The following is a 72,089-nucleotide window of genomic DNA, read 5'->3' as shown; positions in this document are numbered from 1 at the left end:
TCACCCGTGTTTTGTTTTAGGCTCTGACTTGACCCTTGGAACCAGATATTCTGTACAACACCTAAAGCAACTCACATAAGCTCTGAACATAGAAGAGAGGATGTGATTGAGAAACAAATTTTCTGCCTGAAGTAAGGAAAGGTGTAAAGGAGACCAGCATCTTCATATCTATGAAATGTTCCCCAAGTAAGGAATTTTACCTTTGAAATTTTAATATTTCAATTATTTAAAATAGCACCCTCAAAATCTGTTTTGTAAAGAATCACTAGATTTGGCAGAGTGAGGAAGTTGCCGCAACATATTTATGTCCTTGGCAATTAAATTCCACCCCTACAATGAAGGAATTTCTAAATTACATTCTAAGGGCTCACTGTCAATATCGACCTAATAGAATGTGTAATGTTCCTAGATTCCTTGTAATCAACAAATTTCAGTAATAATATACTACTTGTAACATGATGAAATGTCCCACCCAAGATACTTCCTAAGAAAAGTAAATGGAATTTGGCACCATGCCAGTATAAGGGAGACTAGGCAAGATGAGCAAAAAGGTGATTGCGTTTGTTTCAAATAAGATTACAATCTTTTAATCCTTAAATGAAGAACATAATATGATCACACATCAATGTGATGAATCATACAGAGGACCACAATCTCAGATCATCCTAGGGGACTGTTGAGCAGTTCAAATGGAGGAACTCCTTCGAAGGTCGTCTGAGGAATATTGATTAAATGAAATTTCTGCTTTGCTGTCTTGACAAGAAAAAGTTCATATCAGATAGAGTTTTGGTTACATATACCAGAGACTTTTCCTTTGTAACCTGGAGTTAAGGATTTTGCTATCATCAGTAGATATTGTAAGAAGTAGTGCTGACCTCTTAATTAATTTCTTAAATTGTGTAGTTAGAAATAGTTGAGTTCAACATTTTGGAGCTATTTGACCAAGCCTCCTGGGGTGTGAGGAGAGATGGTTACAAATGAGACAAAGGCTCACATTGCAGATTAAAAACTGGCTATGACCCTTCGCAGGGGTTAAGTGGTATGCCATTAACATATAGAATTGCAATTCTTTAGTATTAGGGGTTTCTTCGGAGACAATCTGTCTCTGTGGCAGTTTATACTGGTTAAGTCCTTCCAGCCCCATTGAAAGATACATGAGGTGTTGAAATAAAGCAAAGAATTATGGAAATCTGAAACAAAAACAGAAAGGCTAGAGAAACTCAGTAGGCTTGGCAGCATTCACAAAGATGGAAGAGTTAATGTTTTGAGATCAGTGAGTCTTTGTCAGAACCATATGATTTTAGGAAACTAAGGTGAGCCTGCATATTGGTGGTTCTACCAATGCACAGGGTTAGTGATCTGTTGTATACTATATAACGGCAACAGTACCACTGAACACAAATGTAACTAGACTAAAATATAAATACTGTGGTTACAAGAGCAGGTCAAAAGCCAGAAATCCTGCAGCAAGTAACTCACTTCCAGACTCACAAAACCAGTCCAAAAGACACATATCAGCAGTATGATGGAATTGTCTCAATACATGAAGCTCTAATAACACTCAAGAAGCTTGACACTATGCAGGACAAAGCATCCCACTTGATTGACACCACATTCACAAATATTCAGTCCTTCCACCACTGACACTTAGTAGCAAGCATATTGTATCTGCAAGATGCACAACAGCAATTCACCAAGGTTCCATAGATGCAATTTATCAAACCTGAAACCTCTACCACCTAGAAGGTTAAGTGCAGCCAACATATGGGAACACCATAGGGGGTGGCATGGTGGCTGAGTGGTTAGCACTGCTACCTCACAGTGCCAGGGATCCAGGTTCAATTCCACCCTCAGGCAACTACCTGTGTGGAGTTTGCATGTTCTCCCAGTGTCTGTGTGGGTTTCCTCTGGGTGGTCTGGTTTCCACAGTCAAAGATGTGCAAATTAAATGGATTGGCTGTGTTAGATTGCCCATAGCATCCAGGGATGTGTAGGGTAGGTGGATTAGCCACAGGAAATGCAAGGATAGGTTAGGGAGGTGGGTTTGAGTCAGATGCTCTTTGGAGGGGTGGTCTGAATGACCTGCTTCCATACTGTAGGATGCTATGATTTGTAAATTGCCCTCCAAACCATACATGGAATTATATCATTGTTCCTTTACTGGTTCTGGCTCAAATCCTGGAACTCCCCTTCAACAGCTTTTCACTAACACTTTATTTTAGGCAATTAAGGATGACATTAAATGCCAGCCTAGCCGACGATGCCCACATCGTGCTAGTGAATAAAAAACTGTGTCTAGATCCACCATGATTTTGTGTCTCATCTCAATCTTCTCTTTTCCAAGGAAAACAGTCCTGATCTCTCTAATCTTCCTTAACAATTTAATTTCCTCATCTCTGGGAACATTCTAATTAATTATGAAAGGAGCTATAGCCCCATCTATTGACAAATTATGTCATGGCATGTAGGTGAAGACAAAAAGCATTAGAGGAACACCTGCACTGAGCGCAGGGACTCTTTGGAACACTGGTAGTGCATCTACCTTTGGACTAGGAAGTCCAGGTTCACTTTTTTTCTATTAATTCCTGGGATGTGGGCATTGTTGGTGAGAACAGCATTTATTGCTCATCCCTAATTACCCAGAGGGCAGTTTAATATTAATTACGTTGCTGTGGGTCTGGAGTAACCCATCGGCCCAACCAGGTAAAGATGGCACTTTCTTTCCCTGAAGGACATTAGGGTTTTTCCAACAATTATTTCATGGTCATCATTAGAGTTTAACTCCAGATTTTTATCGGATTCAAGTTTCACCATCTGCAATAGCAGGGTTCAAACCCAGATACCCATAACATTCCCTGAGTCTCTGAATTAACATTCGAGTGATAATACCACTAGGCTATCACCTCCCCATGGATTCCAAGCCACCCTGGATGTGTGTCATAAGGTGCCTGAACAGGCTGATTAAAATAACACCACTCAAATCAATATCCAACAGCAGTCTGCCCTGCACAGACATGTAATAATTGGAATTGATCATCAGGAAGAAGAAATTATGATTATAATAAACAAAAGTGTGAATTGGAATACCAAAAATGTAGTGCTGTGCTTGCTTTTTCAGAACACATTTAGTTCACCTCAAGCATAGCAACAGTTCGAAGAGAAAATCTTACGGCATTTAGAGAAGACCCTTAAATGCAACTTGGCCTGTGTTGCCTTTATCAAGGGAACATATTAAAACTCTGTAAGTGCAGCTCAGGAATGTTAGGTTGTGTCCATGGGGAAAACAGAATCGAAGAATATAGTGTTGGGGTTAGGTGACAGAGTGACACTTAGTGATAGACTCTGGAATAAAACAATTGCCTAATCTCATATCTGTTTGTGGGATCTTGCTGTGCATATGTTGACTGCCACATTCTTTACTTTACAACAGTTGGCTACAAATACTGTAAAACAGTCTGGGATATCATAATTAATTTCAAACTCTCTTTTCTGCCTTATTTTCCTCAGTCCCTGTCCAGTAGTTCATCTTTCTTTCCTTGTTTCTGTCCTTGCCCCAGTTTCCACTTTCTTCATCCATTCCTTCCTTCTTTGTCCTATATTCAGTCTGTTTACCAATCGTGGGTCTGTCTCCCCTAAAGTTGAGAATCTAATTGTAAAAAAGATCGCAGTCCTTTTGAACTCTCTATTTAGTAATTTGATGTTGAATCCGTATTGAAAATAATTAAGACTTTTATTGAAACACAAGTGAAACTTCATATATTTACTCAGGCACCATTTTACAAAGTTCATTGAGAATTCCATTCCTTGTTATTGTCATTTGGATAGTCTGTCCCTCATTTTTGTACACATATTTGGATATGAACTTGCTTGGCGTTATTCCTAATCTTTCCATAGCAAGAATGACCCCAAACCTCATAGACATAAACCAAAAAAAACCATAGAAAAATCAATTCAATCATAGGCGCAGCAAGTTCTGTGTTCAAATATAAGCCTTGGATTTCCCTCTTTGGCTTTTCAGTCTCACTACAAGTTTCTTAGCTTGTTTTTTATTTTCACGGTTGGTGACCTAACCTAGGGCCTTGAAGATAGAGTCATCATTGAATCACTACAATGCAGATAGAGGCCATTTGGCCCTTTGGGTCCGCACTGATCCTCTGAAGAGCATCCCACCCAGACCTATCCCTGGACTGGATCCCTGTAACCTTTCATTTACCATGGCTAATCCACCTGGCTTGCACATCCCTTGATGCATAAATGCTTGATAACAAACATTTTAACTGCAGATAAAATCCAGATTTTAATATAGCAGTTCTAACCAATTTATTGCATCACTTCAAAGTACTTCATTAACTGTACAAGGCTTTGAGACCTCTGATGGTGAAACGTGCTGAATTGGTTGAGGATTATATAAAATGAAACATATGGACTGGCAAGCTTGATAGTATTCTGCCATCTAGCAAAATATAACGCTGAAGAATAGTGAAAGGATTTGATTATATTTTGATATTTGATTATATTTCAACAACTTATAAATGTTTGAACATTTCCACAGACATAGAAAGAGAGAAGAATTAAGGCTATATAAAGCTCAGTGTCTTACTCTGCTCTTTTTTCTCTAACAATAATAAAGCCACTTAAGATATTGCACCTCCTGGATGGCCAAAAGCCAATTTTGCAGAACCACGTGTTTAGAATTAAATTTATTTAATTTATTTTTAGTGTTGAAAGCATAAAATTGGGATCAGTTGTGCATTTAACAACCTCAGTTGTTCATTAATAGATAATTACTTAGTTACGTGTGTTGGGTGGATTGCCAATTTTGGCATCAAACCACCTTCTGTATCATGCAGGTGAACTCGGGGTTGATGGGAAGGTGGTGGGTTAGCCAACATCCTTATATTATATGCTCCCAAAAAACACACAACCTGACTTTTTAATTTCCTGAAATATCCCATTATTTGTGCCTGGATCCATTTTATTACATTAAAATGACACCAAATCCAAAGTACTGTTGTGACAACAGCTTTTGTTAGTAATTTTTTTGATACACAGCAATTAGCAAAATCCTTTTTACTTACTGCCACCAGTGTCTTAATGTCAAGTTTGTTGTTCCCTTATTTGTCAGGTCAACTGGCTTTCTCATATCTATACATTACATCACATTTCAAAAACAAGTCATACCCAATCTTGGTTGTTTACATAAGAGATAGAAATATTTGTAAAAGTTCAATGGGAACTTTCACATCTCCTCTTCTGGTTCACTATGTCTTGAATGTAAACTCTTTCATGCAGATTATCAGCAAGCTATTACAATTTGAAGCCTGCAGATATGGTTCGAAACTCTTAAAACTGGCAGATCCTTTTAGATACCATCAATATTCAAGCAGTCTGGGAATCATGTTCTGTTCCTTAAAAGTAAAACAAAGAAACCATTATGGCAATTGATAGAAGGACAAGGGGCAAATTTGTCAACTTGTAATTTTCTTTTTGCCAATTTAGATGATAAAATATAACAGGTGAAAGTGAGGACTACAGATACTGGAGATACTAGAGAGTGTGGTGCTGGAAAAGCACAGCTGGTCAGGCAGCATCCGAGGAGCAGGAGAATCGAGATTTTTGGCAAAAGCCCTTCATCAGGAATGAGGCTGTGAGCTGAGGGAGGGGTGGAGGGATAAATGTGAGGGGGGTGGGGTTGGGTGGAAGGTAGCTGAGAGTACGATAGGTAGATGAAGGTGGGGGTAATGGTGATAGGTCGGAGAGGAGGGTGGAGCGGATAAGTGGAAAGGAATTTGAACAGGTTGGACAGATCATGAGGGTGGTGCCAAGTTGGAAGATTGGAACTGGGATAAGGTAGGGGGAGGGGAAATTAGGAAACTGGTGAAATTCACATTGATGCTGTGTGGTTAGAGGGTCCCGAGGTGGAAGAACACTATTCCAACTAGCCACCACACACTGCAGCACAGACAAACTTCGGAAAACAGAAGAGAACCACCTATACAACGTATTCAAGAAGAACGGATACTCAAAACATATAGTGCGCAGATTCCTCAAGAACAAACCACGACAAGCAGACCAAACACAGCCAGAAACCCTAACCACCTTACCATACATCAAAGAAGTTTCAGAAATGACAGCCAGATTACTAAGACCCCTCAAAATCCTAGTAGCACACAAACCCACCAACACTCTCAAACAAAAACTAACAAACGTAAAAGACCCAGTACAATCCATGGACAAAACCAACGTCATCAACAAAATTCCATGCAAGGACTGCCACAAACACTACATAGGACTAACAGGATGAAAGTTAGCCACCAGGATACACGAACACCAGCTAGCCACAAAAATACATGACCCTCTCTCCCTCGTAGCCCTACACACGGATGAAAAAAAATCACCATTTCGACTGGGACAACACATCTATCCTGGGACAGGCTAAGCAAAGACATGCCAGAGAATTCCTAGAGGCCTGGCACTCCAACCACAACGCCATCAACAAACACATAGATCTCGATGCCATCTATCACCACAAACCCCAGGAACCCCATCCAGGAGAAAGATATAGGGGTGGCATGGTGGCACAGTGGCTAGCACTGCTGCCTCACAGCGCCAGAGACCTGGGTTCAATTCCCGCCTCAGGTGACTGACTGTGTGGAGTTTGCACATTCTCCCCGTGTCTGCGTGGGTTTCCTCCGGGTGCTCCGGTTTCCTCCCACAGTCCAAAGATGTGCAGGTCAGGTGAATTGGCCATGCTAAATTGCCCGTAGTGTTAGGTAAGGGGTAGATGTAGGGGTATGGGTGGGTTGCGCTTCGGCGGGGCGGTGTGGACTTGTTGGGCCGAAGGGCCTGTTTCCACACTGTAAGTAATCTAATCTAATCTAATCTAATCTAATATAGATAGAAAGCAGGAGACAACAGCTTCGCTTCACTTGGATGTCGCCACTGATGATGTTACCTAGCCAGGTAATGAAATGTCTGGATATCAAACCTTCAGCTCAGTGAGCAAACCTACACCCTAGAGGCGGTCTTCCTCCACACATCAGGTGGTTAGGGAGTGGTGATGGAGGAGGCCCAGGATCTGCATGTCCTTGGCGGAGTGGAAGGGGGAGTTGAAGTGTTTGACCATGGGGCGGTGGGATTGATTAGTGCAGGGGTCTCGGAAATGTTCTCTGAAGCACTCTGCAAGTAGGCATCATGTCTCCCCAATGCAAAGGAAACCGCTATAATTCTCATACTCATCAAATTAGACTGTGTAAATAGGCAGCACAGCTAAACAACTTACCAACATCATTATATCTTAGCCCACTTCCTTCCCCCCAAAATAAGAAGACTACGGATAAGAAATATATTTTGATTATAATGCTGATCAGCACTTTTTTCCAGCAGGGACTCCAGCCCCCCTTTGGGAAGAAACATCAGTTGGTAATGTATTATCAGACCTTTTAATCAGAACAGCAGAAATTCACAATTAAATGTTAAATCAATAGTAAATTGTGATGTTAAAGATTACATAATAATCAAAAGTACCCACTTTGATTAGCTACAGTCAACTAAACACAATTGCTGATATTTACTGCTCAAGGTTAACATCAATTTCAAGGAATGCAAATTTGTGTATTTAGATAATTATAGGTCAGTATTGATGGCAACTGGAGGAAAGATTTGTGATCTAGACAATCTTACCATCCCAGCAATAGAACTTAATATGTGAGACAGCAGCAGAAAGGAGGAGTTTTAGAAAGCTGTTCAGATTATAGAACAGCAGAAGTTTTATGAATATAAAAACAAGAAACAGGACTAGTTCATTCAGCCGTTGAGCTGGCTCTGCCATTCAATAAGATCATGGCTGATCTGACTGGAACGTCAAATCCATGTTCCTGCCTATCCCAGAAACTTTTCACCCACTTGTTTGAGAAGATTCTATGTCTCCCTTAAAAAAATTCAAGGGCTCTGCTTCCACAGAATATCGAAATATCATGATCCTCAGATAAATAATTTAATTTAATTTATGCTTTAAATGAGAGATCCCTGATTTTTACTCAGAGACACCTGGTTCTAGATCCTCTTCATGTCGACTTTGTCAAGACCCCTCAGGATCTTAAATGTTTCGCCAGTGGATTCATACCTAGCCTGTCCAATCCTTCTCTGAATCAATTCCAAAGTATTTATATCCTTACTTAAATGAGATGACCAGTATACTAGTTATGATCTCAGCAGCATATTGTACAATGGAAACATAATCTTTTGTATTCAATTCTCTTCACAATAAAATATAACATTCTGTTGACTTCCCTAATCACTTGCTGTACCTACATACTACCCTTTTGTGATTCAAGGACTCGGATCTCTCTGCATTTCAGAACTCTGAAGTGTCTCACCATTCTGAAATCAAGTCTTTGGAAAGGAAGTTCAATGCAGGACCTTTTGACTCAAAAATGAGAAACCTATCATCAAGCAACACCTAATAACTAAACGTTCTGCAGAACCAGCATTGAGCAAAAGTAATATCCAAATCAAACGATCTGACTTGGAAAGCTGATCTGGTTTCCACTGTTTTGTCTTTTGTCTTGTTTAGATGCTCCAAGCCACATAAAGGATTATCCTTTCTTTGAGAAACACGGCCAATTATGGCGGAGATGATTCAATGGACCGAATGGCATAATTCTGCTCTTATATGTTATGAACTTATCTGGTAAATGGATTGAAAACCATTTACTGAGAAGAATGGAGTTGTTCAAGAGTTTCAGTGTCCTCTGAATCGTATCGCAGCTAAACCCAGACAGCCATGAAAGGAATAAGGGACAAAAACTTTAGTAAAATATAAAACAATCAATCGCATGATTCAATAAATTGAGGTTTCTTTTTGGTTGCCCTCACTAATCAGTGAACCCAAAACTTCAGTTGCTTGAACAAGTATTAAAATTTTTGTCAGTAACTTAATAGAACATTACAGCGCAGTACAGACCCTTCGGCCCTCGATGTTGTGCCGCCCTGTCATACTAATCTGAAGCCCATCCCACCTACACTATTCCATGTACGTCCATTTGCCTGTCTAATGACGACTTAAATGCACTTAAACTTGGTGAATCTACTACCGATGCAGGCAAAGCATTCCATACCCTTACTACTCTCTGAGTAAAGAAACTACCTCTGACATCTGTCTTATAACTATCCCCTCTCACTTTAAAGTTGTGTCCCCTCGTTTTTGCTGTTCCCATACTTGGAAAAAGGCTCTCCCTGTCCACCCTATCTAACCCTCTGATTATCTTGTATGTCTCTATTAAGTCACCTCTCAACCTTCTTCTCTCCAACAAGAACAGCCTCAAGGCCCTCAGCCTTTCCTTGTAAGACAGTCCTTCCATACCAGGCAACATCCTAGTAAATCTCCTCTGCACCCTTTCCAAAGCTTCCACATCCTTCTTATAATGCGGTGACCAGAACTGTACACAATACTCCAAGTGTGGCCGTACCAGAGCTTTGTACAGCTGCAGCATAACCTCCTGGTTCCGGAACTCAATCCCTCTATTAATAAAGGCCAAAACACTGTATGCCTTCTTAACAAGCCTGTCAATCTGGGTGGCAACTTTCAGGGATCTGTGTACATGGACACCGAGATCTCTCTGCTCATCTGCACTCCCAAGAATCCTACCATTAGCCCAGTACTTTGCATTCCGATTACTCCGGTCAAAGTGTATTACCTCACACTTGTCCACATTAAAGGAGTCTTGTTGGAATTTTCAAAGCATATTGTACTGTTTAGAAAGTCTACACAAATACCTCTGGATCAGATGGAGCAGAAATAAGAATGTGTCACAATACCTTTGAATCCCCAAATAAGTAATTGCACTGTATCAGTCACAGTTCTGAGTTCAAGGGTGATTCAAAGGGAAGTTGAGAGACATTAGCTGTTCCATAAACAGGGCACAAATAAATTAACAGCTGTGTTTGTACTGAGGTCAGTTTCAGAACCATTACATTAATATGGGTGATGTGGAGGTGCCGGTGTTGGACTGGGGTGGACAAAATCAGAAGTCGCACGATACCAGGTTATAGTCCAACAGGTTTATTTGAAATCACAAGTTATGGAGTGCTGCTCCTTAGACAGTGGAATTAATTTGAGTAGCAAGCAATTTTAAAATTGGTAGTCCCACAAAAGACCACCAAACCTTTGACTAGAATTATTTGTAGTTTCTCATCAGCCCAAACTAATTTAATTGATTGTGATATTGTAATTGAAAATACAGAATATTTCCTGAGAGGATCAGGAATTTGTTAACAGTTGAATACAAGCTTCTAAATTCTAAACTTACAATTTTTATCATAGTCTGCTTTATTTAAAATCAGGAATGCTGCAATTACAGCTTTTTCTGCACAATTTGTTACATTTGTGAGTAGAATATGAAATGTGTAATGGCACAGCAGCCACAAAGCAACAGTACTCACAGCTGACAGGAAATGGCTGACACTCCCTTGTACATATGACACTATTCTCATCCTTGTCATTGTTTAACCGTAACACCACACAGTTCTGTAGCTATGTCTGATCTGAATGGCACCACCTCTCTGTCCCCAGTGCCCAATGCAGAACTGCACCTGATCATTATCAAGTAGTGGAACATAACAAAGGGGGAAATAATTGGATAACTCCAATTAAAATATGGGATTTTAAACACAATAAATTGCCACGTATGCACAGGAGATAATCCACTGTTGTATATCCTTACCTGATATTTTCTCAACACTTTTTGCTGTTGCACCTAATGGAAGTAAACATTAAATAAGTTACAAAGGAAAAGAAAAATCACTGTATTAATCACAGCAGTTTTAAACTAATTTAGATTCTGTAGTTCTCTGATGATGGGTAGAGAATCTGATTAGTGTAGTATTAAGTTAAGAACTAGGGAAACTCAAAGTGAGTGTTGAGTTGGCCAACTGCAACAGCAAATGCCAGAATTGACAATTAAGTGATGCGTTAGAGTCCATAGTCTGTACAGTATCAGTGCTTTTAAGGGAAGATGAGAGAAAATTGAAAACAAATTGTACTAAGGCATCTGCAATTTCACACTGTCTGATGTTATACTTCAGCTTGCATCATGTAGAAACAGCTCATTCAGCAGGTTCTGTCAATATATTTTCTATTATACATTTCAAAGTCAGTAAATGACTCACCATTACCTCTGTGTTTATTCAGTAGGACGACAAAAAGAATGACAGCATCAAGAAGTTTCATGGACAAATAGAGGACCATGACTAAGAAAACAGTGTTCCATTTCATTGAAAGATGCAAATTAAAAAAATTCATGTTTTCTTCATGGAAGGTCTTACCAAGGTACAGTACACAAACATGGCACAAACATACTTTGCTAACATTAAAATTGAAATTGCACAACAACAGCAAGCAAGGCTAAATAAACTGAGTGAAGATTGCACTTTTATAAAGTCATAGTGTCATACGGCAGACTGAAGGCCCTTCCACCCATCAAGTCTACAAATTGTTGCAAGCACAATACCTTCTTTGAAGGAACACTGTGTAGAATTTAGTTGAATTACTTCCAGTATTCAGACGCTCATGAAATTTACTGGAATATGAAAAGATGTAGGAGTAAAATTCAGCCTATTGACTCTGTTCTGCCGTTTGATCATGGCTAATGTGTGTCTCAACCCATTCTCCTGCTTTCTTCCCATAATCCTTGATCCCCTTACTAAATAAGAACCTATCCTTCTGTCTTAAATCCTTCCTTAGGTGCCCAAAACTGCTCCAAATGATAGATAAATTGATCTGATTCATCCCATTCCCAGAACAACTCTCCACTCATCAGATATCCCCATAGACCAACATCCTTTCTGCCTGTGCAGCTTTGAAAAGCTAATGTGCAACCTGACAAGTGTTGGTATTCCCTGGTTGTCCCTCACCAGTAGTGTAATGACACAGCAGCCACAAAGCAACACTGCTCACAGCACATTGCCAATGGAAGCTGACAGGAAATGGCTGACACTCCATATGACACTATTTTCATCTTTGTAACTGTTTAACCATAATGCCACATCGTTTATCTTCTGTAGCTACATCCAACCTAAATGGCACCACCACTCTGTCCCCAATGCCTACTACAGAACTGCATTTGGTCATTGTCCAGTAGTGGAACATTACAAAGAGACAGGCAATTGGATAATTCTAAACAGGAGCATTTATTTACAGCCACAAAAAGGAAATATAAACAAACCAAAACAGGCTGTAGATCACCCCTACAACGCAAACTAATGACCAATTTATGAGTCTGCACTCCAAAATGGTCCACTCAGATCTCATCTACTAGAGTTGGATTTCAATCAGGTCCTGTTGGGCTTGTAGAGCCCAACTCATTTGAGCTCTGACATGGTCAAGGAGAACCTCCTCATCCCCAGTGTCCTCACCCTCGTGGGAAGACTACCTCACTCAGCATCAACCCAGTGCTTGATTGAATTCTGCCAATCCTTTAAAAAGTAAAATTTATCATAGGGAAACAACAAATGCAGCAGAGGAAAAAGTTTAGCTTGTGCAGGTAGCCCCCCCCCCCTCATTTCCTATTAAGAAACCATGCATTATATCAATACAATTGGCTGCAAACCATATTGATACTAAAATATGAAGAATCAACTTATCCAATTTCAGCTGTAACATTCAATTAAAGCAGATTCTGATCTTGTATTTAAGTACCTTTACACACAGGTGGATATGTTAAATTGTGCAGGCAAATGACGGTTGTTATGCCAATCAGTGAGTAGCCAACATTACATGAATATTGTGCCATCATCCCATATGTCCACATGTCACTACTGAATACTGTAGTATTGATGCATTCCCATTACCAATATAAGGTGGCACGGTGGCTCAGTGGTCAGCACAGCTACCACACAGTGCCAGGGGATTCTCCTTGACCATGGAATGTTTAATTCCATCCTCGAGTAACTTTCTGTGTGGAGTTTACACATTCTCCCTGTGTCTGTACAGGTTTCTTCCCACAGTCCAAAGATGTGCAGGTTAGGTGGATTGGCTATGCCAAATTTCTCATGGTGTCCAGGGATGTATAGGTTAGGTGGATTAGCCATGAGAAATGCAGAGTTACAGAGATGGTGTGGGAAGCGGAACTGCATGGGATGCTCTATGGATGGTCAGTGTAGACTTCATGGGCTGAATGGCCTGCTTCCACACTGTAGGGATTCTATGATAGGTGCCAGGTGGGCACATGGACAGCTAGAGGAAAGGAAAAATATTGAATGGTCTAAAGAGACTGTCAGATGCTTGAACAGTTTCAAAATCAAGATCATATTTTTAAAGTGGTTATAAAAATGTCGTTGAAAATTGAAGTAGGTTGAATTTTGGACGGCTTTACAATTTCTGATGAATTAGAAGTATTTTTCTGGTTAATGAAATGAAATATCCTGATAATATTATCAGAAAATATGGCAGATTGTGCAAAAAATGTTGCGAACAAGATTTTCTTTGTTAATAAGACACTTTCTCTACATCCATCTGCTGGTCACTGAGAATTTATTTCCTGACCAAGTTAATATTTCAAATGCAGACCCTACCTCAGCACTGGAAGATGTTACAGACAACTAGCATTTAAAGAGGAACTAATTAAGACAGATGACAGACGTGATTAAATGCAAACACTGTGGGCAGCACCGTGGCTCAGTGGTTAGCACTGCTGCCTCGCAGCGCCAGGGATCCGGGTTCAGTTCCAGCTTCATCATCTGCGTGGAGTTTGCACATTATCCCTATGTCTGCATGGGTTTCCTCTGGGTGCTCCGATTTCCTCCCACAGTCCAAAGATGTGCAGGTCAGGTGAATTGGCCATGCTAAATTGCCCATTGTGATAGGTGCATGAGTGGGGGAATGGGTCTGGGTGGGTTACTCTTCGGAGGGTCGGTGTGGACTTGTAGGGCCGAAGGACCCGTTTCCACACTGTAGGGAATCTAATTTAATATGATCATTACAAAGCTGGAGTGATATTAGGATAAGACAATAAGTCTTAATGATAGGAATCAGAGAAAGTTAAAGATCTTTACAAGATACACAAAACACGTGAACAACTAAGGAGATGGAAACAAGATGTGGAGGAGTAGAATAAATCAAATCAAACAAAAATGCTGCAGATCTAGAAATCTGAAACAAAGACAGAAAACAAAAATGCTGCAGATCTAGAAATCTGAAACAAACACAGAAAACACTGGAAAAACTCAACAGGTCTAGCAGCCTCTGTGGAACATCTCTCTCCACAGCAGCTTTCAGAAATGGTACATGATAAAGAGAGAAAGTGGAGTAGACTTCAGTAACTCAATAAAAGGGAACAACAGACTAACCACCAACATGGCGTTCTGATGAACACTTCATACCATAAAGCATTATATTTATTTCTCCATCCCCCAGAGTCACTGTAGTTATTATCTCTGATCATGAATACTTACTGTTAGAGAAAGAGGGAGCTACAGTTAGTGTCTGCAGCTGTTAATGTCATTAGTACAATCAGAGGATACAAAGTACCTAATGGGAAAATACAAAGCAACTTCTTATACTTGCATTGACCTTCATTGTAGAATGCTAAACAGAGAGCCTCAGACAGATTAGGATGAGGATTTGAGGGCAAGCAACAAGAAACTTATAGTTGTACTTCAAACAGAACAGAAAGCTAAGTGGAATTTCATCTCATCAGTGTGGAGGAAGCTATTAACGCTATACACTTTTTTTTATCCCTCAGTTCTGACATCTGTAACATCAACTTATTTATTTTCCTCACAGATACTGTTTGACCATTGTGCTAAATCCAATTTTTGTGCTTGTGTAAATCTATTCTCACCTGTCTCCAATTTACTAATATCTTTCCAATAGCAGGCTGACCAGAACTGGACAAAGTATTCCAGAAGAGGCCTCACCAACGACCTGTACAACCTCAGCATGACATCCCAACTCCTAAAATCAAAGGCCTGAGCAACAAAACCAAATGTGTTAAATACCTTCTTAACCACTTTGTGTCTACTTGTGATGCAAATCTCAAAGAATTATGTACCTGAACCCCTAGGTCTCTCAGTTCTACAACACTACCCAGGGCTCTACCTGAAGGGAACCAGCCTGTGTTTGTATAAAACTACAAAAAGAGATAGTGAAGGGACAGGCAGGGGTAAAGGAGTGGCATTTTATAGATCTACAACACGATATAGGGAAGTGCATGTGAGGAATGTCAAATTAGCCATGATCCTATTGTAGGATGGAGCAATCTTAGATTAGATTACTTACAGCGTGGAAACAGGCCCTTCGGCCCAACAAGTCCACACCGACCTGCCGAAGTGCACCCACCCACACCCATTCCCCTACGTTTACCCTGCACCTAACACTATGGGCAATTTAGCATGGCCAATTCACCTTACCCGCACATTTTTGACTGTGGGAGGAAACCGGAGTGCCCGGAGGAAACCCACGCAGACACGGGGAGAATGTGCAAACTCCACACAGTCAGTCGCCTGAGGCGGGAATTGAACCCGGGTCTCTGGCACTGTGAGGCAGCAGTGCTAACCACTGTGCCACCATGCCGCCCACAGGGTCAAATGGCCTACTCCTGTTCTAAATTACGTACAGCCTTCAATCTATAAATTTTTAACAGCACTAGACATGGCAAATGCAGGAAAGATGTTCCCAGTGACTGGGGATTACATAATCAGTGGTCACAGCCTAAGGATACAGGGATGGCCATTTAGGACTGAGATGAGGAAATTCTTTTTCAACGAAAAAGGGATAAATCTGTGAAATTCTCTGCATCACAAAGTGGCTGAAGCGCGAAGATTGACTGTTTTCAGGAAGGTGTTAGATAAAATTCTGAGGGCTAAAGAGCTAGAGTCTGTGGAGAAAGTGGGAAGACAGAACAGAGTTGGACAATCGGCTGTGACTATATTGAATAGTGGAGGAGGCGCGAAGGACCATATGGTCTACTCCTGCTCCTTACTTTGCATTCACTATTACTAACAACCTGTTCACAATTCATCCAGAGACATCTTTTGTGTCTTTACTTGAAATCTTTGTCAGGGAGGCGGGGGGGGGGGGGGGGGGGGGGCACAGTGGGTCAGCGGTGAGCACTACCACCACACAGTGCCAGAGACCTCCACAGTGACTGTCTGTGGAGTTTGCACATTCTCCCTGAAGTTTCCTCTGGGTGCTCTGGTTTCCTCCCATAGTCCAAAGATGTACAGGTTAGGTGGATTGGCCACAGTAAATTGCTCACAGATTCCAGAGATGTGCAGACTAGGTGGATTAGCCATGGGAATTGAGACATGGGGTGGGTCTGGGTGGGATGTTCTTGGTGTGGGCTCAATGGACCAAATGGCCTGCTTCTACAGTGAAGGGATTCTATGAACATCTCCTGCCCTTTGCTCAATCATTCCCTTTGTTCACCTGTCACACTGGAGCAAATGCATGTGTTTGCCTATTTGAGACTAATTGAAATTGGTAAATGCAATGAAAAAAACAGAAGGATAGAGACAGCCACAAGTAATTTTCTGAAAATGAATGATGTATTTCAATTAAGAAAACCCAAACTTATCACAACAAATAAAAATCTTAAGATACTACATTCTATCCACATTTCTATAAGTGTCAGAAATCTAGACAACAAATTAAGATTCTTAAAATTCAATATACAGGCTATAATATACATGAAGAAGTGATTGAAATTGCAAGAGTAAAATGAACTTTAAAAACATGATATCCAGAAAAGGAAATGTCAGCATTTTGTCCTTTTCATCAGAGCCGAAAAGCTACAGTGAGCAACTAGAAGGCAAAGTGATGGCAGTCGAAGTAAAGGGTCAACGTGGGTGTCGTTGGATGATAGATGTCACTGAGTGGGAACAGACAAGATGCAGCAGAAATGTGAGAGTGGCACAAAACAGATAAGCATGAAATTACATGACAGATTTCTGGTAGGAGTAGCAAAAGGAGAAAGAGAGAGAGAGAGGGAGGTTATTTATACTGTGAGCAAACAATGACAGAACTACTTGTCACTTCATATAATTTAAAAGAAGTCTATTCACTTACATAGTATTAACAAATCGTGGTTGAATTAGTATTTGATGTGTTGTTGATTTACACATCAATGTAAACTGACACAAAGCGCACCTTAATGCAGGTTTAATGTTTATTCTTGTTTGATTTGTTCCTGATATTGGAGGTGCTGTTGAAGTAAGTAGAGGTATCAATGCAGGTTGTCATGTTACTGATGATTCACACATAATTCTGAGGATAGGCTGTCAACAGGTATTCACTGCAAGTGCACAGACTCCCACAATTACCTTGACTAAACTTCCTCACACACTGGTTCCTGCAAGGATTCCATTCCAGTCTCCGAGTTTGTTCATCTTCATTGCATCTGATGCCACCTACCACTGGGGGGGGTGTCTGCAATATGTCCTCCTTTCTCCTCAACTGAACATTCCTACCCCTCACCCCATCACAGTTGATAGGATCTTCAACCATTTCAAACCCATCTCCTGCACGTTGCACTCAGTCCTTCACCTTCCTCCCAGAACAATGATATGGATCTCCTTTTCCTCACGTTCCACCTGTCAGGTTCCACATTTAAAGGATCCTCCTCACCGTTTCCACTACCTCCAGTAGTAACATACCACCAAACACGTCTTCCCCTCCCCTCGCTGTACGCATTGTGTAGGGACCAGTACCCTAGTACTCCTTTGTCACTCCTGACACTTTCTCACCACTGCTACAGAAGGTGCAAAACTTACCCATTGACCTCTTCTCTCTTCACTGTCCAAGGCCTCAAACACAGCTTTTAGGTGAAGCAGTGTTTTACCTGTACTTCTTTGAAATGAGTCTACTGCATTCACTGATCATATTGTGGTATTTACATTGTAAGAGTGGAGACTGGATGACCACTTTGTATCCACTGGATATGCACCCCATCCATAAAAATGACTCTGATCTCCCAGTTGCTTCCCATTTCAAGAACCCATGTTGCTTCCATACTAACCTTTCAATCCTGGGCCTGCTACAAGCTCCAATGAAGCTCAATGCAAGCTGAACAAACAAGACCTCATTTTTGCTTCGGCAGCTTGCATTCTGGGTTCCACAACTTCAGAGTATGACCTGTGTCCTCCACTTGTCTTATATCAGCCCAATCATGGCCATGACTTGTAGACTTTGTTCTCAGCAGAGTGGGTCCATTTTTGCCTTTCAAACCTTCATTTACACTTGTTTTACAGCACTATTCTCCTTTACTGCTATTAGCACTGGCATTACCTTTTCACTCTGGGCACCCTCACTCCTCCTCACCCTCTGTCAACAGCATAAAAAACACACTTTTTCAGTCCTTTTCAGTTATGGAAAAAAAGAGTCATACTGGACTCCAAAGATTAACTTTTTTTCCTATCTTCACTGATGCTGCCAGACCCGCTGAGTTTTTTCAGCATTTTCTGTTCTTATTTCATATATGATCACATATCACTGAAATCATGGACACTGAAACACAATCATGTATCTGTTCCTGCTGACTGCCAGAAATATTCAATATGTAGAATGTTGTTTCTGTGTACTTCATCAATATAGTGTCAATTATCCAACTACTGGTGTGAGGATACTGTTTTAAAATGCATATTTTGTCCTTTTTTTATGAAGAAAGATTGAGACAGAGGTACTTCATGGCAATAAAGTAAACAGCTTGTGAGGCCTAAGGTTTTTCTAAAATTGGAAGAATTGAAGCAGCCTTAAAGGATGTGGTCAAGCTCCCACAGAACCAAGGGTTTCTAGTTTAGCTTTCAATAGCTGTTGGGGTTGTGAAAGCTGCTACATCTCTCTCACTTTGCTATAGCTGAGAGCTTGGATTCTCCTCCTGCTGCTAGAATTGCATGTGAGACTATCCATTTTACTGACTTTGCCTTTGCCGAGGGTGTCGAGACTGTGGTGCTGGAAAAGCACAGCAGGTCAAGCGACATCCAAGGAGCAGGAGAATTGACGTTTTGGGCATAAGCCCTTCATCGGGAATCAGGATGGTAGGCCGGATGGGGGCTGAGAAATAAATCCCCATTTGAACTATAGTGTATGAATAAAGCATGTTTTGCGTCAAGCCTGGTAGTATGACCAATTGAATTGCATGTGGAACACAATGGCACTTGCCTTTAAAATAAGAAAAGGTTAGGACCTAGGCTATCTCCTTGACATGTTTTGAGGTGGTTTGGTCTGGTCCATAACACTGGTTGCATTGTTTCTTTACATAATTATTCAGTTTCACAATGCACAACAAATTTAGGATTCGGTGATCACCACTCCACTTTCCAAACATCGCCAAGAACTTTGGAAATGGATTGAATATTAAGGGAATGGCAAGTTCTCCTCTCTCTAAAGATTTATGGTTGGGTGCAACCTGTGTGTGTGACCAACGTGTGCAAACTTTGCCAATGTGAAGCTATACCCAAGTATTCTCCAATGTCATTTGAATATACCTGAACAAAAAGCAGGTGCAAATTAGTGCAAACAATTGAGGACTCAAAGAAATATTGTTCCATCTTTGAAACTTATAATTTCAGTGAGTTCATCAGCAAAGGCAGCATTTGCTGGCCATCTATAATCTCCTGTAAACTGAGAGGCTTTCTAGACTTTTTCAGAGTGCAGTTAAAAGTCGGCCATTTTTCTGTGGGTCTGGAATATTGGGTAAAAATGGCAGATTTCCTTTCCTGAAGTACATTAGTGAACTAGATCAGTGCTCACAACAATCATTACCACATTCTAGCTTTATTAAACAAATTTAAAACTTATCACCTATGCTGGTGGGGTTTGAACCAGCAACCCCAGAGTATTAGCCTAGATTTACTAGCTACTGGCATTACCACTATCCTACCATGGCTACCAAAATTCTAAACAGCTGCCATCTAATTCAATCCATCCATACTTTCTCTCTTGGACAATTCATTCACTTAGTTATATTCATTTCACCCTTATCCATCTTCTAGAATTTTTATCTTCATGTGTTTTACTGGCATTGATATGTTGTGCCAAAAGGCCTCAATCTTACAGAGTTCGTTCTATGACTATTTCCCAATTTAAAGCTATTAAGAAATAAGCTTCAGCCACTATTTCATGTTGCAACAGCCATTATGCCTCTGAACCTTACCCATCAGGAATAAAACATCAAACACAAGAATACAAATGTTAAATTTGAAATGCTATGGAACTGGGAGTCAATGCTGTGAGGAAAAAGCAGGGCAAAGAGAAAAACTGTAACTTATCCACAATCAAGTGTCAGCCAAACTGACAAAGATGAAGGGCAGAATTAAACCCAAGTAACAGGGTTTCAATCTGCCAGCTGGGGAGTTGGCAAGAGACCCACATTGCCTCCTTTATGGAAGGCTCTCCAATAGTAAGTGCCTCAGGTGGCCAACAGCAGGTTCTCCCCAGCTTCAAGGACCTGATCAGGGTCAATACTTCAGCTTCTCCCACCTGAGAGCTGTCAGCCAGTTAGAAGTTGGCAACTCTTCATTGTGGGCAGAATTAAAAAAAGAGCATCAGTGCCTGCCATCATAGCTCAGGATCAGTGAGGGTCTCCAGGTCAGAATTTGTTAAGTGGGATAAGGGTTGTCAGGCCCCCTGCATAGTAACTGCCCTATCCTCCAGTGATTAAATACGCACTGCAGCAGGAAGATATCTTTTTGAGGAGCATTAATAGCATTTAAACCTCCTACTGACGTACTTAATTGGCATGGAGGCAGAAAGGCAGCACAGTCCCCACCTGACACCATCCCTTCAGATTAATGTCACCCCATATCAAAACCCCTCTTGGATAATGGTATCAAAATTAGCTCAGGAAGGGACATGCAAATGAGACAATGAGAAAAAGTTGACGATTGTCATCATCCATAGTGTTGATTCCCTTTACTCAGATGAAATTGCCAAGTGGAGACACTTAGCCGAGGAAAGAAAATATTAATAGATGAACATTTAGGGAATTGCTCAGGTGAGACTGAGAGAAAATGACTGGGGACAGCCACATCTAGCTGCGCAGAAGAGGATTATTACGAGAATAGTGTGGTTGGCAGTGTCACTGAGGTCAACGGTTTGAGAATGCACAATAACAACAGCCATAAAGAATGTGACTTCAACTTGCACAGTTTCAGTGTAGAATTCAGACAGGGAACTATGAAAGAAGAGACACAAAACCATTAGTTCGACTTTGCTATTTCTCCATTTGCCTTTAATTTCTCTACGTATCTTACCTTTTAAATTGTTTTTGCTGTTGAGTTATGAAAGTCCAATAGAATGGTTATTTCCTCAATACTTGGTTCTAGCCACACTTCATCCCCTTTGTCATCCTTACATTCTGACATCCTCTTAGACTGCAAACTAGGGAAACTGACCAACCAAAGTGAACTTCATACGCCAGATCCACTCTATCCAGAGATACTATCTGTCAACTCCGTCCATAACCTCAGTTCCTTAAACATTGAAATTCTTATGCGTGCAATTCAAGCTTCTACTAATCTGAAAACAACCATAGAGAATGCTGCAGAAACTCAGTAAGTCTGGCAGCATCTGTGGAAAGAGAAAAATAGAGTTAACTCTTCAAGTCTGATAGGACTCTTCAGAATTCAGAAGGTCAGAAGAGCCAGTTGAAACATTAATTCTGATTCTGTCTCCACAGATGCTACCGGACCTGCTGAGTTACTCCTATATGCTCTAAATTTGTTTCAGATTCCAAGGACACACAATGGTTTGCCTTTACTCAACCAATCCTAGCTGGCCACCATGTCCTATTGTCCATAAACTGCAATTTGTCTAAAAATCTGTGATATATACCTTTTCTCAGATGGAATTCAGTTAGTTCATCACCCCAGTGCTCACTGACAGAAATGTACTCCTTCCCAAAGATCTAAGTTGAAATCCAGGTTTTTATCTTTTGACTACTTCATGGTCTTACCACACATTGACTATTTTATCCTGTTCTGCAAAATATTTGCTCCTCTGATTTCAGACCCTTCTGAAGTCCTTTTCACTTTGGCGTGGTCAGTACGGACATAAAGATGTTACAATTTTAAAACTATATTTTAAAAGAGTGAACACAAAAACTGTAAAGATAACTCAACTTATCATGTGACATTTGCCAGTTTTGAAACTCAAGCAAGTACCTCAACAGCTGTTTGTAAAATTGACACAAGCCTTTGTTAAGAATGGATAGTGAACAAAAGAACTGACATATATCAGCTTGCACAGCCTTCTGCTTCACCCTGACAAAAGTGGCATTAAATCTCAATGGCATAAAGTAAATATGAAATGGATCCCATCACTCTTCCATTGTACCATCATGGGCCCCTCACTGGAACATAAAGATTTTGACTGGCTCAAGCATTTAGGATATGAAAACCTCAACACATGATATCTAACAGGCTAACATAACATCTCATTTTGAAGAAGCTTTGGATTTGTAAATAAATCACATGGACAAATAAGGTTAAAAACAATGACTGCAGATGCTGGAAACCAGATTCTGGATTAGTGGTGTTGGAAAAGCACAGCAATTCAGGCAGCATCCGAGGAGCAGGAAAATCGACATTTCAGGCAAAAGCCCTTCATCAAAGGGCTTTTGTCCGAAACATCGATTTTCCTGCTCCTCGGATGCTGCCTGAATTGCTGTGCTTTTCCAGCACCACTAATCCAGAACATGGACAAATAAGCCAAGCTTAATACCTGCTTTTAAAATAACAGCTGAAGCTGTTCTGTGACGGACAGACCATCTGAATATCAACTTCAAGTAAAGCCAAATTAATGAAGAACTATACCACATAGGTGGGTGAAGTACACTTCCCCCCCCCCCCCCCAACCCCCCCCCAGACACAACCTATTTCAACTTCAAGCTTATCTATGGGTGATCTTACAAAAGGTCCAACCAGAAGAAGTCTGGCAGCTTACTCAGAATTTTCTGCTTTTACAAGACAATCATGATAGTTAAAAGTATCCACTTGTCTAAGAAAGTACAGGCTTGCTATGAAGGAAGGTAGAATAAATTCAAATAGTGATTGCACTTTCTTTCATACATGTGTAATCTTTGTGTGTGAGTTGTGCAATTGAGGTCCTTTTTGTAAGCCTCTAATGTAAGTATGTGACAATATATAATTCCAGCAGCAAGTCTTTGTGGATTATTTAAATTAGGACAAATCATTCTGCAAATAAGGATACACACACAGTCTTCACATGATAAAAAAATCTGATCTTGGAGAATCACACAATAAAACTGTCCATAAGAAAAAAACAAATAACTGCGGATGCTGAAATCGGAAACAAAATCGGAAATTATTGGAGAGACTCAGCAGGTCTGGAAGCATGTGTGGAGACAAAGCAGAGTTAGTACTTCAGGTCCAGAAGAAGGGTTGTTGGAGAGAAAGCAAAGTCAATGTTTCTGGACTGTTATGAAGGAGAGTCACTGGACCCAAAATGTTGAATCTGTTTTCTTACCACAGATCCTGCCAGACCTGTTGAGTTTCTCCAGCATTTCTGTTTTGTTATAAATCTATCTGTGACACCTCAACTCCATTATCAGCAAAAAAGTCCAAGAATTGTTTCTCTCTCTGTCTGAGATCACTTTACCTTTCTGTCTTTCTGTAAAATCTTTGCAAACTCCACCTCTTCAACAATCTTCTAGTCACACATCATCTTTTCTTACCTGGCTGAAGTCTCTGTACCTCTTCTGAACAGGAACTCGTGTAGTCTCATTGTATTTGTCTTTTTTTCTGTGTTCTTTCACAAAGCATGTGTGCCACTGGCAGGGCCAGCATTTGTGCCTATCATTAATTGCCCTTCAACTGAGTGGTTTGTTAGACCATCTATTTTAAATGGCATAAAAATGTAAACTGAAGGGTGGCACAGTGGCTCAGTGGTTAGCACTGCTGCCTCACAGCACCAGGGACCCGGGTTCAATTCCAGCCTCGGTTGACTGCATGTGTGGAATTTGCATACTCTCCCCTTGTCTATGTGGTTTCCTCTCACAATCCAAAGATATGTGGGTTAGGTGAATTGGCCATGCTAAATTGCCCATAATGTTCAGGATGTGTAGGCTAGGTGCATTAGTCAGGGACAAAATATAGGGTAGGGCAACGTAGCTGGGTGGGTTACTCTTCAGAGGGTCGTTGTGGACTTGATGGGCCAAAGGGTCTGTTTCCACACTGTAGGGATTCTAATTCTAATTCATTGGACCTGGATAACTGTGGAATCAATCAAGATCAGTAGAAATTAGATTAAATTGGATTTCATTATTCACATAGTACATGAATTGTATTCTACAGCTTTCTCTCAAACTTAAAATTATCCTGATGCTTAAATCCCTTTGGCTTTTGACTATTGATCCCAAATACCCCCAAACCCTTCACAGCAGATACCTTATACCAACATTTAATGCTAAAACACGAGCTCAGAATAACAGTTGGGAGATTAACATACCCCAGATCAAAATACTTTTTGTGGTGAGCAGGTAGATCTTTTCCAGAAAATAGACTTTCATTATGATTAGTGTCAAATGTTTCTGCTCACAATGCTAATATCTACTTGCATACCTTCCAAAACCTTTAATTCTATCCCAAGTGATTCTAACTTCTGCTGATGTAGGCGTATTCCACAGAAGTAGAGTCCAGCATCTTCCTTTGGTGGATGGTTACAGATATTATTCTTCTATTTTTATCATCAGCAATGGATGCTCTTCCCAAGTACAGTTCATTCACATATCCAGCAGTATCTGTGATATTAACACACATGCCGCCTATCACTTTACACCAGATCTTTACATAACTGTCACCATTTCGGTCATATGCCAAGTTCACAGAGACAGTTTGTGCCAGAGTTCCATTGATCTCTCTTGGTCCACTTAGTTTACAAGAATCTGCTGAAGTGTAAATTGCAGATAGGTTTACAACACAAATCAATAGGAATGAGAAAAAAATATCAGTTAACTGATTCACAAGTGCTAGTTTGTTTGATAAAAGATTGATTTGTTGTCATAAGTTCTAATGTGAATCTAACATCAATTGAATCCTCTCGAATTGTTTTCAGAAGATTCTTTAATTTTCGTATCGAGTTATGCATGCAAAAAGTGCAATTTTACAGAAAAACATGTTGGTTGCTCATCAGTGTTTAAACCTTACAAACAAAAAATGTAAACTGAACAACCATTAAGTGTTGGAAAGCTGAAGTTTAATAGTGTAGACTATTTGCTTTTCTTTGCTGTCATACTTTATATTTACACAGAAAACTATAATCAATGTTTCCTTACCTGATATCAACATGGCAAACAAAATAGTTTTAAAATCCATATTCTGCTCAAACGTAAGGACCAATATTCTCTCACTTTCCAGTCTTGAACAATGATTGCTTGCTTGTATTTTTCTTTCGCAACCTCCCGGACTGGGAAACTCTATTACACCAGTTTCTGAAATATTTCTCAATGTGTTACAACTGGCAGAGGTTGGCAAATAGTGATGCTTTAGACAGAATTCATCTCTTGAACAAATCTAAGTGATAAGCGCTAATAGTATGCTGAACCAAGAATCCAAACCAAACCAAATCTTCAAGAAATGTCATTACATTCTAGTCAGATTGTATCATAGTGGTGTGCACTCCTGCTCACGGCATCACAATGAAACATTCAAATAATGGATAATAGTAGGTTGGAATCAAATGCAAGGTCTGAGGAAAATCTAAAGAAATTTAAGCCTTCGTTCTGCAAAGACTGACAGAGATGTGAATCTTATGACAAGATATTTTTTAAATTCACTTGTGCAATGTGGGTATCGCTGGCATCCCAGCATTTATTGTCTGTTCCTAGTAGCCACTGAGAAGGTAGCGGGGAGCTTCCTTCTTGAACTACTGCATCCCACGCGCTGTAGGTTAACTCACAATGCCCTGAGGGAGGAAATTCCAAGTTTTGACCTAGTGACAGGGAAGGAATGGCAATGTAAGGAATGGCAATGTATTTCCAAGTCAAGATGGTGAGCGGCTTTGAGGGGAACTTGAAGATGTTGGTGTTCCCACGTATATGTTGCCATTGTTGTTCTGGATGGAAGTGGTTGTTAATTTGGAAGATCTTTGGTGAACTCCTACAGTACATCTTGTAGATATAACACACTTCCGCTATTGAGCATTGGTAGGGGAGGGAGTGGATGCAGTGCCAATGAAGCAAGCTGTTTTGACCTAGGTGGCGCCAAGCGTCTTGAGTATTGTTGCTGTTGCACCCATCCAGGAAAATGGGGAGTATTCCGTCACACCTGACTTGTCTTGTACATAATGAATAGGTTTTGTTGTCAGGTCGTCAGTAACTCGCCACAATATTCCTAACCTCTGACCTGCTGTTGTAGCCACTGTCTTTAGGTGGTGAGTCCTGTTGTGTTTCTAGTCAATTTTAACATCCCCAAGATGCTGAGGGTGGGGGAATTCAGTGATGTTAAACCATTGAATGTCAAGGGGCAATGGTTAGATTGTCTCTTATTAGAGATGGTTATCAATTGGCATTTGTGTGGCACGAATGTTACTTGCCACTTGTCAGCCCAAGTCTAGATATTGTCTAGATCTTGCTGTATTTGAACATGGACTTCTTTGATATCTAAGGAGTTGCAGATGGTGCTGAACATTGTTCAGTCATTTGCGAACATCCCCACTTCTGATCTATGATGAAGGAAAGGTCACTAATGAAGTAGCTGAAGATGGTTGGGCCTATGACACTATCGCAAGAAACTCCTGCACAGTTGTCCTGGAGCTGACTTTCAGCAACCACAACCATCTGCATATGTGCAGGTATGACTGCAACTAGAAAAGAGTTTGTCCCCTGAAACCCATTGCCTTTAGCTTTGCTAGGGTTCCTTGATGCCATACTCAATTAAATGTAACCTTGACATTAAAGGCTGTCACTCTCACGTCGCCACTTAAATTACATTCTTTTGTCCATGTTTGAACCAAGATTATAATGAGGTCAGGAACTGAGTGGTCCTAGCAAAACCCAAATTAGACGATAGTGAGCTGCTTGATAACACTGTGGGTGAAACTTTTCGTCACTTTACTGATGATCTAGAATAGACTGAGAGGACAGTAATGGGCTGAGCTGGTTTGTACTGCTTTTTGTGTATAGAACATACCTGGGTTACTTTTCACATTGTCAGGTTGATGTTAATGTTGTAACTGGAGTGGAACAGCTTGGTTAGGGAAGCAGCAAGTTCTGGAGCCTAAGTCTTCAATAATATTGCCAGAATGTTGTCAGGGCCCATAGCCATAGCGCCTCCAACTATTTCTTGATATCATGTAGAGTGAATTGAATTGGCATCTGTGATATTAGGAATACCCGGAGAAGGCAGAGTTGGATCATTCACACAGTACGTCTGGCTGAAGATGGCTGTGAAAGCTTCAGCCTAATCTTTTATATTGATGTGCTAGGCTTCTCCATCATTGAAGAAGGGAATATTTGTGAACCCTCCTTCTGCAGTGAATTGTTTAATTGTCTACCATCACTCAAGACTGGATGTGGCAGGACTACTCTGTTTACACTTGCTGCTTGATGATTTTACCTGTTTCATACTTCATTTTTATATCCCCTGGCTCAAAGGTAGTAGTTGAGTGGGATATGTTGAGGGTTATGAGGTTGCAGATTGTGCTGGAGAACAATTCCTCTGCTGTTAATGGCCCACAGCAGTTCATAAATGCTCAGTCTTGAGTTGCTAGATCTATCCCATTTAGCACAATGATAGTACCACACAACACAGTGGAGGGTATTCTCAATGTAGATGGGATTTTGTCTCCACAAGGACTGTATAGTGGTTACTCTTACTGATACTGTGGACGTATGGATTTGCAGCCAGCAGAATGGTCAGGATGAGGTCAAGTATGTTTTTCCCTCTAAAGGGAAAAAGGTATATAAGACTTCAATAAATTGAGAAAGGAGGATAAAACAACTCAAGTTTGCATTTCACAGTTTGAACCTATGGATGATGTGAAGAAATTCTTCTTTGTAGAATAATGAACTTCCTATCTAACAGCACTGTAGGGGTTCTTACACTATAAGTACTGCTGCAGTTCAATAAGTTACAAATCACACAACACCAGGTTGATGAAAGACTTAACAACAATCTAGGTTTGTTCAGTATATCATTTTAATTGTATGATACTGATCTTTTACTCTAAATTCTGTGACTTATGATCCTGCCCCACTAGTTAGCTGATGAAGGAGCAGCGCTATGAAAGCTAGTACTCCCAAATAAACCTGTTGGACTATAACCTGGTGTTGTGTGATTTTTTTTTGTAAAACTTCGTCCACCCCAGTCCAACACCAGAACCTCCACATCACAGTTCAAGGTGGCAGCTCATAACCATCTTCTCCCGTTTCTCAATGAATGGTGAACATGTCCTAGCCCAGCTAGTGAGGCCCCCATACCATGAACAAATAATAAAAATCAGACTTTCAGGAAGAATACTAGAGTCAAATACCTTGGAATCTTTGAAGAAAGAATCAGTGCAGTAATAAGGAAGACTAGAATTATTTTCTTTCCTCAGCTTCTTATTGTCCTAATCTAACAGTAAGCTCATGGAACAGGACATAATCTTTCAATTGGACACATCACAGCCTTCCAGAATCAATGCTCACTTCAACAATTTCAGTTTAGAATTCCTTGCCCTTTATTTACATGGAACATAGTGAATTAGACTGGGGAGTTACAGGTGCAAATTGATGTGGCACTGTGGCAATAACAGACCTGACTCAAAGAAGTCAGGACTGGGTTTTAAAGATTCTCGGGTGTTCAGAAAAGGTAGAATGTGTGCTGGAGGAATAGGATAGTAGGGGGTTCAAGGACAAAAACTACAATCTGGCTAGAACTGAGGAACCACAGAAGAATGCAGTTACATTGTCTTGTGCAGTCTACAGAGTATCAACTGGTGTCAAGTATATACAGCAACAAATTTGCAAGAAAAATATACATGGCAACACCATTATACAGTGAGTATAATTGGGGTCTTTATCTGAATACAAACTAGGACAGTAGAAGTGTATAGCTGGAGAGGAACAAGCATTCTTAGAGTATGTTCAGGAACACTGCTTACAACAGTTTGAAAACATGCATTATTGGACCAAGTTTTGGAAAATTAGGTGGGCCAGGAAGATCAAGTGTCAATAGAGGGGGATTGGGATGGGGGCAGTGATCATAGAAGATGACAATAGGTAATCCAGAGCGAGAATCATTAACTGGGAGAGACCTTACTTCACTGGGGCAAGAACAGAGTTGAGCCAGAACGATTGGAATGAAAGGCTAGCAGGAAAAACTACGAAAGTGAGAAATTAGTTACTTTCAAGATGATTATTCAGGTACAATAAATTTATTCCCTCAAAAAGAGAAAAGTAGATTTCCTTGGGATGATAAAAGGACTAAACCATTCAAAGAAACTACAATCAAGAACAAAGAGAAATAGCAAAGGTTGAGGATAGGTGGAAAATCATAATAGAGAATCAAATTCAGATTACGAGAAATGACGAACATGGAATCACAAATCTCCTAGAGGCATGTTAGTAGCAGGGTGGTACAAAGAGTCGAGCCAATTTGGGACAAAGAATAGAGGATTTACATATGGAAGGAAGTTATGGCTGAGATTTTAAATACTTTGCATTGGTCTTTGTCACAGATAAATACAACATAGGCTACGGTGACAGAGGAGGAAACTCTAATCAATTTTGAATCCATATAGTGACAAGAGGGAAGTGATGGATAAAGTATCAATACTTTAAGTTGAAAAGGAACCAGATATAGTGCATCTAAGGATATTGAAGGAAGTTAGTGAAAATTGTAGGGGAACAGCCATCCTCCCCAAGACTCAGGGAAGGTGCCACAGTACAGTAGAATTGCAGACATTGTCCAAATAAAGGTTCTAATGATAAGCTCAGCAATTAATTAGTCGGCTTACCTTCAATAGTGGGAAGCTTGTAGGAAGTTATTTATGACAAAATTTGTAGTTATAGGGAAAAGGTGGGTTGTTTATAAAGAGCAAGCATAGATTTCTGAATGGGAAATCATGTTTAACTAACTTGCTGCAGTGTTTTGAAGAGGCAGCAGAAATGGTTGATGAGGATAATGCGATTGATGTTTTGCTGCTTTTCTTATGTTGCGACTTCACTAGGTTGACATCTCATTTGTAAACAAATCCTCTTATTTTTTCATTAAGTGAAGATTAGCCCCTGGCTTGACAATTACTGATAGAATGAGGGATATGCCTGGCCTTGGGGTGGCAAGTTGTGTTTGAACATAATTACACTGCCGCTAATGGCCTGAACACTCACAGATGACCAATTGAGTTACTAGATCTGTTTGAAACCCTTCCCATTCGGCATAATGATTGTGTTGTGTATCACAATGTTGGATATCTTCAAGGAAGATGGGACTCCACCTCCAAGATTGTATGGTGATCTCTACTGCTGATACTGCCTTGGACAGATATATCTGCAGCAGACAGCTTAGTCAAATGTTTTTCTGACCTGTTGGTTTCTTAGTCACCTGGCACAGCCCAGTCTAGCATAAATGTCCTTCAAGACTCCACTAGCTTGGCCAGTAATGCTACTGCTGATCCCCCAGTGATAGTTACTGAAGATCCTCACCCTAACTACGTTCTGTGCCCTAGTCACATGGAGGAGTACTGATTCATCAGTTGAGGTAGGGGTATGGTAACCAATGACAGGTTTCATGCCAATGCTTTACCTGATGTATCAACACTTCACGGGAACAGTACAGTACAGCACAGAACAAGCCCTTTTGTTCACCAACACAATGCATTTTGGAACTAAAATCTTCTTGCTTCTACGCAGTCTGTATCCAACTACTCCCGGCCTATTCATATATAGAACGTTACAGCGCAGTACAGGGCCTTTGGCCCTCAGGGTTGCGCTGACTTGTGAAAATAATCTGATGCCCATCTAATCTACACCTTTCATTATTATCCATATGTCCAATGCATATTTAAATGCCCTTAACGTCAGCGATTCTACTGCTGTTGCAGGCAGGCCGTTCCACACCCTACTACTAAGTGAAGAAACTAACCTTAAAATCTGTGCAAACTCTATCTCCCCTCAATGCCTTCACCATCAGAGGAAAAATGCTCTAATTGTCCAGCCTATCGAACCCTCCAATTATATGTCTCAATTAAGTCACCTCTCAACCTTCTTCTCTCCAACAAAAACAGCCTCAGTTCCCTCAGCCTTTCCGCAAGGCCTTCCTTCCATACCAGGCAACATCTAGTAAATCACCCCTGAACCCTTTCCAAAGCTTCCTCATCCTTCCTATAATGTGGTGACCAGAACTGCATGCAATACTCAAGGTGCAGCCTTGGTGTCTTTACAGCTGAGGAATGACCTTGTGGCTCCAAAACTCAATCCCCCCAACCAATAAATGCCAACACACCATATGCCTTCTAAACAAGCCTATCAACCGGAGTGGTAACTTTCAGGAATTTAAGCACCTGGACACCGATCTCTCTGTTCATCTGCACTGCCAAGAATTTTACCATTAGCCTAGTACTCTGCATTCCTTTTATTTCTTCTGAAGAGACCTATTGCACACTTTTCTGCATTAAACTCCATTTGCCACTTCTCAGACAAAGTTTGCATCCTATCTATGTCCCTCTAACCCACATCCTTTGTCACTACCCACAACTCTGCCTACCTTAGTGTCATCCACAATTTTACTAACCCACCGTTCTACGTCCACATCCAGATCATTTATAAAGCAGTGGTCCCAAAATAGATTCTTGCGGCACACCACTGCTAACTGAGCTACAGGATGAACATTTCCCATCAATCACCACCTTCCTGTCTTCTTTCAGCTCGCCATATTCTGATGCAAACCGCTAAATCACCTTCAATCCCAAAACTATTTTCTGCAATAGCCTAATGTGTGGAACCTTATCAAGTGCCCTACTGAGGTCTATATACACCACAGCGATCACTTTACCTTCATCCACCTGTTTTGTCACCTTGTCAAAGAACTCAATAAAGGTTAGTGTGGCACCTATCCTTCACTATCCCTAATCAAATTATTCCTTTCCAGATGATTATAAATCCTATCTCTTATAACCTTTTCCAACACCTTACCCACAATCGAAGTAAGGCTCTTTGTAAACCTCAATCCCATCTCATCTTGTAGTCTGTATCTCCGTATTCTCACTAACATTGCCCTTTTCCAATGTGAATACTGACGAAGAGTATTCATTAAGCACTTTCCCTAGGTCCTCAGATTCCACACACAACTTTCCACTACTATCTTTACTTGGCCCTAATCTTACTTTCGTCATTCTTTTATTCCTGATATACTTATACAAGGTCTTACAGTTTTCCTTGATCCTATTTGCCAACAACTTCTCATGTCCCCTGCTGGGTCTTCTTTTCTGGCCTCACTTATAACTCTCAAGCCCCCTGAGTCTTCCTCATCCTCATCCTCACATAAGCCCTCTTCATCCTCTTGACAAGAGCTTCAACTTATTTAGCAAACCATGGCTCCTTCCTCCCTGCCTCATAGGTATATAATTATCAAGGACCCGCAGTAGCTGGTACTTGCATAAGGTCCACATTTCAAGTGTGTCCATCCCCTGCAGTTTCCTTCCCCATCTTAGATATTCTATATCTTGCCTAATCGCATTATAATTGCCTTTCCCCCAGTAATAACTCATTCCCTGCAGCATATACCTATCCATGCCCATTGCTATTGTAAACATAACCGAATTACAGCCATTATCACCACAGTGCTCACCTACCACCAAATCTAACAACAGGCTGGGTTCATTCCCCAGTACCAAATCCAATATGGCATTTCCCCTTGTTGAACTGTCTATATACTGTGTCAGAAAACCTTCCTGCACACATTGAACAAAAACTGACCCATCTAAACTACTTGAACTATAGTACTCCCAGTCAATATTGAGAAAAATAAATTCCCCCATAACAACTACCCGGTCACTCTCGCTGCTATACAGAATCATCTTTGCTATCCTTTCCTCTACATACCTGGAACAATTCGGAGGCCTACAGAAGACTTCCAACACAGAGTAGCCTCTCTTTTCCTGTTTCTAACCTCAACCCATACTACCTCAGTGGATGAGTCCTCAAACGTTCTTTCAGCTGCTGTACCACTATCCTTGATTAACAATGCCACCATCCCCCCTCCCCCCATCCTTTACCATCATCTCTGTTCTTGCAGAAACATCTAAATCTCAGAATTTGCAACAACCATTCCAGTCCCACCTCTAGTCTCTGAAATGGTCGCAACAGCAAAATCCCAGGTACTAACTCATGCTGCAAGTTCACCCACTGTATTCCGGATGCTCCAGGCATTGAAGTACACATATTTCAAACCAACACCCCGATTGCTGGTGCCCTCTCACAACCTTGTAAATCTATCCCTGACCTCACTCCCCTCAACGTCCTGTATAGTGGAACTACAATTAGGTTCCCATCCCTCTGCTACATCAGTTTAAACCCCCCCACCCCCACTGAAGAGCATGAGCAAATTACCCAAAGATATTGGCACCCCTCTGGTGAAGACCATCCTGTTTGTAGAGGTCCCACCTTCCCCAGAAAGAGGTCCAATTATCCAAGAATTCAAAATCCTCCCTCCTGCACCATCACTGCAGCCATGTGTTCAGCTCCGCTCTCCCTGTTCCTCACTTCATTAGCATGTCTGTCAAGATGCCACTTAAACATTGTTATTGTAAGTGCCTCTGGCACAACCTCTCATAACACATTCTAGGCACTTACCACCCCTCTTAAAAACTTTTAGCCATTAAGTTTTTACACAAAAGGTGGTAACATAAGAGACATGAAAGTACTGATATAACATTATTGCAAAACTAATATTATAAAATTCAGAAACTATTAAGATATTATCTGTCTGCCACACTCAATAAGTGGAAGTCTAAATCACTGCACAGATAAACAAGTCATTGTTGTCTTGCAAGAAAGTACAGTAACCATTGAGTTTACAGCAAGGTCCCAGAATCAGCAATAAGATAAAAGATTAAACTTTATTTAAATAATGGCACTTGAGAGATGAATGTTAGCCAAAATATTGGGTGCATTAAATCAAATCTTTTATGATCAGTTGGAACATGCATATAGGGCACAGCTGAAAACTGGCAGCATCTCGAGAATAACAACCATGTCTCAGTAAAAAATCCAGCATATAAACATGGGATTTTGGAAGTTCAGAGCACAATCAATGACAAAAACAACAAACTATAATTTTAGTGGCATTATAGACAGGTTCAGTAAAATAAAAAAAAACAACTTAAAACCACAAAAGCATTGGGAACTCCTCAGATATTAAAGCAGTCCACATCCATATGCAGTACAACCTGGTCAACTTCCAGTTAACCTGAAAAGTGGCAAGTAGAATCTAACGAGCCCTACCCCCTGAACATTCAATGACTTTACCATTGCTAACCTCTGAACTTTCAACATACTGGAAGTTACTCAGTGGTTGTGTTCCCATTTATCTGCTTCTCTCACCCTTCCAGGTGGTAGTGCTTATGGGTTTTCAGATAGGAAACTGAACATTAATTCAACTAGAATCAGCTACATGAAAACTATACCAGAAGAACAGTTCAGACATGGAGTCCTGAAATGGGTCACTCACCTTCTGACTCCTCAAAGGCCTGTCTATCATCTACAGGACACAATGCAGGTCGGAGATGAAAAATTCTCCCCTGACCTGAATGAGTGCGTATCCAACAATACTCAAACAGCCCAAAAGAATTCAGACAAAACCAGTCCGCTTGATCTGTACCCTATCCACCTTAATAATTCTTACTCTCTCTCTCTTACCAACAGAACAGCAATAAAGTGCAGTATATACAAAATGCACTGCAGCAACTCACCAAGACTCGCTCAATTGCATCTTCAAACCCTTGATCTCTATCACCTGGAAGGACAAGGGCAGCAGACACATATGAACAACACCAGCTTCAGGTTCCCTTCCAAGACATACACTATACTGGTTTGTAACTATATTGCTGTTCTTTCACTGTCAAATCATCAACATTTTGAAACTCCCTTTCAATAGCTATGTGGGAGTACCATCAACAGATAGACTACAGTGTCACTACCATCTTCTCAAATATAGTTAAGGATGGTCAATAAATGTTGCCTCTGCCAAACACATGAAAGGATATTACAAAAAAATTATGACTAGTAATTGATAATTATACTGTAGTAGTCAATAAATGAATGCGGTTGGTATGGAAACATGAAAATTAGTCAAAGACTAAACATGCTCCATAGATGGCATCTTTGAACATGAAACAGACAGTAATGGCAAATAAGTTAAAGGAACAACATCAACTGGAGATTTATCAACATTCCATTTAATGTTCTGCTCCAGATTACAAGAACATTTACAAAGAACCTAGATTACATTTTTCAGTGTTACATATACATTGCAAATCTATAGATTTGCATACATTTATGTCAATAGCAATTCTGGATCAAGGTTAAACCTTTGCTTGAGCAGTCTTTGCCAGTCCTTTGAGGTCAGAGATACATTTGGCAATGCTCTCTTTCTCCTGTGAAGAGAAAAGCAAAATATTAGCAGAAACACATTAATATTTTAGTACTAGCATGAATAAAAAGCTAAAAAAAAATCAACTTAGAAAAGTGTGGCACAATGGTGATCCAGGAAGATGCCAGTCTATCCTGTCAGTCAGTCCTAGCCAGATTTAGGAAGGGCGGGGGGGAATTATTTAGTAACAAATTCAGCACATCTGAATCTCAGAATAATATAAAAATGTCATCAGTATTTTGTCTGATGCTCACATTCAATTTCCTATATGAGAACTCAGAACTATTACCACCTAGAACAAGAGAAGTGGATACCCAGGAACTCCACCACCCGAAGAGTTCCCCTCCACGCCAGTTACCATCCAGATTTGAAAATATATTGCTGTCCCTTCAGAACTGCTGGGTTGAAATTCTAAAACTCACTCTTTAATGGCATTGCAAATCTATTTACATGGAATAACTGTAATGATTCAAAGGAACAGCTCACCATCTTCACAGGGGCAACCAGAGATGGGTAATAAATACTGGCCCAGCCAACAATTGCCACATCCTATAAAATGATTTCTAAAAAGAACCTATGCAAGTATCAAAGATACTTCAGAATAATAGTCCAACACAAGATTCCTTTTCAGAAGAAGTGGGGCAGGAATGAAAAAAAACAAAGAAATTTCAAGGAATGAAGAGAGGACATTTCTTCTGAAATTTAGCAAGTTAGCAACATGTTCCAATGACAGTCAACTCACACCCAAATCTGCCGTGAAAATTATTTTGATGCATTGAAATAAACAAAATACATCAGTTTGAAATGAGTTGGGTGCTTCAATTTTTTTTTTAATACCTTGCACATGCATGCTGTAATCTGGATACATGTTAAAAAAACTTCTTGTACCCCAGAAAGGTCTGGTAGCTTTTAAATTGACATGCAACTCCCAGTCTCCACAGCTGCCAAGCATACACATAATACTGACAGTCATATGTATTTCAATATACGTTTTACATATTAACAGTGGAGCTGGCAATTTTATAAGTGCACTTGTATTAAGAGGATGGTCAGTATAAAAACCAGTGTCTTTCACTTTATTTCTCCATCTACCTGCTGGGGTGTGATACTCTGGATTACACTCTTCTCCACCCAGTTAACCATGTGTTCCTGTGCAAGTCTTCGTTGTAGATGTTGGAGACCGACTTGGTAATCCAGACGTTTCTTCACTTCATTGTACACCATATGCAGTCGCTCACGGTAGTTAGTTTCTAGAATCATTGCAACGTTGTTCTGCAAAGACAAAAATTTGTAAATTCCTGGAGCCAGGCTATCTCTGACCACATCTATAACAATGAAGCAGTCGATACTAAGAATTCATAATTTTATACACACATTAAAATGTACACAATTGGGAAACACCAATTTAAAACTGTTGCAAATGACAAGGGTTTATGTCAATAAATTGCAATAATTAAAACGGGCCACTAAAACAAAATGCATTCATACCCGCTTTGCATCAAAAAGGTGCACGCGCCCTTCTGTTCTCCACTGTTCTTTTTTTTCTGCTTCAATAGCTTCTTGCAAACTGCTCATGGCTAGATCTTTTACTTCTTGTGCTTTTTGAACCTTAGCCTGAAATTGTCAGACAAATTAGAATGTAGCTGAACCATAAATACATCACTGTAATTTTGTAAATCTTCGTTTAATGAGAATTTGCACAAAATATTTATTGGAGAAAATTTACACAAAGAATATGTTCACAAAGCTTTTCTTTAATTTAAATGTGTCATTTAACAATAGTTGCACAGGTTGCTAATCTTCTTTAAACTATCATGTTAACATATTGATACCAACACCAAACAATGAAAAAAAAAGTGTCAATTTTTTTTAGAAGTTAATACGTATTTCATATGCTTTAAAGCATCACTACTGAACAGAATTTGATCTAGGAAAGATCAATAGATCCTCGTTCTCAGGGAACCAATTGACATACGGACCAAATGGGAAAGTGGAGTGGAGATTCAAGATCTGTTGTGATTATATTAAATGGTAGAATAGACTCAATGGTACAAAAGTCTAATCCTACTCTTGATTCTTATGGTTTCTGCATCAGCTTTTCAAAATATCAATATCCTTACCTCATTCAATTTGTCAGCAAATTCTGCCACATTTTTGCCAAACTTTTTGACAGCATAGAGGATAACAATGCCAATTGAGATAGCTGAAAATGTTTCATGGTTAATGACATAAATCTCCTTTGACAGAAGATAGGTTGACAGCCCAAGACCAAACATATAAGGCCCTAATAAAGAAAGAAAACAAAAAATAAGCAGGTACAAAGACTGATCATAAAGTCATTAAAAGTGACCCAGGTTAGGTTCATTAAAATCATACAATAATTCAAATACCATTTATGTAGAAGACAACTCATATTTACTGCTTAGAGATTAAATTGTCTGTTTCTTAGAAAACAAGTCCAAAACACAATCCAGGGTTAGCCTGCACTAATAGCTAAATATTTTTAACTCTGGAAAAGGAACTATTACTTCGCAATATTATCTTTTGTGATAATAATATTTTAGATAAGGTTCTGGCAACTTGCAAGTAATTAATAAAATTGAAGGAACACTCCATTGCTCATCTACGGACAGTTTAATCCCCCCATCCGCAAAGGTGTGGACCAAGTTATAATAAAATATTCACAAAGATGTTTTTAGAAATGTGAAGCAATGGAAACCAATAGCCTGTATTTTACCACAACAAAAGAATAAATAAAACAATTTTGAAGGATTGCATTGAATAAGTGGCACAGAAAGAGGCCATTAAGCTCAAACGGTCCATACTGGTGTTTGTGCTCTACCATACTATAAATGCAATTATACTTTGCAACTCACTACATATCTGCTGTAATTGTAAAGGTATTATGCACTGACCTGTTACCCCAGTTTTTGGGTACAAGAATTGGAAAAATTCTTCTGGAAACAAACCATGGCGCACTTTACCTCCTTCCTCAGGAAGGGGTGGCACTGGTGTCCAAGACTGACAACTTATATGAAAAGATTTGGATACCGGCAAAAAACTGAAAAAAAACCACAAACTATTGAAAATGCTGCACAATTTTCAAATTTTAGACAAAATTTATCATTGCCCGAAACAAAATTGCAATTTTATCTCAAGAGGGATCGCTGGGTGAAGTGACAATCATTCCAATTTATGCAAACTTCACCCATTCAAAATATATAAACTATTTCATTTTAACTCCAATTAGAACAACAGAGTGCAGATTTTGTAGGCAAAGCAAGATGTGAGCAAATGATACAAAGGTAACAAATGTAAAGAAACTCAGCAATTATGGTTTTGCAACTTATCCGTCGTCATGTTAATAGATTGCATTGTCTCAAACATATTATTGTGGTTAACTTCAATAGTCCAGAAACTACTACTACTAACCTGGCAGTGATAGGTGCCGATGTCTTCAGAGCACCAGCTGAAAAAAAATTATACGTAAATGCTTAAGATGCACACCAATTAGTCAGTAAGTGCATTAAATGAATAAAACTACCCTTTTGTGGATCAATGCAGAAAATGCAAACACCCTAATTCATCCTGTGACAGTATCCTGTACCCTGAAGTCTCAAGGCTCAGTCTTATATCGTCAATAAGACTGCCAAAATGCGACACTCAGGCACATTTTAATTGGCAATCTTCCAACTATTACAAACAGTATTAATCTAAACTTATTACTACTAGGGACCCTCCAACATCAGATGCCAATTCCGTTGCTCATGTCCTAGAGTGAAAAGATCATTTGAATGCAAATACTTAAATTTATAACTTTTTCCATAGCACTTTAGCCTGTCATTAGTTGTACAGGAACAGGAGCAGAAATAAACATCCAGTCTGCTTGGTCCCTTATTTAAAATGAAGCTAGGTAACGTTTTTTTATTTGAAATCTCTTTACAGCTCACTACAGTGTGAGCAAAGTTTCTAAAGCCCTCAATCCATGCACTTTAACTTATAATAAATGAATGCAACAGCTGGAATGAGGCTCGACAATACAAAAAAATAGCCAGAGTTGAGAGAACAATAGAAATGATGAAGAAAGCATATTAATTTGACATTGGCCTAAAAGTAATTTTGAAATCTTTGAAATCTTGTTTCGTTCTCATGCTGCACACCTTCATCCCCGACACAACAATAGTCACAAAGCATAATCTACAAAATATTTAAAAGTCAAAAAATGTGGCGCTAGAAAAGCAAGGCAGGTCAGGCAGCATCCAAGGAGCAGTTGAGTTGATGTTTCAGGCATAAACTCTCACCAGGAATGTGATAGAACAGCTTATGCCCGAAATGTCGACTTCTCTTGCTCCTCGGATGCTGCCTGACCTGTTGTGCTTTTCCAGCACCGCACTTTTTGACACTGATTTCCAGCATCTGCAGTCCTCACTTTTTCTGAATATTTAAAGAGCCTAACATTTAAAGCTCCCTGGCTTTGAAGGCCCTGCTGCATATAAAGCTTCTGTAGCTCCTTGAAACACCAATCCAACCAGCACTCTCTAGAAATCTTTGAATCAACACAGATTGCCTGGTTACAAATTAGTAGGCTCGCAAGTTATGGTAAGTATAGTTAAAAAAAAACCCAACATAAACTGCATTGAGATTAAGTGCGGTTCTATTGCATGAAGGTGCCAAATCTCTCCATGGATCAGGATGTGTTATGAGGCCAGTGCCCACCCCAATTTATCTCTCTACCCTGGAGGCTCCCTGCCTCCATTCCTGATGAAGAGCTTTTGCCCGAAATGTCGATTTTCCTGCTCCTCGGATGCTGCCTGACCTGCTGTGCTTTTCCAGCACCACTCTGATCTAAACGGCGATGGTCAGCTACCTTTGTGACCTTTGAGGTGGGCGCAAATCGATCAAGGCAACTAACGTTGCTTGGAGGACGAGAAGAGCAAGGCCCCAGCAATAGGGAACAGTGACAGTTAACGGAAACTCAGCAGGTCTGCCGAGAGAGAGAGAGAGAGAAACTGAGTCAATGTTCCAGGCCCAGTGGCCTTTCTTTCCTGTTGAGTGAGGGACATAAGTGTGAAGGCCGCCTCGCTGGGCTGGAAAGTTTGTTTTCACACCTGTCGTCACCATCCGAGGTCACATCAAAGTGAGGTCTCCGGTGAAGCTCTGTTAGTGAGCAGGGTGGGGGTTGCGGAATGCCTCTAGAGAAGGAGGACGGCAAGGCCCGGGACGAGGTGATACCCACGGGCCTTCAGTGCAGGATCCACTCGCTTTTCCCTGGCGTGCCCTTGTCTGACCTAAACCCGGTATATCTCCGACAATCTCCTTTACCGGAAGCCAAGACGACGCGGGACAACATGATCGCGGTTCCTTTTCTCTCAGCGGCGGCAGCCCGCTCCTCCGGGGGGGTTATAAAGGGAGGGAGGGGGAGAGAGAAAATGCAGAATTTGCCGGCGGTATCCGCCTGCTCGGCTACCGACCCCCAACCAAAATGGCGACGGCCCTGAGCCCCGCCCCTTCCCCCCGCGCCGGAGGCAGGCGGGCATCTTCTCGCGAGAGGTGAGGGGGGTCAGGGGTCGAACGGAAGCACGCGGTGCCCGAGCCGCTGGTGAGAGACGGGGGGAGGGAGAGGGATGGAGAACTGCTGGGGAGTCCCGCTTAATGCACCCGCCTGCATGGAGAGGCACCTGGACACGCTGCAGTACCGGAAAGGTAACCCGGGAGGGACGGGGGGTATCGCTCACAGGCTGCGCCGCTCGCACCGACGGATGAGCTTTTTGAAATTGCGCCTCATTGGGGTTAGCGCAGAGACCACTAACCCCTGGGCTCACCGGGGGGGGGGGGGGAGGGAGGTTTGGGAGGAGGGTACGGGAGATGGGGGAGGGGGAAGGAAGGGGAGAGGTGCAAGAGATGTTGGGTGTTAGGGAGGATGTGGGGGAGATGGGGGTGAGTGTGGGGGGGGTGAGGGAGTGGGTGTGGGGGGTGGGGAGTCCAGGCGAGGGTGTGCAGGGGAGGGTGGTGAGGTTGCGGGAGAGAGAGTGTGGGGGTTGGGTGTGGGGGGGCGAGGGACAGGTGCGGGAGGGGGGGCATGGGAGAGGGGGTGGTGTGGGAGGGTGGCGCAGGAGTGGGGGTGAGGGGGGTTGTGGGAGAGGGGGGCGTGGGAGGTAGGGGGCACGGGCGAGAGGGGGGTAGGAGGGGGTGGGGGGGTGTGGAGCGCGGGAGAGGGAGCAGGGGTTGCGGGACAGTGGGCAGGGGGCACAGGAGGGGGGTGTGAGAGTGTGGGAGTGGGTGATGACACGGGAGAGAGGGGGTGTGGGGTGCGGGAGATGGGGGTGGGGGCTAGGGGGGATGAGGTGTGGGAGAGGGGGGGTGTGGGAGAGGGGGGGTGTGGGAGAGGAGGTGGGGGTGCCGAGGGAGAGGGGGGACATGGAAGATTGGGGGCGTGGGAGTGGGGGGGTGTGGGAGGGTGGCACAGGAGTGGGGGGTTTTGTGAGAGGGGGACCCGGGCGGGGGGGTGCGGGAGAGGGGCGTGGGTGAGTGGGAAGGCGTGAGAGCGCGGGGGCGTGAGATGGTACACGGAGCGCAGGACAGAGGGGGCAGGGGGCGTGGGAGAGAAGGGGTTGGGGGTTGTGGGAGGTAGATGGGGAGGGGGGAGGCGGGGAGCGCGGGAGGGGAGGCGGGGACTGGAGGGGTGCGGGAGAGGGCGGCGCAGAGTGCGCAGGAATGAGGGGGGTCGGGGAGTGCAGGAGGGGCGTCGGGGAGCGTGGGGGGGGTGGGGCGGGGGGTAGGGAGTGCAGAAGAGGGGAGGAGGGTGAATTCGGGGGAGGGTGAGAGGAGGGTGAATTCGGAGGAGGGTGAAGTCGGGGGGAGGAGGGAGGGAGGGAGAGAGAGAGAGAGGAGGGTGAAGTCGGGGGGAGGAGGGAGGGAGAGAGAGAGAGAGGAGGGTGAAGTCGGGGGGAGGAGGGAGGGAGGGAGAGAGAGAGGAGGGTGAAGTCGGGGGGAGGAGGGAGGGAGGGAGAGAGAGGAGGGTGAAGTCGGGGGGAGGAGGGAGAGAGAGAGGAGGGTGAAGTCGGGGGGAGGAGGGAGAGAGAGGAGAGGGTGAAGTCGGGGGGAGGAGGGAGAGAGAGGAGAGGGTGAAGTCGGGGGGAGGAGGGAGAGAGAGGAGAGGGTGAAGTCGGGGGGAGGAGGGAGAGAGAGGAGAGGGTGAAGTCGGGGGGAGGAGGGAGAGAGGGGAGAGGGTGAAGTCGGGGGGAGGAGGGAGAGAGAGGAGAGGGTGAAGTCGGGGGGAGGAGGGAGGGAGAGGAGAGGGTGAAGTCGGGGGGAGGAGGGAGAGAGAGGAGAGGGTGAAGTCGGGGGGAGGAGGGAGAGAGAGGAGAGGGTGAAGTCGGCGGGAGGAGGGAGAGGGAGGAGAGGGTGAAGTCGGGGGGAGGAGGGAGAGGGAGGAGAGGGTGAAGTCGGGGGGAGGAGGGAGAGGGAGGAGAGGGTGAAGTCGGGGGGAGGAGGGAGAGAGAGGAGAGGGTGAAGTCGGGGGGAGGAGGGAGAGAGAGGAGAGGGTGAAGTCGGGGGGAGGAGGGAGAGAGAGGAGAGGGTGAAGTCGGGGGGAGGAGGGAGAGAGAGGAGAGGGTGAAGTCGGGGGGAGGAGGGAGAGAGAGGAGAGGGTGAAGTCGGGGGGAGGAGGGAGAGAGAGGAGAGGGTGAAGTCGGGGGGAGGAGGGAGAGAGAGGAGAGGGTGAAGTCGGGGGGAGGAGGGAGAGAGAGGAGAGGGTGAAGTCGGGGGGAGGAGGGAGAGAGAGGAGAGGGTGAAGTCGGGGGGAGGAGGGAGAGAGAGGAGAGGGTGAAGTCGGGGGGAGGAGGGAGAGAGAGGAGAGGGTGAAGTCGGGGGGAGGAGGGAGAGAGAGGAGAGGGTGAAGTCGGGGGGAGGAGGGAGAGAGAGGAGAGGGTGAAGTCGGGGGGAGGAGGGAGAGAGAGGAGAGGGTGAAGTCGGGGGGAGGAGGGTGAATTCGGAGGGTGAAGTCGGGGGGAGGAGGGTGAATTCGGAGGGTGAAGTCGGGGGGAGGAGGGAGAGAGAGGAGAGGGTGAAGTCGGGGGGAGGAGGGAGAGAGAGGAGAGGGTGAAGTCGGGGGGAGGAGGGAGAGAGAGAGAGGAGGGTGAATTCGGGTGGAGGAGGGAGGGAGAGAGAGAGGGTGAAGTCGGGGGGAGGAGGGAGGGAGGGAGAGAGGAGGGTGAAGTCGGGGGGAGGAGGGAGGGGGAGAGAGAGAGAGAGAGAGAGGAGGGTGAAGTCGGGGGGAGGAGGGTGAATTCGGAGGGTGAAGTCGGGGGGAGGAGGGAGAGAGAGAGGAGGGTGAAGTCGGTGGGGGGTGGGAGGGAGAGAGAGAGAGGAGGGTGAAGTCGGTGGGGGGTGGGAGGGAGAGAGAGAGAGAGGAGGGTGAAGTCGGTGGTGGGGAGGGAGAGAGAGGAGGGTGAAGTAGGGGTGGGAGGGAGAGAGTAGGATGAAGTGAGGGGAGGGGGAAGGGAGAGAGAGAGAGAGGAGCATGAAGTTGGGGGGGTAGGGAGCGAGAGAGGAGGGGAGGTTGGGGTAGGAGGGATAGAGACATAGAGGAGCGTGAAGTGGGGGGGGGGTGAGGAGCGTGAAGTCGGCGGGAAGGAGAGAGAAAGAGAGAGTGAGAGAGAGGGGGGTAAAGTTGGGGGGGAGGGAGGGGGAGAGAGAGAGAGAGAGGGGAGGGTGAAGTCGGGGGGAGGAGAGAGAGAGGGGAGGGTGAAGTCGGGGGGAGGAGGGAGAGAGGGGAGGGTGAAGTCGGGGGGAGGAGGGAGAGAGGGGAGGGTGAAGTCGGGGGGAGGAGGGAGAGAGGGGAGGGTGAAGTCGGGGGGAGGAGGGAGAGAGGGGAGGGTGAAGTCGGGGGGAGGAGGGAGAGAGGGGAGGGTGAAGTCGGGGGGAGGAGGGAGAGAGAGGAGGGTGTAGTCGGGGGGAGGAGGGAGAGAGAGGAGGGTGTAGTCGGGGGGAGGAGGGAGAGAGAGGAGGGTGTAGTCGGGGGGAGGAGGGAGAGAGAGGAGGGTGTAGTCGGGGGGAGGAGGGAGAGAGAGGAGGGTGTAGTCGGGGGGCGGAGGGAGAGAGAGAGGAGGGTGAAGTCGGGGGGAGGAGGGAGAGAGAGGAGGGTGTAGTCGGCGGGAGGAGGGAGAGGGAGGAGAGGGTGAAGTCGGGGGGAGGAGGGAGAGGGAGGAGAGGGTGAAGTCGGGGGGAGGAGGGAGAGGGAGGAGAGGGTGAAGTCGGGGGGAGGAGGGAGAGAGAGGAGAGGGTGAAGTCGGGGGGAGGAGGGAGAGAGAGGAGAGGGTGAAGTCGGGGGGAGGAGGGAGAGAGAGGAGAGGGTGAAGTCGGGGGGAGGAGGGAGAGAGAGGAGAGGGTGAAGTCGGGGGGAGGAGGGAGAGAGAGGAGAGGGTGAAGTCGGGGGGAGGAGGGAGAGAGAGGAGAGGGTGAAGTCGGGGGGAGGAGGGAGAGAGAGGAGAGGGTGAAGTCGGGGGGAGGAGGGAGAGAGAGGAGAGGGTGAAGTCGGGGGGAGGAGGGAGAGAGAGGAGAGGGTGAAGTCGGGGGGAGGAGGGAGAGAGAGGAGAGGGTGAAGTCGGGGGGAGGAGGGAGAGAGAGGAGAGGGTGAAGTCGGGGGGAGGAGGGAGAGAGAGGAGAGGGTGAAGTCGGGGGGAGGAGGGAGAGAGAGGAGAGGGTGAAGTCGGGGGGAGGAGGGTGAATTCGGAGAGGGTGAAGTCGGGGGGAGGAGGGTGAATTCGGAGGGTGAAGTCGGGGGGAGGAGGGTGAATTCGGAGGGTGAAGTCGGGGGGAGGAGGGAGAGAGAGGAGAGGGTGAAGTCGGGGGGAGGAGGGAGAGAGAGGAGAGGGTGAAGTCGGGGGGAGGAGGGAGAGAGAGAGAGGAGGGTGAATTCGGGTGGAGGAGGGAGGGAGAGAGAGAGGGTGAAGTCGGGGGGAGGAGGGAGGGAGGGAGAGAGGAGGGTGAAGTCGGGGGGAGGAGGGAGGGGGAGAGAGAGAGAGAGAGAGAGGAGGGTGAAGTCGGGGGGAGGAGGGTGAATTCGGAGGGTGAAGTCGGGGGGAGGAGGGAGAGAGAGAGGAGGGTGAAGTCGGTGGGGGGTGGGAGGGAGAGAGAGAGGAGGGTGAAGTCGGTGGGGGGTGGGAGGGAGAGAGAGAGAGAGGAGGGTGAAGTCGGTGGTGGGGAGGGAGAGAGAGGAGGGTGAAGTAGGGGTGGGAGGGAGAGAGTAGGATGAAGTGAGGGGAGGGGGAAGGGAGAGAGAGAGGAGCATGAAGTTGGGGGGGTAGGGAGCGAGAGAGGAGGGGAGGTTGGGGTAGGAGGGATAGAGACATAGAGGAGCGTGAAGTGGGGGGGGGGTGAGGAGCGTGAAGTCGGCGGGAAGGAGAGAGAAAGAGAGAGTGAGAGAGAGGGGGGTAAAGTTGGGGGGGAGGGAGGGGGAGAGAGAGAGAGAGAGAGAGAGGGGAGGGTGAAGTCGGGGGGAGGAGAGAGAGAGGGGAGGGTGAAGTCGGGGGGAGGAGGGAGAGAGGGGAGGGTGAAGTCGGGGGGAGGAGGGAGAGAGGGGAGGGTGAAGTCGGGGGGAGGAGGGAGAGAGGGGAGGGTGAAGTCGGGGGGAGGAGGGAGAGAGGGGAGGGTGAAGTCGGGGGGAGGAGGGAGAGAGAGGAGGGTGTAGTCGGGGGGAGGAGGGAGAGAGAGGAGGGTGTAGTCGGGGGGAGGAGGGAGAGAGAGGAGGGTGTAGTCGGGGGGAGGAGGGTGTAGTCGGGGGGAGGAGGGAGAGAGAGGAGGGTGTAGTCGGGGGGCGGAGGGAGAGAGAGAGGAGGGTGAAGTCGGGGGGAGGAGGGAGAGAGAGGAGGGTGTAGTCGGGGGAAGGAGGGAGAGGAGGGTGAAGTCGGGGGGAGGAGGGTGAAGTCAGATGGCGGAGGGGGAGAGAGAGGAGGGTGAAGTCGGGTGGAGGAGGGGGAGAGAGAGGAGGGGGGAGGAGGGGGAGAGAGAGGAGGGTGAAGTCGGGGGGAGGAGGGGGAGAGAGAGGAGGGTGAAGTCGGGGGGAGGAGGGGGAGAGAGAGGAGGGTGAAGTCGGAGCGGGGAGGGAGAGGGGGAGAGGAGGGTGAAGTCGGAGGGGGGAGGGAGAGAGAGAGTAGGGTGAAGTCGGAGGGGGGAGGAGGAGAGAGAGGAGGGTGAAGTCGGAGGGGGGAGGAGGAGAGAGAGGAGGGTGAAGTCGGGGGGAGGAGGGAGAGAGAGGAGGGTGTAGTCGGGGGAAGGAGGGAGAGAGAGGAGGGTGTAGTCGGGGGGAGGAGGGAGAGAGAAGAGGGTGAAGTCGGGGGGAGGAGGGAGAGAGAGGAGGGTGTAGTCAGGGGGAGGAGGGAGAGAGAGGAGGGTGTAGTCGGGGGGAGGAGGGAGAGAGAGGAGGGTGTAGTCGGGGGAAGGAGGGAGAGAGGAGGGTAAAGTCGGTTGGGGGAGAGAGAGAGGAGGAGGGTGAAGTCGGGGGGAGAGAGAGAGAGGAGGGTGAAGTCGGTGGGGGGAGAGAGAGAGAGGAGGGTGAAGTCGGTGGGGGGAGAGAGAGAGAGGAGGGTGAAGTCGGTGGGGGGGGTGAGAGAGAGGAGGGTGAAGTCGGTGGGGGGAGAGAGAGAGAGGAGGGTGAAGTCGGTGGGGGGAGAGAGAGAGAGGAGGGTGAAGTCGGTGGGGGGGGGGGTGAGAGAGAGGAGGGTGAAGTCGGTGGGGGGAGAGAGAGAGAGAGAGAGGAGGGTGAAGTCGGTGGGGGGGGGGGTGAGAGAGAGGAGGGTGAAGTCGGTGGGGGGAGAGAGAGAGAGAGGAGGGTGAAGTCGGTGGGGGGAGAGAGAGAGAGGAGGGTGAAGTCCGTGGGGGGAGAGAGAGAGAGAGAGAGGAGGGTGAAGTCGGTGGGGGGAGAGAGAGAGAGAGAGGAGGGTGAAGTCGGTGGGGGGAGAGAGAGAGAGAGAGGAGGGTGAAGTCGGTGGGGGGAGAGAGAGAGAGGAGGGTGAAGTCGGTGGGGGGAGAGTGAGAGAGAGGAGGGTGAAGTCGGTGGGGGGAGAGAGAGAGAGAGGAGGGTGAAGTCGGTGGGGAGAGAGAGAGAGAGAGAGGAGGGTGAAGTCGGTGGGGAGAGAGAGAGAGAGAGAGGAGGGTGAAGTCGGTGGGGGGAGAGAGAGAGAGGAGGGTGAAGTCGGTGGGGGGAGAGAGAGAGAGAGAGGAGGGTGAAGTCGGTGGGGGGAGAGAGAGAGAGAGGAGGGTGAAGTCGGTGGGGGGAGAGAGAGAGAGGAGGAGGGTGAAGTCGGTGGGGGGAGAGAGAGAGAGGAGGAGGGTGAAGTCGGTGGGGGGAGAGAGAGAGAGGAGGAGGGTGAAGTCGGTGGGGGGAGAGAGAGAGGAGGAGGGTGAAGTCGGTGGGGGGAGAGAGAGAGGAGGAGGGTGAAGTCGGTGGGGGGAGAGAGAGAGGAGGAGGGTGAAGTCGGTGGGGGGAGAGAGAGAGGAGGAGGGTGAAGTCGGTGGGGGGAGAGAGAGAGGAGGGTGAAGTCGGTGGGGGGAGAGAGAGAGAGAGGAGGGTGAAGTCGGTGGGGGGAGGGGGGGGAGAGAGAGAGGAAGCTTTCTTGTGCAACCCCACAATGTGGAACAATCATGCTTTAGAAACAGCGCTTAGTGTTTGCTATGGAATTGCTTTAAGTCAAGACACATTTTAAAATTTCGCGCTGTGGAAACAATGTCCCCAATTCGTTAGTCACATATAAATGAACTCACATTAACAAAATGCACATTATCGCAGAACAATCTGTCCATCAGTTTTCAAAAACAACTCTCCAATTTCTAAATGACATCTTGGGTCTGGTAGTAAATGCTAGCCAACAAGCCATGCTCAATGCTGCAAGAGAGAAGAAAGAGGAGGAGGAAGATGGGTTTTGGGAGAGGATGGGAGAGGAAACGTGACTGGGATGTGAGGTGGTTGAGGGGAATGAAGGAGGCTATGCATCAGTCCTGCACTTTTTCAGAACTCAAGTTCTGAAGAAGGGTACTGGACTTATTGGCTTTGATCATCTTTGTTCCTCTGTGACGCTAGCTCTGTTGCTCTGAATCAGGGAATTGTGCTGCCCGCAATCAGATGGAAGTGAATGGGGAATAATATCATTTTTGGAGCACTCATTATTGAGGGCGATCAGAATCAATAAGGTTTTGTATGTTCTATGGGGCATTACTCTTGTGTTTATGGGAGTTTGTGAACAAATGGTGCAACCTGTATAACATTAAACCTCCCAGATGTATTCACGCTAATCTGAAATAGCATTCGATTGTCCTGTTCAAGAAGGAACATAATGATGTAACTTAAGCCCTGACATCATCCCCTGTAACAATTAAAATGAGTAGTGATTAATTTTTAAAAATTGCTTAGTATAGTTTATTAAAATTGGTTCACAAGCTGGAATATATTTTATGCAGTATCTATGCAATGATAGGGGGAAGAAAATTGCCATGCTTGTATTGTTTAACTTGTAGTGAGCAAGCATTATAGGTCAAAGCTGATGAGTGCAAAAGCATGTGTATCATTGCAGATGAAAGTCATTTGCCCATAACGCTTATTCCTGTCCCTGCTGATGCTGTCTGCTGTGTTTTTAAGCATTGTTGTCTTTTTGATATTATATGTGCAGTTTCTACGTACAGGTCCTAGCTTAGTGATCTGTTTTGTCACATTGAGTGATAAATTAGCAAGGTTCTCAGACTTAACTCATCACTGAGTTATCAGATGTTAGAGCTGGGAGGAACATGCTAAAGTTGACTTGTTGTTGCCGAGTGCCTCAACGCTGCAACTTTTATAAGAGCTTACAAAATGAAATCTATAAAAATTATTGATGTGCTTAAAAAAAAAAGTGGATGCGGATTGTGTTCCCCCAGCGGGGAATCTACAACTGGGGCACAATCTCAAGTAGGCTGTTATTTTGGACTGAAACCAGGAGCAATTTGCACCCTAACTATATTGTCAATCTTTGCTTATTTCGATTATATTCAAGACAGAAGCTGATTGATTTTTTTAGGCTCAGAGAATTAAAAAATGAGATTGCAGGAATGGGGATTTCTGGTAATAGAAAATGGTGTGTGAGCCTTTTGAATGATGGTGCAAGCTTTACAGACTAAATAGCTGACTCTTACTCCTATTACTTTGGTTCACTTCCACCTTTTCAAATTTTTCTTCATATTTGATCTCTGCACTGAACCATACAGGCTCATTCCATACTTTAGGAACAACATCTTCTCTGTCGTTTGAGCGCATCTTTTGTTCAGACTCTTTTCACTTTCCGGAAGGAAAGCCCTTCCTGAAGAAGGGCTTATGCCCGAAACGTCGATTCTCCTGCTCCTTGGATGCTGCCTGACCGGCTGCGCTTTTCCAGCAACACATTTTCAGCTCTTTTCACTTTCCACCACACATCACTTTGTGAGATACTGGTGCCTGTCAGCATCCAGCTGATCCGTTATTCCATCAATTAATTTTTTAATTCTGTTAATCCATTGCCTGTTGAAGTAGCAGGTCACTCAATCATTGCTTTCCTACAATGATTATGATAAAAATCACACAACACCAGGTTATAGTCCAAGTTTATTTGGAAATACAAACTTTTGGAACACTGCTCCTTTATCACGTGACCAGCGGAGTAGAATCATTGGAGATAGAATTTACATATTAATGAATCGAAACCTGAAACCCATTCTAAAACATGAAAGACTTAACAGTGATCTAGGTTTGTTCAATATATCGCATGAGATGACACTTTGTATGCCAATGGTATTTTTTCAATGATTATAACATCTATACTTTCTCTTGCGCTTCATGAATCCACAACTCTCTTTTCAGTTAAGAATGTGTTGCTTATCAAACATTAATTTGTACTTTTAACTTTACGTGTGTGTGCATCATGCACTTATTAGTTTTGACTCATTGTTCATTCATTTGCTTGTAGCACAATAATTATTATTCATTCTCAAGATTAATTTAAGTTTCTGTATCTGTTGATTGCAGATGGAGCTCTGTTACTTGGCGCATCTACATTATCTGGCCGCAGTTGGTTGGGATCTATCTGGTTATTCAAAGATCCGCTCAAGGCTCCAAATGAAGCATTCTGCACAGTTGGTGTCCAAGCACAGGCTGGGGTGGTGGATGCATGTTGGGTTTCTGACAGAGAAATCCTTGTAGCATCTGATTCTGGTAGGGCTTTGTTTAAAGTACTTTTCTGTGAATTGTGGATTATCAATTGATGCTTTTCTCTGCATTGCCCTATAGCATTTTATCTTTCGCACCAGAAGTTGGCATAATAATCGGGTCACCTTTTATTGATTCACCATAACTATTTGTGTACTTTCAAAAATGGTTGAGTTTTGGGCAGAGATATGTGTATCTAAATACTGGTAAACTAGAATGGCATTTCTTGTCACGTGTGGACAATTAAACAGATTTTAAATCATTTATATCCTGTTTATTACAAAATTATCTTTATATGCTGCATATGCATAATTATAGTTAACGTGGAAAGTGAATTTGACATGTTATACAAAGTTCAATGGGCCAAATTTTTTTAATCCATGGAATTTGAGCATTACTTCAGGCCGGTATTTATTGCCCAAGCTGAAATGTTGCATTGCTTGAACAAAACAAAAATAGAAATTGCTGGGAAAATTCAGCAAGTCTGGCAGCATCTGTAGAAAGAGAACAGAGTTAATGTTTCATATCCAGTGACCCTCCCACTGGTCTAGAAACGTTAACTTTGTTTTGTGACCACAATGTTGCAAGATCTGCTCAGTTTCTCCAGCAATTTCTGTTTTTGTTTATTACACATCTGCAGTATCCACAATCCTTTGTTTTATATTAATGGAGCTTGAACATTTTGTGGGGGGAAAAGTCCAGCCATCACTTAGTTCACCTGTTTCATTTTGACCTTTCTCTGCAGGTGCTGTAGAGTTGTGGGAGGTGTCTGAGAGTGAAACTGCAATGGTGAGCAAGTTCTGTAAATATGAACACGATGACATTGTTACTAAAATCAGCTTGCTTTCTGGTGGAAAACAGGCGGTTAGCAGCAGTTTAGATTGCAGGTTTGTAAAAACATCATTCTTGCTCTGTCTAACTATGCTTTCCAGAACATCTCTTGCTTTGCACGTCGTTACTGAATATTGCCTGTAGGTTTCAAATAAGCAAAGAACGCTTGTGGCTTGAAATGTTCTCTGACCTCAGTTCTTTTGCAATTTAAAAAAAAAATGCTCATCTTGTTTAGAGCAACATAAGGTGCAGAGACATTGAAGAAATCGCACTCCATGTAAATATAATAAGCCTAGTAGAATTTGTGTAAGCATAACAAACCAATGTTTGATTCAGAAATCTGCAGGAATTGAAAGTAGCACAATATTTTGCATTAATTGCTTGATGATGCAGGTTAAATGGATTGTAAGGTTAAAATGGTCTCTTGTATAACTTGCCTTCATTAATTTTTTTTACTACCAATTGAACATGAACATTTGCAAATGACTGACATTAAACATTAAAAATAGTCTTAATATACTGTGCAAGATTAATTTTAACATGTAATAATGTGCATATTTGCTTATTAGTGTGAAGATTTGGGACCTGGAGCAGAAGACAGTGTTGATCTCTTACCAAGGTGAGCAGTGATAAATAAAAAGAGCATTTATGTCACTTCTGTACATTTCTTGCATCCATGAAGATTTGTATTTAATAAGTGTAGAATTTTTCCTTAGTTTAGGATTCACTTTAGGTTAACTTGGGGGTTCGGTTGAAAGTTAGGAAGGCAAATACACAGTTGGCATTTATTTGTAGAGGGTTAGAAACAACAGCAAGATGGTCCACTGAAGAGGCTTTATAACCCACTAGTCAGACTGCATTTGGAATATTGTGATCAGCTTTGGACCCCATACTTGTGGAAGGATGTGCAGGCATTGGAAGCCCAAGTGGTTTACGAGAATGATCAGGGGGATGACAGCTTGTCGTATGAGGAGGGTTGAGAACTCTGGTCTGTACTCAGTGAAGCTTAGCAGGATGGGGCAGATCTGATCGAAACTAGCAGAATACTGAGAGGTCTGGGTAGTGTGAACGTGGAGAAGATATTTCCACTAGTGGGAGAGACTAGGACAATGTGAACGGCTGACATTTTAGAACTGAGATGAGGAGTTTCTTTTGCTAGCAGATGGTGAATCTGTGCAACTTGTTGCCGCAGATGACTGTTGAGGCCAAGCCATTGAGTGTATTTAAGATAAAGGTAGGTTCTTGATTAGTGGGGGGTCAAGGACTACAGGGAGAAAGCAAGAGAGTGAAGTTCAAAAACGTATCAATCACAACTGCATAGTGCAGCAGACTAGATGGGCTGAATGGCCTAATTTTGCCCCTATATCTTATGGCCTGACATTAATATATTATGTATTTCAAAATTCCATATTATAACATCCTTTATAATAGATTCATTCCATTTTCCCAAAGAATGTGACTTCATAAGATAAGTAACTTCACCTGATTAAAAGATAATGTCAAAGAGTACTTTGACATTAAACAGTGGTCAGTTCTAAAGGTTTTATAATCAACAGTTACTGGCAGTAGTCTATTCAGAGTAGTCCACATTTATATTTTGCTTTTAAACTAATGCACCTTCAGTGACATAGTTCATAGTAGGTCAGGTGTTTCGCTATTTTACAAGGAATGCAACACAATTTGACACAAAATAAATTATGGTATAAATGTTAAATTAGTTTGAAAGTCCCCCCAGAAATAGTTTTGATATCAATATGACCAAAACTTAATCAAGCGGGATTGCTTTTATATGCGAAAAATACTTACTTAAATCAAGAATTGTTCATTGATTATCTTCTGGTTTCTGAATGCAGCTCATTCAGGAGCAGTGATGTGTGTATCTGCGTGCCCAAGCAATGAAAACCTCTTCCTCTCTTGCGCTCAGGTAAAATGACACATTGTGTGCTTGTCAAATTGAAATGTTTCCTTAAAACAAAGGTTGTAGGTCAAGCATGGATTGTTTTTCAACGCATGAAATTGTGTTGCATGCATCTAAGAGAAAATTGTGCCTGAGTTTGTATAAGGTGCGGAATAAGATGCCAATCAAGTTGTGCTTGCTTCTGGAGGGTGTTGAGTTCCTTGAGTGCTGCTGGAAGTGCACTTATCCAGGCAAGTGGGAAGTATTCCATCACACTTCTGACTTATGGGTTATAGATAGAGTACAGACTTTGGGAAGGTGGATGGTGAATTAATTGGTACTGATTTTCAGTGTCTATCTTGCTTTTGTACCATGTTGTTATGGTTGGTCCATTGGGTCACAGTTAGTGATATGCCATGAAAATTAAATGATGGTAATGCAGTTGAATAACGTGGGAAGATGATTGGAATTAATCTTGCTGGAGATGCTTATAGCCTAACACTTGCATGGCATGAATGCTACCAGCCATCTAATAGCCTTGATCTAGATGTTGTCCAGTTCTTGGTGCATGCCTAGTTGTTGTCAAGAGCAGTTACTGGTACCTCACCTCTTTTGGCCATATTTTGACCAAGACTGTAATGAGTGTCCTTAGGAAAACTCAAAACTATGCAACAATGAGTATTGGTGGTGTGATAGGAGTATTTGTTTTAATTGCTGTTAGATTGGTTGGGAGATAATTGGCTGGGTTGAGTTTGTGCTGTCTTTTGTGGACAAGACTTGCTCTAATTTCCACTTTGTCAGTGTCATAGCTATAATTGGACAACATGGCGAGGAGCACAGCTGTCCTGGAGTCTAGTCTTCAATATTATTACCTGGATGTTATCAGTGCTAATAACTTTGTTTTATCCAGTGCCTTCAGCCATGTTGATATAACTTGAATGGATAAGATTGGCTGAAGACTGGAAACCTTAGGTGGAGGAATTGTTGCAAGGATGTCGATGCCAACTGTTGTTACTACACTGAAACTAATGGCAACTTCTGGAATTGTTGCATGGGCAGATTAAGGTGGAAGTCCAAAAGACAAGGCCAGTGATTGTACATTTCTCTAGACAGTACATTGTGCAAGTGCCCCCTCTCCCTGTGCACACGCTGCAATTGATTGAAATCAGTTGAATTGTGAAGACTATCCACTCTTATGCATTAGTCTGACTAAAACGGAGGTTAAAAGTTACTTCTTGTTGAATCAAGTGTAACTGGGCTTTTGATAAAATAGCAATTCACTGGTCCTGAAATGTTTTATAGATATCTCTAATTTCTCCCAATGTTTAAAAAAGCTCTGCATTTTAAAAAAAGCTTCTCAAAAATAGTTTATAGTTTTTTTTAAATCATTTAAAAATTTGGATTTAATCTTAATCCAATCATTTATTTTGCCTGAAATTTAAAAGTTCTCTGGTGAGAACGAAGGACCCGATACCCAGCATAAGCAAAACTAATGTAGTGTACAAAATCCCATGCAAGGACTGCACAAAATACTACATCGGACAAACAGGAAGACAGCTAACGATTCGTATCCACGAACACCAACTAGCCACGAAACGACACGACCAGCTATCCTTAGTAGCCACACGCACTGACGACAAGCAACATGAATTCAACTGGGACAACACTACCATTATAGGGCAAGCCAAACAGAGAACAGCCAGGGAATTCCTAGAGGCATGGCACTCATCCACAGACTCTATCAACAAACACATCGACCAGGACCCAATATACTGGCCACTACAGTGGACAGCTCGAACTGACAACCGGAAGCGGCAGAGACAGGCCACTATAAATGCCGGAGGAAACAGCACAGAAGCGCTTCACAGGAGGCTCCCAAGCACTGAGGATGTCACCTAGACAGGGGACAAAACGTTTGCAAGACACATTCCCAGCTCGGTGAACAGAACCACAACAGTAAATAATATTCCTTAATTCCATTTTTGTGTGTGAATACTTGCATTTTATTTACTTGCTGAAATCACGACTGTTAATCAAGACATCCTGTTGTGGAAAATTGTGGAAAAGGGAAGACCACGTCACCGAAATCTTCTAGGTCAGTGGTGGTCATGTCTGTTTTGCCACTGACCTCTGTCTCAACTGATTTCTTTTGTGGATCACTTTGAAATAATTGCAGCAAAGATGTGCATGATCAATTTATTATTTTCACCAGCACCTCTATCCAATGCACCATTTTTTAGATTAGATTACTTACAGTGTGGAAACAGGCCCTTCAGCCCAACAAGTCCACAACGCCCCTCCGAAGAGCAACCCACCCAGACCCATTCCCCTTGAATCGAGACAAATTATAAATCAATTGATACTTGGTTTGAGGGAATAGCAATAATTGCAAATGAAGATTTTAAATTAACAATCTGCAAGTTCAAAAAGGTGAAGTGACTTTCAATAATCTGAATCTAACAATTGATGGATGAAAGTGTAGACAAACAGTGGAATATGTTCAATGAACAATACGATAATGTTCAAAACCAGTATGTATCCCAATACCCTACTTACTCAAACAGTGTTATACAAAAGTGAAGAAGTTATTTAGTTGTCCAGACCTAATCTTGAATTGTGCTTTCAGTTTTGGTCACTGCATTCCAAGGAGGATATATTGGACACAGAGGTTTCGAGTTAAATTTTAACAATGTATTGCATAAACCTCAGTTTGCATTTTCTCTAGTTTAAACCAGCTAAGAGTGAACCAATTGGTGTCTTGAAAATAATCAATTTGGTAGATAAATAGCAAATATTTCTAGAAAAATTAAGAACAAGAGAGTTATACTTTTAAAAGTAGAGGGGCTATTTAGGAATTAAATTAAAAACCAATTTGATAAGTTTATTGCTAGTAGGAGTATAAGCAGAGATCAGCCATGACCTAATAAAGCAGTGGAACAGATGCAAAGTGCTGACAGCCAAGTTCAGTTTTCTGTTCTTCCTCCCAAAGTGGTAATTTGTACTACTGTATGGTTTCAGTAGCACTGATGGTCTTCAGGTATCTCAGGCGCCTGATAGTGTTTAGACTGTGAGCTACAACTGAAATTTGACACCTCATTTAATCATCATCTGAGTCTGAATTTGTCCTTGTTCACCCTTTCTGGCTCCCCACAGACATTAATATTTTACTGTTGCCAGTACAGAATGTTCAGAATCATGGCACAGAAAACCAGATTTTATATTGACAAATATGTATTACAACTTTTAAAAAGTTCCAGGTTGGGGGAAGATTTTGTTACTGGCAAATGTGTTGCAACCTCGCAAGAAAGCAGTCACATTTTAAAAAGAGATTTTATATTGCACTTATTAGATTAGGATTACATGACAGCATTTTGATACTTTTACTCTAACAGATTAGATTAGATTACTTACAGTGTAGAAACAGGCCCTTCGGCCCAACAAGTCCACACCGCCCCGCCGAAGCGTAACCCACCCATACCCCTACATTTACATCTGCCCCTTACCTAACACTACGGACAATTTAGCATGACCAGTTCACCTGACCTGCACATCTTTGGACTGTGGGAGGAAACCGGAGCACCCGGAGGAAACCCACGCAGACACGGGGAGAATATGCAAACTCCACACAGTCAGTCGCCTGTGGCGCTGTGAGGCAGCAGTGCTAACCACTGTGCCATCGTGCCGCCCACTAAAGGATGTCTAAAGGACTTGAAAAGATAATACTTTTGTGAACAACTGTGCCAAAAATTATAAATAGGACCATTTCCCATTATTCTTATCTCATGCTGAACTGTCCACAGAAACAACAGTCCACAGTTTCTGCCAGCTTTCATTGGAACCTCATGTCCCTATTTCACTGAGTAGTAATTTTGAGTAAATGTCTGAGGGCACTTTCCTCAGTTGTTAGTTTCCTAAATTCACTACTAGCAGTAAACCTTATACCAATGAGTCTTTCCCTCTGACATGTTAGGATGAATTTTCTGGAATCCTTTGGCTGTGCAATTTGTCTCTTTGACTATGTCTCTTACATAAGGCTCTGCCAAATTCTCATGGCAAAGCAACAACTCCCAGTTGACCATGTGAAACTTTGGTGGGTGGCCACATTATTTACTAAACCATTTGAATGGAAACCTGTAACCTGTTCTCAAAAATGGCTTCCATTGCCCCTCTTCCTCATTGAAATATTAAACCCATTAACCTTGCATCCAGCTACATATACTGATTCTTGACCCCAACTCCCTTTCATCTTTAATTATAATCTGAAACCTTTACTACCTTTATGGCACTTTGAAGGCTCTCGAGTCTACCTAGTGTGAACTTGGAGACTGCTTCCCTTGACTCCAAACATGAGTGCCATTCATTGCCTTTCTAGTAATACAATCTAAATCTTCCTTTGATCTCTAAAGCTCAAGCTGCCCAGACTTTTGTTTCAGGGTGTCCTTGGTTTTTACCTAAATTGAAAGAAAATTGTAATCTTATTACCTTCATAATTGTAACAAACTTTGAGAGTTATCGGTGTGCTTTCATGTGCGTTTTTAATTTTGCTGAAAACCCAGTTTTGTGCTTAAAACATAGGCATAAGGGACATACATTCAGGTTGTGAACCATAACTTTGAGATTGGAATTATAATCTGACAAAAATTGTCTCACTGACATTTTGATGTATGTTTTTATCCTTTTACCAGTAAAAGCCATATATAAGTGCTGAACACAAGTATACTCTGCTGTAACGTATTGAAGGCTAATGCAAACTGAATTATTGTTTTCAGGAGGTGGGGAGGCTGCAGAAGGATTTAGACAGGTTAGGAGAATGGGCAAAGAAGTGGCAACTTCTTTGGAGTAGAACATGGGAAAGTGAGAGGTCATGCACTTTGGTAGGAAGAATAGAGATATGGGCTGTTGTCTAAATGGGGAGAAAATTCAGAAATCTGAAGTGCACAGAGACTTTGCGTTCTAGTCCAGGATTCTCTCAAGGTAAACTTGCATGTTGAGTCGGTAGTTAGGAAGGCAAATGTAATGGTGGCATTTATTTTGAGAGGAATTGAATATAAAAACAGGGATGAATTTCTCAGGCTCTATAAAGCTCTTGTCAGAGCACATATGGAGCACATTTGGGCCCCATATCTTAAGAAGGATGTACTGGCCCTGGAGCAAGTTCAGAAGAGATTCACGGGAATGGTCCTGAAAAGCTTAAATATGAGGAACATTTGAGGTCTCTGGGTCTATACTCGATGGAGGTTAGAAAGATGAGGGGGATCTAATTGAAACTTGCAAAATACTAACAGCCTAGACAGTGTGGATGTTGGGAAGATGTTTCCATTTGTCGGAGAGACTAGGACCCAAGGACACAGCCTTAATGGGGAGACCTTTTAGAATGGAGATAAGGAAAATGTCTTCAACCAGAGAGTAATGAATCTATGGAATTCATTGCCACAGAAGGCTTTGAGGGCCAGGTCATCGAGTGTATTTAAGACTGAAATAGATAGGATCTTGATTGTCAAAAGGGTCAAGAGTTCTGCGGAGAAGGCGGGAGAATGGGGTTGAGAAACTTATCAGAGCCGAAAATGTGTTGCTGGAAAAGCTCAGCAGGTCAGGCAGCATCCAAGGAGCTGGAGAATCGACATTTCGGGCATGAGCCCTTCTTCAGGAATAGGAAAATCGACGTTTCGGGCATGAGCCCTTCTTCAGCTCCTCGGATGCTGCCTGACCTGCTACGCTTTTCCAGCAACACATTTTCAGCTCTGATCTCCAGCATCTGCAGTCCTCACTTTCTCTGAGAAAGTTGTCAACCATGATTGAATGGCAGAGCAGACTCGATCAGCTGAATGGCCTAATTTCTACTTGTAAGTTTTATGGCTTATGGTTTTCAGATTTAACATTGAATTTATATTTGCATGTCACTCTTTCCTATTTGGATCAAGAATCAACTGTTTGATAGTGTCAATTTAATTTGAGATCTGTAGTACATATTAGAATAAGTGCATTTAATATCGGGATCTAATAAAATGGGATCTAATAACATCCCACTAAACAAAAATGTGATTGTTTTTCAGTTCTTGAATCCATGTTCTGTAAACAAAATAACTTTAAGCACCTTTTAATTTACATTTATAAAGTAAGGCTATAAAACCTATGCATTGAAGTTGTTGCATTTTAAGTAAAACAATCCCTCTTTTGTTTTGGTTGATCTTCCTCTTTTAGGACAAGAGACTTTTACTATGGGACAGAAGAAATTCCAAACCAGCATTGCGGATTGGTGTGTATCTTGCCTGTATTTAGTGATGTCTGTGTTTGATCAATAGTAATTTCAACTTCTAGGTTGTTATCTACATATCATGTTTTTTTTAATATTGTCTAAAACACCGGTTGGGGGATTTTCTAATATATAGGTAATTAATGCAGAAACCTGAATGTGACTCCTCCTTATCTGCTAACTTTTGCAATCAGAAAGACTTAAAAGTAAACTGCCAGAAAAATGTTGAGTGAAATGAGAACTATGTTTCTCAACTAACGTTCAGATTGACCATTAGTGTTGCGAGCTATTTGGGCAATATCCATGTATCTCTCATCATGAACTATTGACGGTTGACATCATTGCAGATGTGATTGAAGCCAATTTAAGCTGTTCTAGAATTTGCAAATAATTTTGTTGTTGAAAATTCTAGAGGGAAGACTAGTGTTCATATTGCACAAAGGTTCAGAAGGATACATTAGAAAGTGCAGATTAGCCAATGTCTCAGTTGGGTTTTAAATGGAAAGAGTGAGGGTAAGGTGTATGATTTTCTCAGCTCTGATAGGGTGCTAATTTCACTGCTGACAAGAGAAGTTCTCTTGTACAGATAGACTCTCAAAACTGGCAGCCTCTGGACTGAGACTGCTGGATCTTCGGGTAAGCAGAAGTGGCTCAGGTCAATAAGAATTCAATGGAATTGAGAGTTGATTGGAGCACAGGAAGAGTCTACCTACAAGTGGTGAAGCAGATAACAATTCAAGTAACATACAGTGCCAAATTGAATTGTTCAAGTAAGTTGATATTAATTGAATTAAAGAAGCTGCATATACATTTTGAAGAAATCTAGTTTATGGATGACTCTTTTCATACAGCCTGTTCTAAGAGAATGTATTTGTATTCTAAGTTCAACTGTTAACTCAGTTCATAACCCATTTTTCTAAATATTAATTCTGTTTTCAGAAATGGGATTACTACACTGTTCTCCAACTACCGTTACATGGCACAGTCAGAAAGATCACATCTTTGCTTTTGGTAATATGGTTCTGAATCTCTTAAGTTTGTGGTTTATTTTTCAACATTAACTTGTGTTAAAAAAATAGTCTAAGACAATTAGAAACATACGGTTTTGGTCTGAGATTTGAAAAAGGGGGAAGACTGCAAGTAAACTAATCCTCGAGTGATTCTTGATGTTGATCAACTGCTAAATTCATATTGTTGTTCATGTATGAAAATGTACACTTAAATTGTTACTTTTAATTCCCCATTGCTGTTATTTTTGTAACTTCAATTTACTTTATTGTAAGTTTGCTAAATTATTTGTGTATTTGTGAGAAAAACAAATCTTTGTTCAAAACTGAATAGAAATTAATTTGAGAATGAGCAAATCATTGATTAAAAATGGCCACTTAGATCTATCACGCCTGTAGTTTCTGGACCTTTCAGAAATTGCACTCCCTTGTATCTAATTTTCCAGGAAAGTTGAAGAACAACATTTAAACTTGATTTATTTGGGGAATATATGGTTATGGAGTGTTCTGGTTGTGTCAAATTAGTTTTTTCTGCAATAATTAGCCATTATAACATTTGTTTCTTGTTTTGTGCTTAAATGATCTAACTTTGTTTGCTACAATCTAAATCTTTTTGATTTTAAATGTTTTCTTCAATAAGTAGGACTTATAATTTGATGAGTAAAGAAAGTTATGCTCTTAGGTTATTTTGATTTTTAAACTGTCTTGGGCCCTTATTATCGTAAAAGATAATTTGTAACAACTTAAAACTGTCAATCAACGTAGTTTAATACTTCTGGTTTTAATCTATATATTTAAGAAAAATGTGTTTGCTTCTATAAATCTGCATTGCCTCAATTCAGTTCTGGAAGTTACTTCTTTAAAATTGTTAATTTAACAGGAACTGAAAATGGAATTGTTGGTGTGAAAAGCTTACAAAAACAGTGTGATTCCATTCAGACGTCTGCACTGCATTCACGGACTGTTTCGGGGCTGCAGTTTTCCTCTCACAGGTAACCTGATGGCTACTTTGAAAAATATTGGATTGCTTACCAAAAGGTGTATGGTGATTGAATATTTTAATGCCAGTGTTTCTGTGTTTTGTTAATAAAATGTTGACTGGAGTTAGTGGTGAGCATCTTTTAATTTTAGAAAATAGTTATCAGTATTGTAAAAGACCATTTTAAAAATTTCTTAAGCTAACTGATCATTTACACACTTGCTTTTCAGTTTTCATCAATGGGAAAAATAAAAACACCACAATCATCTATGGGACTTATTGATTCAGTAGTCACTTTTGTCTAGGGCAAGAAAAACCACTTTTGTTCCATTCATTTGTGGAAGCATGTTTTATTGTACGGCAAGTTACAATGAACGTCTGCTCATGGCTTTTTCTTCTGTTATGAAGTTGAAGGCATGTACTGTACCTTTGAGAGAGTGAATGCTGTTCTCTACTGGGGGATTACAAGCACCTGTTTATTGACTAAATGACAGTCCCAGAGTGTGTTCAAAAATTGAGTGTGTAACATTTGGCTGTGAAATGGATATCTGCATTTTTGTTGCTTTTTTGACAACAATTCTAATTTAACCAATTAGTTTAAATTATGCACCAGGGTACTCAACCCTAGTCAAGTTTAAATTTATTGGTTTGATGTTGGTAAAACAATGAGATGATCCAGTGTTGGGGGGGGAGGGGTATAAATGTGGAGGTATTGAAAATTAGTTGAGAGCAACTGCCATAGAGAGAGAAATTCTTGCTGTCCAAGAAATTAGGGAACATTCTTTATTGAAGATGCCTTCTCTTATGAAACATACTCGCAACAAGATGATTCCGGGAGATCCTCAGCTGGAAGAAGAAAGACACAGAAGACGACAGCGGCTGTGTGATTTTGAAATTTAAATTGATATAATTTTAATAAATATTTTATTGGAACAGTATATTGCTAATTGAAGGCCGATAGTAAGCAGTTAAGAGAAAGGGGGGCTTAGAGTTGTGAATAGTTTAATGTTCACTTTTAGAGTTAGAAAATAAACTGATGTTATTTTTTTCAAATAGTGAAATTTGCGAGTTCTGTGTCACTCATATTTTAACAGATTGAGGAAAGGCAAGATTTTTCTGGGTGTTTGCTGTAATTAACAGTGGGGTTCACCTCTGTGTTGTAACACTTCCCTCACCTAAATTAAATGTAAGAGTAGTCAAAACTGGGATGTTATTTAACCTGTTGAAATAATGTCCTATTAGTGATGTTCAATATTTCACCCCTCAAACGTACAGAAAATTATTCTTCTAGACCTTTGACCAAAAAAAGTGTTAAAAGTTGCAGAGGATATTATTGCATATGTGGTTGCTCTTCACCTAATATCCAAGAGAACGGGAGAGATAGGAGTGAAGCAATTTAGTCTGGTAATAAGTGATTTTTACCTTTTTTAATTTTGCAGTTCTCCCCTTTTGGCTTCCGTTAGTGAAGACTGTACAGTGGCTGTCTTTGACATCAACCTGTCAGAAGTGTAAGTGGCTAAAAAGCCTGCAGTCTGTAGGAATCTATTACTTTTTAACAGATAGCAAAATAAAGTTGCTTGCTCAGAAGTTAGAAATTAAAAATTAATCCTATTTAAATTTTTTTTTAGGTTTAGGAATAAATCTCACAAGGACTTTGTTCGTAGTGTATGCTGGTCACCTCTGAATTTGGATCTATTCAGTACTGCAGGATGGGACCATCAAGTTCTACATCACACGGTTGGCTTAAAGAACACAGGCACGGCATGAGGAGAAGATGTAATATTCAAAATCCTACTTTTATACCTTTTCTATAACCATGTTACATCTTTGAAACTGTGCTCTGAAGAGAAGTAATAAGAGGTGTGTCGTTGGGATACCCAAATGCCAAAGTAGTGGTGAGGGGAGGAGGGTGGGGGGAAGCTGTGTGGGGGAATCACTCGTAACACTCCAACTTTCTGTTTGTACAAGTTACTAACCTCACCAAAATCTGTATCCATGCCCCATCAAAGTCTATGAATTTGTGCACCTGCCTAGTTCTACTCTGAAAGCAGAGTGAGAGTAAGATAATCAAGATGTTTCATCTTTCTTGTGGACTTGTAGAAATGAGAATAAATGTTCTCTAGAATGTCATGTATTAGAAATGGGTAGCCAACTGGACTTCCGGTATTCATAATTCAGTGGCTTGCAAGATATTTTGGTAGCCTGGAGCTACAGGATGACTGTGAATTTTGATCCCTTCTACTATGTTTCACATTGTGTTTAGGATGAGGAAGCAAAGGATTAAAAAGAAACTTTTAAGTAATATAAACTTGTCAGTTTTTGCATATTTTATGTAGACTTCAGCGAAAGAAACTATACTACTATTGAAACTACGTTACAGGGTTCGTAACAGTTGGTCAATATAATTGGCAAAATGTAATACAATCTGAGGAAAAATTGAAAGAAATCTGGAAAAATAACTGGAAAATGTTCTGTTTGCAGTGGTGTGAATTTCTGAATTCGTTTTCTTCAAAAAGCCACTCCAAATCACTACTTGGGTTTATGTAAATAAACTGGTATTAATATTTCATTAGGAACTTTGGTATGATCCCTTAATGCAAGGAAACTGTAAGGAGTACAACAAAGTATATACTGGCTTTTAGATTATCTTTATGATTAATTTAGTATTATCTATGAAAAAGATATTACTGCAATGATGCGTTGAACTAATTGCTGATGCACAGAATCCCTACAGCATGGAAATAGGCCATTGGCTCTTTGAAGTGCACCCTACCCAATCCCTCTAATCATGCATTTCCCAAGGCTAATTCACTTAGCCTGGACACTATGGGCAATTTAGCGTGGCCAATCCACCTAATCTACACAACTTTGGACTGTGGGAGGAAACTGGAACACCCGGAAGAAACCACGCAGACACGAGGAGAATGTGCAAACTCCACACAGATGGTCACCAGAGGCTGAAATTGAACCAGTCTCTGGTGATGTAAGACAGCAGTAATAACCACTGAGCTAGTGTTGGCATGAACTGCAAGAAATGTGAAAAACTGTCAAGGGTTAACCAGAAATACTAAGTGTCAAGGCCTTTCAAGCAGTGTCAAAAGTGTCAAGACCTGTCAAATATGTTCTTGTGAATGACTGTTTTCTCACTAATGTAATCAACATCATAGAAACTGTGATCGAACTTTGCTTTCTCTCCTTTGTGCACGGGTACTCGTGAATGATTTGGCATGGCATAAGAAAGTGGTGAAGATGGTGAGTGGAAGTAGGCACTAAATTCTATTAGCATGGGGTTTAGAGAGGTATAGTTGCTAGGAGAGATCATGAATGGGGTGAAAGGAAGTGAAGGGAATGTGAGAAGTAAGGGGTGGAGGAATGTTTTGTTTAATCCATTTCATTTGATTGTGGGATAGTGTCATGGAGCCCTTTGGCAGGCTTTTCACCCGGCTTGCCTCAGGAACTGGCGATCGCCTCAGCTCTTCCTGGGCCACCGAACCCAACTTCAACCCAGGCCAAATATATGTCGAAGTTTGTTCCAAAAACTATGCATATTTTAAAAATCACCACATACATGCAGGGGTATTTTCTTTGAGTTTGTGACAAATAGTAAAGGAGTAGTGGCAGTGGGGACTTCTAATCACTTCCAACAGAGGGGAGGGAACAGGTTTTGTTCTGGGCAGGATCCCATGATTCTGCTTCTTGTATTTATGCTGACACTAACCCAGATATGATTTAACCAACTTTAATTACATATTCCAACTTTAATTACATATTCCAAGAAAGAATACCCATTCTTACACCATAGATCCTGGACTCTTATTTTTCATTTGATTTTCTCATTTTGTTTGTTGTTTACTTTTCCAGTTTATTTTCCTGAGGGACTACATGTTATTACTTGGCAAGGATAAGGGAAAGCAACAAGTAGAATGCACAGCCGTGGAAAGCTGGAACAAACAGCTTGACAGAAGTTTACAAAATTATGAGGGGCATGGATGGTTGAAGTCTTTTTTTTCCCCCATGTAGAAATGTCAATCACCAGGGGGCATTTGTTTAAGGTAAAGGTGTAAAGTGTAAAGGAGATGTGAGAGGCAAGTTTCTACAGAGGGTGATGCCAGAGGAAGTGGTAGAAGCAGATCCAATAGCAACCTTTAAGAGGCATTTTAATGGTTAAAGGGATAGGGATTCATAGAGGTAAAAGGTTTTTAATTTAGAAAGGTGTCTTGTGTCGGTGCAGGCTTGGTGGTCCAAAGAACCTGTTCCTGTGCTGTACTGTTCCTTGTTCTTTGAAATGGATTAATTGAATTTAAAGGTATATTTTGACTAGCCTTAGTTTGTCTTATCTTTTATCGTCATTTATAATTACTTATACCACCAAAGCACCGTTCATTAGACAAAGGGGAAAGAAAGTTTGCCTTTACATAGCAGATTTCTCAGACATTGCAAACTCCACTGTTCTGAGTGCTGTGAATTATTTTATAAAATGATTATTGGTTAGCTTAATATCCAATCCAACAAATATTTCTTTGCCCTTAATATTGCAGCAGTCCCTCAGCGTTATACCAGTTAACCTACATGATTTACTCAACTCTCCGGCACAGAGTACAAACTCTCAACCTCAAAGTGATGAACTTGCTGTTAACAAATCCCTGACAATGGAGTTTTAAATCTTGGAGTTATGAGAGAATATCCTGTGTCAATTGCTGTCTTAATTTGCATCATTTTGATGTGGGTCGTGCTGTTTGTGGAGAAACATTACATTCAAAAAGTGCTATTTGGTAACATTTGCAGAAGACAAGGAGATATCTCTGTTAGATTGGCCTTCACCCAGTCTCATAATAAGGTGAATAATTTCAGTGATAGATCTGATGAATAAACAACTTTCACGAACTTCGTATTTGATCGTGACCTCCATCTCAACTTGTATCAATGATAGTGTTTTTGGTATGGAAAAAATATAATTGAAATATGAATATGCACAAATAAATGCACAAGTCTCTGTCAACACTGTCGAAGTGCAGGAGATAATTATGATCATAGTGTTGCACATTGTGTTATAATGAAATTCAGCAAAGTGTTGAATCATCTGAATTTAGTCATTCTGGTGACTCATGCCATACAGAAACTTTGCTGTGACTGCTAATTTATCATAAAATGTTTCTATTTTATTAATGGGTTTAATTAATGAAGAACTGGTCATTACTGTAGTTATTTACTGCCTCGGAACATGGAGGGATGTTTCTGTCCAGACACCACTGACAGCTGAGAGAACTCAGGTCATTCATCCGTCAGACCACAGCTCGACGTCCAGAATTGTTGGTGTGAATCATATAACAAAGTTGAGAACAAGCTTGCAATTAATTAAAATGAAAATGCAGAATTCTCAATATGCCTTATTATATAATGTTAAGATTGGGCTGGAGCTGCTCATTGGACCCACCTTTCAAAGTTTCCTGCTGAAATAGGAAATAGTTTTATACAATTTGTTTCCATTGTGAAAGACCAGTTTTCTTTAGACGTTTAGACCATCTCAATGGTAAAATTATTTGAATATCTGTAGTCGGTTTTAATCACAAACAGCAAGACAGTTAGCTTCATCACAATGCCATAAATAAGTCTGTTCTGTTATGGGAACTATTTAAAGGTTGAAATTATTCTTACAAGCAATATACATGGCCCAAAGCAGGATGTGTTTGGAATATGCAGTTCATGCATAAGGCAGCATTCCAACTCCAAGTGACTTGAAAATTTAAAAATAAACCCAGCAGCTCTGTGCTAGTTCTTTGCCGTCAGGTTTTGAATGCTAGCTGTAACCATGACAACAGCCTGACCATGAGTATTGTGAAGAAATAGCACACAAACAAAAAATGCTGCTGCAGCATTCCAGTCCCATGAAGGAAAACTAGCTCAGCTCATAACCTTGTCTGACATTGACCATGAAACCTAATAATGTGCACTCACACCTTCAGTGACCTGCAAATAGCAGGCATTTACCACTTTTCATTGGAATAACATTTCTCGCTGTGTCTGTTTTATGCCTACCTCCTTTTTGGCTTCAATCTATACACTATAAAACTGACTTCTCAAGCATTTGAAAGTTTTGACAATGTAAAAGACATGAAAATAAAAAAATAAATGTGAAACACTCCTGTACATGATGATTTAGGCCATATGTATGCATTGTGAGTGATGTTCAAGATATAACTAATATAAGCAAGGTATGCACAAGGGTAAAAATTGATGGTCAGGAACAAATTCTGAACTCCTAATTTTTGAGGTAAAAATGGGCTCAATAAATGAAACTTAATTACAATTAATTGTTCAAAATATGCCTTTGCGTGCATTGATTTTATTTCACAAAATTTCTTAAGTTCTAGCCTATTCCCCATTAATTGCAAGTTAGTAAATATGGCATTCCCGTTCAGGGAAAGGAGGAAGTAAAAGGTAGGGAACTACAGACTAGTTAGACTGTCATCAGTTGTAGGAAAAAGTACTGAGCGCAAAGTAACAGAGCACTTGGAAGATTATAATGTGCACAGGCAATATTATTGTGGTTTTATGAAAAGAAAATTGTTTTTGATAATTTATTACTTCATGCCAGTGTAACTAGCAGGGTAGATATGGGGAAACACAAGTAGGTATAACATATTTGGATTTCAAAAGTTGCTTGATAATGTTCCACGCTCTCAATACATTGATGCACAGGTTAGGAGTCTGTGGATTCAGGATAGTTAAGAAATAGAAAATAGTGGAAATGCAAATTCATTTTCAAGATAGTATGTAAAACTAATATAGTACCACAAGGATCAGTGATTAGGCTAGAATTATTTACAGTCTATATTAATTACATTGATAAAGGGATTGAGAATATGAGTGGGGGAAAAAGCAGAGGTCAGGATAGACTGAAACAGACTAGTTAAGTGACTGGTCAAGTACGTGACACATGAAATATAATGTGGAAATTGTGAAATTTTTCATTTTAATAGGAAGTATGGAGCAGTAATTTTTTTTTGAAAAGGTGAGGCATTAGTGTGGATGTTGAAGAGGGATTTTGGGGTCCCTGTATATGAAACACAGCCATAATTTGTAAAGGAAAGTGATATTAAGCTTATATTGTAGAAAGGGTTTGAGTATAATACAAAAGGTGGCAACATAGAAATTTGCTGAGGTAGCACCTGGAGTACAGTGTTGGTCTATTTTTGAAGGAAGGAGAAACTTGCCTTAGTTGCAGTGTAACAGATATACACAAAGCTGATCCCAAAGGCCAACCTATGGGAAGAAATTGAGTGAAGTGGCCTCATAAGTTCTTTCAGAAATTTAGAAGTATTAAAGATGAATTTGTTGAGGTATATATCATTCTTGGCGGACTTGACCAAACTATTGGCTGTGGAATCCAGAAATGGTAGTTATAATCTCCAAATAAAAGGTTGACCATTTAGAATAGATAGGAAAGTTCTTCATCCATAGAATTATGGATGTTTGGAATTCTTGATCACAGTGCTCAGTCAATTGATGTATTCAAGACTGGGATCGATAGAATTTTGGACACCAAGGAAATCAAAGGAATGGAGTTATGGCAGATAGGTAGAGTTGTGCAGAAGTTCAGTCACTATCTTGATAGATACTGGACTAGGCTGCAGGAATCGCTGCTTTTATTCTGTATTCTTTATGCTGTATCCATGTGTACTTTGAAAATTGAGACATCTGAAAAAAGGTAGAATTAGGCTATAAATGATTGAACATAGAACATTACAGAGCGGTTCTGGCCCTCGATGTTGCGCCGACCTGTCATACCAATCTGAAGCCCATCTAACCTACATTATTTCATGTACATCCATATGCTTGTCCAATGTACTTAAAGTTGGCAAATCTACTACCATTGGAGGCAAAGCATTCCATACCCTTACTACACTGAGTAAAGAAACTACCTCTGACATCTGTCCTATATTCTTCACCCCTCAATTTAAAGCTATGCACCTGAGGTATTTTACAGAATTCAAAATAAACTATCTGCTCGTCAATTGATGTTGACGTATTCTAACCGATCTCTAGGAGATTGTCGGTTTCAGAAAATGTCATCCAGTAAATTATTTTCTTAGTTTGTGACATTTTTGCTGAGACTCTTGTCAACAATTAATACTTGACATAGATTGTAATAGCACGGAGGTTATATTGGAGTTGGTTGGAACTTTGCTTAGGCTACAGCTGGAGTACTGTGCAGTTCTGGTCACCATGTAAGAGGAAGCATTTGATTGCACTGGAGGGGATGTAAAGGAGATTCACCGGGATGTTGCCTGGGATGGAGCATTTCAGCTATGAAGCGAGACAAATATTTTCTTCAGAGCAGAGATGGAACCTGGTAGAGGTCATGGGGATGTACAGTATGGAAACATACCCTTCGTTCCAACTCATCCACGCCGACCAGATATCCCAACCCAATCTAGTCCCACCTGCCAGCTCCTGGCCCATATTCCTCCCAACCCTTCCTATTCATACACCTATCCAGATGCCTTTTAGATATTGCAATTATACTAGCCTCCTCCACTAACTCTGGCAGCCCATTCCACACACGTACCACCTTCTGTGTGGAAAATGTTGCCCCTTTGGTCTCTTATATCTTTTCCCCTCTCACCCTAAACCTTATGCCCTCTATAGTTTTGGACTCCCCCATCCCAGGGAAACGACCTTGTCTATTTATCTTATCCATGCCTCTCATGATTTTATAAATCTCTAGAAGGTCACCTCTCAGCCTCCAATGCTACAGGGAAAACAGCCCTAGCCTATTCAACCTCTCCCTATAGCTCAATATAGGCAACATCCTTGTAAATCTTTTCTGAACCCTCTCAAGTTTCACAACATCCTTCGAATAGGAAGGAGACCAGAATTGCACGCAATATTCCAAAAGTGGTGTAATCAATGTCCTGTATAGCTGCAACATCACCACCTAACCCCTGTACTCAATACTCTGACCATATAGGAAGGCATACCAAACACCACCTTCACTATCCTAACCACCTGTGACTCTACTTTCAAGGAACTTTGAACCTGTACTCCAAGGTCTCCCTGTTCAGCAATACTCCCAAGGACCTTACCATTAAGTGTATAAGTCATGCTAAGATTTGCTTTCCCAAAATGCAGCACCTCTTGTTTATCGAAATTAAACTCCATCTGCCACTCCTCAGCCCATTGGCCCATCTAAGCATGTCCTGTTGTAACCTGAGGTAACCTTCTTTGCTGAGCACTACATGTCCAATTTTGGTGTCATCTGCAAACTTACCAACTATACCTCTTTTGCTCACATCCAAATCATTTATATAAATGATGAAAAGTAGTGGACCCAGCTTTGATCCTTGTGGCACTCCACTGGTCACAGGCCTCCAGTCTGAAAAACAACCCTCCTCCACCACCACCCTCTGTCTTCTACCTTTCAGCCAGTTCTTTATCTAAATGGCAAGTTCTCCCTGTATTCCATGAGAGCTAATAAGATTTTGAGGTGCATGGACAGGTGAATAAAATGCAGCCATGCCCCTTAGTCAAAGGGGCGTAATTTTAAAGTGAATGGCAAAAGGTTTAGAGGGATTTTGAGGAAAACTTTCTTCACTCAGACTGATGGGAGTTTGGAATGCACTGCCTGGGAGGGTAGTTGAGGCAGGAAACCTCATAACCTGTCAGTCGTACTTGGATGAGCACTTGAAATGCCGTACCATAGAAGGTTACGGGGCTAGTACTGGAAAGGGGGACTAGTGTAGATTTAGTGTTGCTCACAGAGCATCTTCTGTGCTGTATGACTACAATTCTTTTAAGGTAGCATTGGATGGAAACTGAATGCATTTGAGACACTGAAAATAATTATTATGGCAAATGAACAACAGGGGGTGCTAAACTCATTTTCCATTAAAAGGTATTTTAAACAGCCTGCATTGTTCTGGTTGTTTTGAAACATTGCAATTGAACCCTATATAAAACTGCTTCAGTAAAATTACTTTATTTGAGCATAGGAATGTTCTGTTTATTCAAAGAGTATGATTTTAAAACATGGTACCACATGAAAAATTGATTTGAACTCTGAAGAAAGCTTAATGCATTCTTTGAGATTTTGGAGAAGATATGTAGCTCAGGTTGTAAATTTGCTTGCTGAGCTGGTTGATTTGTTCTCAGATGTTTTGTCACCATGCTAGGTAACATCAACAGTGAGCCTCTGGTGAAGCATTGATGTTCTGCCCCGCTTGCCGTTTATGCGTCTCGGTTTGTTGGGGTGGGTGATAGCATTTCCGGTTCTGTTTCTGAGAGATTGGTAAATGGGGTCCAAATCGATGTTTGTTAATGGTATTCCA

General features: G+C 42.1%; 2 protein-coding genes across 2 annotated transcripts; one reads left to right on the top strand and one right to left on the bottom strand.

Annotated features, from left to right (window-relative positions):
* Nucleotides 1–35,370: 35,370 nt before the first annotated feature.
* atp5pb (ATP synthase peripheral stalk-membrane subunit b) lies at nt 35,371–41,090 on the bottom strand. Its single transcript, XM_072563665.1, has 7 exons — nt 40,909–41,090; nt 39,019–39,055; nt 38,502–38,647; nt 37,707–37,870; nt 37,075–37,200; nt 36,679–36,858; nt 35,371–35,590 (listed from the first exon to the last, which is right to left on the bottom strand). The coding sequence occupies exons 1-7, from the start codon at nt 40,934–40,936 to the stop codon at nt 35,519–35,521; spliced, it is 753 nt and encodes a 250-aa protein (XP_072419766.1). The 5' UTR covers nt 40,937–41,090; the 3' UTR covers nt 35,371–35,518.
* A 72-nt stretch (nt 41,091–41,162) lies between these two features.
* Nucleotides 41,163–66,760, top strand: wdr77 (WD repeat domain 77). The gene is made up of 10 exons (XM_072563664.1): nt 41,163–41,289; nt 50,615–50,800; nt 51,540–51,681; nt 52,195–52,244; nt 53,479–53,549; nt 59,724–59,778; nt 60,715–60,786; nt 61,663–61,774; nt 63,201–63,269; nt 63,390–66,760. Exons 1-10 carry the CDS (start codon nt 41,211–41,213, stop codon nt 63,526–63,528), a joined length of 975 nt encoding a protein of 324 aa, XP_072419765.1. The 5' UTR covers nt 41,163–41,210; the 3' UTR covers nt 63,529–66,760.
* Nucleotides 66,761–72,089: the final 5,329 nt, after the last annotated feature.

The sequence above is a fragment of the Chiloscyllium punctatum genome, chromosome 45 (genome assembly GCF_047496795.1).
Source record: "Chiloscyllium punctatum isolate Juve2018m chromosome 45, sChiPun1.3, whole genome shotgun sequence".
In the NCBI taxonomy this organism is placed as follows: Eukaryota; Metazoa; Chordata; class Chondrichthyes; order Orectolobiformes; family Hemiscylliidae; genus Chiloscyllium; species Chiloscyllium punctatum.
Note: the sequence above shows the minus strand (reverse complement) of the source record. Positions and strands in the feature narration are given on the sequence as shown.

Bases quoted from the DNA above. Each gene is read 5' to 3' on its own strand.
- atp5pb (XM_072563665.1), bottom strand. From the start codon at position 40,936: ATGTTGTCCCGCGTCGTCTTGGCTTCCG. The intron at 39,056-40,908 runs GTAAAGGAGATT...ATTTTTTTTCAG, and splicing joins CCGCGTCGTCTTGGCTTCCG to CTGGTGCTCTGAAGACATCG. The intron at 38,648-39,018 runs GTTAGTAGTAGT...GTTTTTTTTCAG, and splicing joins TCGGCACCTATCACTGCCAG to TTTTTTGCCGGTATCCAAAT.
- wdr77 (XM_072563664.1), top strand. From the start codon at position 41,211: ATGGAGAACTGCTGGGGAGTCCCGCTTAATGCACCCGCCTGCATGGAG. The intron at 51,682-52,194 runs GTTTGTAAAAAC...TTTGCTTATTAG, and splicing joins AGCAGCAGTTTAGATTGCAG to TGTGAAGATTTGGGACCTGG. The intron at 53,550-59,723 runs GTAAAATGACAC...TTCCTCTTTTAG, and splicing joins TCTTCCTCTCTTGCGCTCAG to GACAAGAGACTTTTACTATG.